At 36.2% G+C, this 58,878-nt stretch overlaps 3 protein-coding genes across 4 annotated transcripts; 1 reads left to right on the top strand and 2 right to left on the bottom strand.

Moving 5' to 3' along the window:
• Positions 1–29,719: 29,719 nt before the first annotated feature.
• sdf2l1 (stromal cell-derived factor 2-like 1) lies at positions 29,720–34,068 on the bottom strand. Its single transcript, XM_053480530.1, has 3 exons — positions 33,825–34,068; positions 32,171–32,367; positions 29,720–30,051 (listed from the first exon to the last, which is right to left on the bottom strand). Exons 1-3 carry the CDS (start codon positions 34,000–34,002, stop codon positions 29,773–29,775), a joined length of 654 nt encoding a protein of 217 aa, XP_053336505.1. The 5' UTR covers positions 34,003–34,068; the 3' UTR covers positions 29,720–29,772.
• Positions 34,069–40,793: 6,725 nt separating this feature from the next.
• ydjc (YdjC chitooligosaccharide deacetylase homolog) lies at positions 40,794–45,019 on the top strand. Of its 2 annotated transcripts, XM_053480922.1 has the most exons (6): positions 40,794–40,889; positions 41,464–41,642; positions 42,789–42,945; positions 43,489–43,588; positions 43,699–43,876; positions 44,337–45,019. In XM_053480922.1, exons 2-6 carry the CDS (start codon positions 41,479–41,481, stop codon positions 44,671–44,673), a joined length of 936 nt encoding a protein of 311 aa, XP_053336897.1. In that variant the 5' UTR covers positions 40,794–40,889; positions 41,464–41,478; the 3' UTR covers positions 44,674–45,019. The 2 variants fall into 2 exon arrangements, with proteins under 2 accessions (XP_053336897.1, XP_053336896.1); XM_053480921.1 differs by having other exon boundaries at positions 40,827–41,642.
• A 1,765-nt stretch (positions 45,020–46,784) lies between these two features.
• On the bottom strand, positions 46,785–56,325 carry ube2l3b (ubiquitin-conjugating enzyme E2L 3b). Its single transcript, XM_053480923.1, has 4 exons — positions 56,221–56,325; positions 50,254–50,349; positions 49,832–50,018; positions 46,785–48,273 (listed from the first exon to the last, which is right to left on the bottom strand). The coding sequence occupies exons 1-4, from the start codon at positions 56,245–56,247 to the stop codon at positions 48,119–48,121; spliced, it is 465 nt and encodes a 154-aa protein (XP_053336898.1). The 5' UTR covers positions 56,248–56,325; the 3' UTR covers positions 46,785–48,118.
• Positions 56,326–58,878: the final 2,553 nt, after the last annotated feature.

Raw genomic sequence — 58,878 nt, 5'->3', positions numbered from 1 at the left:
CCAATACAGACCATCATTTATTTCATTTAATTATTTTTAATCATTATATAATTATAATTATATTTCTTATCTATCTATTTCTGTTATTTTTTTCTGATTTTAACTTTGAATCTTAATCTAAAAGAGAGGGTAGGGTTATTCTACCTTTAGCAGTTTTAATATTTAATCCTTTAAATGGAACACTAAATTGCTGTTTTACAAAACAAGAATGAGAGCTGATATGTTTTCCAGCATAAATGTCATAACTAAACATAACTAATGACTGAATTAATAAAAGTTCTATAAAATAAAATTTTTGTAAATAGTTTGTTTTGCATAATTATATTTCATTGTAATATAAAATAATGACTATATTGTAATTAAATAAAATACAGTATAAGGTATATAATATATTGTATATCATACCAAATGTATAATATACAATATATTATATAAAATGTAATATACTGTATAAATATATTTTGTTAGCAACTTTTTCATTCTTTTGTTTATTTATTTATTCATTCATTCATTCATTCATTTAGCTTTCAAATTGTTTGGGATGACGATCCTGAATTTCCTTGCTTGATGAATGAAAGTAAAGTTATACAGTATTACCGCCAGATGGCAGCAAATCACAACAAATTGAGAACGTAGTCCCAAACAACCCAAGCAAACAATTTGTAAATAAAGTAATAAAAAAAAGGAACAGGGAAAGGCAGGTCATAACACTGGGGTTTTCAGGAAACACTTTACTGTCAGTAAAAACTAAAATTAGTAGAACAATAATTTGAGATTAAATTGGTCAATTAACTTGCACTTTTCAAGTAAATGGGACCCTCAAAATACCAAACAAAACTCCCCTTATTAATCACATGTTAAAATTCAATTATTACTCACACCATTTCCAAAAACAAACATTTCTGCTTTACTTTCGCCCTAAAAATGTTTTTGGCCTTTTTATATTTTCTTTTATATGTTAAAAATATGTGTCAGGCCCAGGTGAGGTATCTGGTGATGAGATGTTAAGGTATATATTTTTTGCTATTTTCCTTTTTAGTTTCAGTCTCTGTCTGTCCCATATGCATCACTTACCTGATGCTTACTGATGATTTTAAATTTATATCATAAAAGATTAATGCCTGCTTTTGTTAAACTAAAGTAAATATATAATTCCTTAAAGAACCATTCAGTTCATGATTCTTTAATTATTTTCGTTGTGACATTTAATTTGATAATTTTTCCATCAAAAAGCTTCTTCCACTTAATATGATTATCTGTTTTTGCTTCCAGTGACTTCATCTGAATTGATTAAAGAGCTGTTAATTTAATGCTTTTTTATAGAACAACTTTTTTTTTCTATGTTATCTGTCTAAATAATTTGGTTCTAAATACAGCAGGGATTTCTGCCTGTAGCTTTGTTGTGCTTTATTACACTTTAAAGGTAATTGAGGAACTAATTTCATCTTCCCCTTACTTTGTTATGTACGACCAAATATTTAAAACATATTGTCACGTCACAATTTTACAGTTTGCAGAAGAATAAAATCATATATAAAGTATGAATTTCTTAGTCAAATTAAAAGAAAACCTTTTTTTTTTCTTTAAACAATTCTATGATTCTAAGATCAACACAGATAGGTTTTTTGCAGTTTTTAATTTCAATTGACCGTTTTAATTATTATATAGATTTTTTTTTATCAATTTTATGCATTCATTTATCTATCTTTCAACTTATTTATTAGAAAATGTATTATAGCTTGTGTTTGCAAAGTATTAAAACAATAAAACATAAGACAAAATATAATAATACAAAAATGCCCTTTATTATTAACTTTGTTAGTTGGTTCTGTGGTACCTTTTACAAATCACATTTTCAAGTATTTTTCAGTTTTAATTCATTTTTTAATAGTTTTAAGTACACCTTATCTAAGCTCTCCACCATGTGTTGAAATGCTTCCTGAACTGTTCCTGAACTCCTGAAACATGCCATTTAAAATGGCCATAGTTATAACATATATTATTATATTATAATGATGTGTAATTAGAATTATTATAATAGAATAAAATTAGGATTTAGAGCTTTAGAAGCTAAAGCTCAAACTTTATTCAACTTTTTTTATTCTGTTTGTTTTTTGATGTCACATTTATGTCATTTTGTAATTTAACATAATTCAATTAAACTATACTTTATAAATGGTGTTCCATTCCAAAGAAAATATTCTACTTTTACACAAGTACATACTGCAGTGTGTCAATTTCAGTTTATTCAGTCCTCTGAAATCTGAGAAATTGGATCAGCGAATAATTCTGAATATGACACACTTTTACACTAAATCAAACTGATAAAACTCAGTTAGCAAATACTAGCCATACTACATGTCCCAATGCTGCATTTAACTTAACAGAGAATGTTGTAATTGTCAACCTTCTGTGCAATTAGCTCTGACGCTGAATTCCTCCATGCTTACTTTTTTGTTAGCACCAAGCTAGCCATCTACCTGTGATGAGTGTAGTCAGTGTAGTGTGTAATTAGTGTTGGATATTTAACATGCGAATACAGCTTTATGTTTAGTTGACCTCAAGCAAATATCACATAATATACACAATATCAAAAGTACAGCTGCTGTTTTGCTAGTTAGCACTCAGAGCGGCCATGTTGATTTGATGTCACTTGCTGAATCCTGGGGCTGAAATGACCAATTTTAAGACTGGAAAGAGGTGCTTTTTCCAGTAAAAGGTTGAAGATAATTTCTTGCTATGTTTTTTAGTTGAAAACAGACAAATTTTTAAAAGGTGGGAAAATGTTTTAACATTTTAAGCAGATTAAACAATGCCCAGTTAGCACAAAATTCATTGCATTATGTAAGAGTTGTGTTGCTGTATCCTAAAATCTCAAAAAAGCTGTTTAAGTATTTCTAAACTCCTAAGTTCCTAAAGTGTCTCTAAAAACAAATGATTTAAATTATATACCTTAAATACTTAGTCAGTACTTTTACTTTCGTACTTTAACTCAAGTAAAAATGTAAATGAATGATTTTTTTACTCAAGCAAAAAGTTTTTCCCAAAACTATCTATCTCTATTTTTACTAATGTTCATTAGTTTTTCATACATTTACACCATTGCTGGCAGAGTTATAGCAATTTAATATTAATCAGAACATTACAAAATAAATAAGAGTTTAAAAAAATAACAGCTTGGAGTTTTTCTGACATCATCCAAAACCTGAAATTGAATTTTAGTATTCCTCGAATGTTCTTTGAGCTTAATCTTTATTTACTGATTTGCTAATGCATGGGTATATCCTTATACCCAACAATTTATAATCATTTATTTATTTTTTATTCAGTAATTCATTTTGACATATTTTCCTGTAAAAATAGAAAAAAACAACAACAGAGAGCTCCAATTAGAAAAACACACAAACTGTGTATTGTGTCAAAATGCACATAAACAGAATAGATTTGTTTTTTAAAATATAAGTCTAAAGAACAGGCTTCATTTATTATTCAGCTGAAAATAACTAAAAAGTAAGTTTTGTTACTTAAAGTACAAAAAAAATAATGTTATGTGCCTTTAAATCAAGATTGTATAAGCAAATGAAGCAAATTGGATTACAAAAATATAAATACCCAGGAAAATACTTGTGTGTAATTTTTAGAAAACATTTATCAGATGATCAGATAAGTTTAACATAAGAAGTGTGTGTGTGTGTGTGTGGGTGTGTAGATGTGTGTGTGTGTGTGTGTGTGTGTGTGTGGCCTCATCAATAGTATCCTATCTGCTTTAAATCAATGATCAGTTAAATTCCCATTGCTGCATCTGTATTGGTTTACGATTGTGTATGTGTGTGTGTGTGTTTGTGTGTGTGTGTGTGTGTGTGTGTGTGTGTGTGTGTGTGTGAGAGAGAGAGAGAGAGAGAGAGAGAGAATAACAGAGTGGTGGTTGTAGGGTAATGTGATGAGTCATGGTTGGTGTAACTGGCTGATCTATACTCTACAGTTCATCAGTATTCTACACTGATCCGCCTCACACTCACACACCCGAGCACGAGAGAAGCGCAATCACAGACGAGTTTGAAAATGACAGATGGAGAGGAAAAGCAGAAGGAGGTGGTGGGGGGAGAGAGAAAGAGAGAGAGAGAGAGAAAGAGAGTAAGAGAAAGAGAGAGAGAGGGAAAGATGTGGATGAACACATATAGAATTCTGCCATTCTGTACAGAGACGATGTTAAAGCAAAGTGAGGGATTGTTTGTGGAATTGTATCTTTGTTTTATTAAAAAAAAAAAAGCAAATGAGAAAAAATTCTCCCTCTCTCTTTCTCTCTCTCTCTCTCTCTCTTGTGCTTTCCCTAATTTTCTTTACCTCTCATCCAATCATCTATTCTCTTTCTTTTCTCATCTTTTCTCCCTTCTCTTCTCTTCTCTTCTCTTCTCTTCTCACATCAATTCTTTTACATTCCCATCCTTCCTTTCCTTTTCTTATCTTATTTTCTCCCTTCTTTTCTCCTTGTTTTCTCCAACCATCTCATCTCCTCTTTTCATATTTTTTCTTTTATTTTATTTTTGTCTCTTCTCTTTTTTCCTTTCCTTTTCTCTTCTCTTCTCCTTTCTTCTCATTTCTTATTTTCTCTTTTTCTTCTTCTTCCATTTTCATGTTTGGTCTTCTCTTTTTTCTTCTCTTCTCATTTCTTATTTTATCTTTTTTCTCTTCTTCCATTTTCATGTTTAGGCTTCTCTTCTCTTTTCTTCTCTCATCCTTTCTGCACTTATTTTTATTTTCTTATTTTCCTCCTCTCTTCTCTTTTTTTCTTATTTCAGTTCCTTGTCTTCTCTTGTCTTTTCTTGTCTCTTCTCTTCTCAGTTTTTCCATTTCTTCTTTACTGTTTCTTTCTGTTTTGCAATTTTTATGTTTGGTCTTCTTTTCTCTTCCCTTCTCTTCTTTTCTTATATTTTTCTTTTCTTATTTCTTATCTTTTTCTTCCCTTTTATCCTTTGCTGTTCCCTTCCACTTCCTTCTACTCTCCATTTTTTATCTTCCCCTCCTTTCTCGTATCATCTCTTATTCTCTGTCCTGTTCTCTTCTCCTCTCATCTTCTCCTTGTCTCTACTCCCCCTTTCCTTTCCTTCTCTTTTTATTTTTACCCTTGTCTTCTTTTATTTGCATAGATCAGATGACAGATAAGGTTGGGATTAAAGATTACGTATTACTTTATCTTTATTAATCTAACCAGTTGTTCTTATTTTAGTTTTTGTTTTCCCTTCTTATCGGTTTTTACTATGATATTTTTTGTCCCCACCCCCCTACTTTCTTACTGTCTCATCATCTCCCTTTTTCTGATTGTTTAATTATAAGAAAATATTAAAATGCAAAACAAACAAACCAAAAAAAAATCATTTAACTGTTTCTGTGGGAGAGACAGAAAGGTGTGTTTTAACATGGTACGCTCTGAAACTGCACAAGTGGATGCTGATTATTAACTTGTGAAGTGTAAGTGACTTTTCTGCGGGGCTGCAACGCTACAAATGTCATATGCCTTTTTGTGTTTTCATGATTTTTTTTCCCACAGGTGAGATTAAACAAAAAAAAGATCATAAACATGTCAGAGTAAACAAGTGACGAGAGACATAAACGAAAACAGACAGAAGACATGGTACAGAGAGAGAGAGAGAGAGAGAGAGAGAGAGAGAAGACATACTGGTTCACTGACAACCATACTGACACAGAAGAACTAGATGGACTAGTTTCAGCTTTCCATCCTCTCTTCCCCCACCTTTCTCTCTATCTCTCTTTCACTCTGTCCCTCTCACTGGGTGGCTGTTTTTTCTGATCTTTCTCTTTTTTTCTCTTTAGTGACATCCTGCACTCCGTTTGACCCTGTATTTCACAGAAGAGTGGAAGAATGTGAAGGAGCCTCTGTCTCTGCCTGAAGGCCAGAGCACCTTACAGCGTCTTGTGAAGAGCATGCATACACACCCACACACCCACCCTCCCACACACACACACACATGCAGAAACATGCATTTATGTCTTTGCCTTTACTTATAACACCCTTCCAGTATGACAAAAATCTGAAAAGGTTAAAGAATTAAACATATAGGTCATTCTCTATATGTTGAAATATGCATTTTGTTTAAAAATATAGGCACCCTTTGTATTAAAAAAAAAGCTTTGAAAATACTTACTTTTTAAAAAAAAATATGTAGATGAAATTTTTCAATAATTACCCATCAAGGCACAGAAATCGAGGAAATGACAGAGCGCGCATCACATTGAGCTCTCTCTCTCTCTCTCTGTCTCTCTGTGGTTAAGAGAATCTGAAGATTGTGAGGTTTTTTGATGCATAAATTATTTTTTTTAATTGTTACAAGCCGTATAGCTACTATAAAATGATAAACATGCGCATGCATAAAAAAACTCACCTGTTAAATATATAGAAAACATCACATGTCTACAAGACAAGCCTGTTTACTCATTTTGTAAACTTAAATGATTACAGGACACATTGTAAGATTTTTCAGCTAATGGGTTTGTAAACAAAGTTATTAAAAATCTGTGGAATCTATCTTTCCAGAGATAAGCCCACATGCAAACATCTTTGTTGAGACATTCTCAATATCTGTCTTATCCAAAGATCTTTCATCTGAAAGTGTGACAGGTCTAGTTATCTGATTCTGTTCAATTCAACACACCAATCCAACAACCTTCCTTAGATTACATTGTTACATTTGGAGTAAACCAGGTTTCTCTTTTCTCAGCTTTGGGGGAAATGTTAAAATTCTTGTCTGTTGTTTGCACACATGCTGCGGAAGTGCGTCATCAGTAGAAATCAGGTTAAAATGAAAACAGCAGAATATTGTTTTTAACGAATTAAATTTGAGAAGAAGAATTTAGAAGAAATTATAGACAAGGAATAGGACACTGAATTTGATTGTTTCTAAAAGTTTTTTATACAATGCTGAATTCTAGTGTTTACATTTTCATTTTTTGCACTTTAAGTCATGTAAAGATGGCATGTGAGAATGACATGCAAACATGCAAACATTTAGAAATTTAAATCATCTGCATAAAACAAAACAAATCAAACATAAAAAGCAGTGATAACTTTTTGCCTTTATGGATTTGTCAGTGATCTCATGTACATTTTGTGTAGTTTGATATGGAAAGTAAGAAACTGTAACCATTCTTCTGGAAACTTTGCTTGTCACACTTGTTTATGTTTTTGTAGATATTTTTTTTTAGTTTTTAATCTGTGCTTTCTTTACCTAATCAAAAATGTTATTGAAACCAATCATAATAAGGAAGGCATCAAAACTAAATTAGAACAAAAACCTTTAAAGTGCTTGGAACTTTTGCACAATAAAGAATGTGCATATTGTTTTAACAAGTGTATTTTAATTGAAATACAAGTTCAGTGTAAACACAGAAACCTACTTTCATAGAACCTTTAGGGATCATCCAGAGATACAATGTTTCTGATTTACACATTTTTCAAAGTAACAGCATGTTTTAAGTATTAAATGTGCTGAATGTAAATGTTGTACTTCTCTGTCTCAGTATTTTAAAGTGGTGAAGATATTTCTGACACAGCACCTTTATTGTTTTATTCTCTTCCCCTCATGCTTACATCTTCATCAGAAGATGATCAGAATGTCAGAAGACAACTGTAAGGTTTTTTGTACCCATTTTGTTTTAAATGAATATTTGATTACTTCTAAATCATGAATGTATTCACACATAATTGTGACTTAAAATAAAAAAACATACAAAAACACCTACAAAAACAGAAACAAGTGTGATAGTCAAAGTTTCCAAAAGATCTGTTACAAGTTCCTACTTTCCATACCAAAATGTTGAATTAAAATAATTTAGACGTGTAACGATACTTTAAGAACATACTGATATCTTACTTAGGAGTGCATTCTCCCTACTTTCTGTTCATTTTCTTTGCACTGATTTGCATTAATGCATTAAGAAACCACCTCTCTCTCTCTCTCTTTCTCACACACACACACTTCAAGTTTCTTTATTTTTATCTGTTTATTTCTCTTTTTTTTGATGATGTGCTCCATCTTTCTGACATGTGTTTTTATTAGAAGGTAAAAAGTAAAACTCCTGCCTCCATCTCCAATTTTTTCACCTAACCAGAAACACTTCTCTTCTCTCACTGCCTTTCCTCTTTATCCCTGTTCTCTTCTCCATATTTTCAAACTGGAAACCTGGAATTCCAGGGTTATTTGAACAGAGCCCTCTTGTCATGGATGTGGCTTTTGCTGGAGGCTATTGGCCTTTGACCTTTGATGCATGAGGTATGTACACTGAGACCTTAAATGCCTGGAATTCGTCTGAAGTCAAACCTGGGTATTAACACACACACACACACACACACTAGAAAGGCAAGCATATATACACAGGAAAGATTGTTAAGAAAACAACACATTCACGGTAAGCGAAGGTGCTTCCATGTGCTCCCTGTCAACATTTTTTTAATATAAGCTAAAGAATATTCTGATCACAGAGTCCAACCTGCTCAGCCACAAACATCCACACACCACACAAAAAGCACACAACTCTTTCTCTCTCTTTCTCTCTCTCTCTCTCTCCCTAGTGAAACCCAATCAATCACACAGATGATCAATAACAGAAGTAATCAATCACTGAGGCCTCTGCCATCATTTCTTCCATTTTGCTGTCAGAGAGGCTCTTCGTCATCCTCATCCTCCCGGCCAGAGAGAGCTGATGTTTGAAGATTATGGTAGACACTATTCCAATCCAACCCAGTGTACTTCACATTTCTACACTTGGACATAATATAATAAATTAGTATTGGTCAACTGAATAACACCTACCAGTTCTTACACCTGACACTCTGAGAACAGTTTCCTTGGAAGACAAAAAAATCTGATAACTTCTACTTAGACACAAATAAGATGTTTCGAAATGTCCTGAAGTTGCTTTGTGTCTCTAAAGTTTAAAGTATGTTAATGTTACATAGTTTGACAGCATACTGTAATTTTAATTAAATACGCTACAGGTGTTGTAAACTAATATGTAACTAAATATTTTAAGGTGCATAAGGACTATTTAACTGGTCTTATATAAAAAATTATTTGTCTCAAAATCATTCGTAAAGCATAATATTGTGATAAAATATTTTGTGTACATCTTCACTTTTCATTTCTATTTGAAAAAATGTGGTGTCAAATACTAGAAACAAAAACAAAAACAGCAAATATCACACATTAGAAAAATTATTTTTTGTTTACTTACTTACTTTTAAACCCTGTAGGACAGCAATTATGTAGTTTTTTCTTATTAGTTATAGTATGCTGTATTCAATTAAATGAGAACAAGAAAACACTAACAAGTGATTGTGTGTGTGTGTGTGTGTGTGTGTGTGTGTGTGTGTGTGTGTATATATATATATATATATATATAGGCTTATATTGGTTCTACAATTTCAAATATTTGAACCCATTTTTGACCACTCACAAAAAATAAACTGTTTAGTCATCATCATAAATAATTTAAAAGAATTTTATAAAAAGAAATTCAGAAATGTATCGAACAATTAGAAACAAACAAACAAACAGAAAAAAAATGCTTAACCCCCCCCCCCCCCCCCCCTTATATGTCTAGTTTATTCGTATGCAATAAATATGTCTTCTAATTTGGACTTACAAGCAATAATTCGTTAAAACCGATCATTTCCTATGCATTAAACATTATTATCCGTTGTATGTGCATGTAATTACCAAATTAATGTGCAATTAATATGTCTGGGTAAATAAATAGATACACATGCAACCCAACTGTTTGTACAAGATTGTAATTCAAGACCTTTTTAACGCTGGTTTTATCCAAATGGGGTAAATATCCTGGCAGGAATTATGGATTGAGTTCACTTGGATCAACTCACATGAGAAATATTCCCACCGCCTAATTCCCGCCAGGAATTTTTTTTGTTTGTTTGTTTTTTGTTTTCTTGCTTTTTGAAAGCAACTTCTTGGCTTAAAGCAAGCGCTGAAAACAAAAACATATCTCCAAGGAACGAAAAATAAAATTACAACGCTGTATTGTGTGGAATAATTAGGTAAAATGTAGAATAAACACTCTTGGATTGTCTGAGTGTGTTTTTTTCTGAGAGACAGGAAGTCTGACGCCGCCCGTGGCCACGCCCCCTTTGAAAATCTGTTCGCGCACCAGTCATGTCGTTGTGTTTGTTAAACTAAAAACATTCTACGTGTTTTAATAAAAAACAGCACAAGTATTATTTAGATTTGTCTTGTTTTTTTGTGAAAACGCGAAAAAAATCCAAGTGGTCTAAATGTAACAATAAGCCAAAAACCATCTCAAATGAGCACTGAATCAGATGCATTAATTATACATTTTAAGGGGAAGCCTATGCAAACGATCCCAGCCCCCAAACAATTAGTTTCAAATAAACGAATCTCGAAAAAATTTAGCGTTTTTAGTGTCTTGTGCATACCTTGTTTATGAAGATATTTTCAGCTTCACTGGAAGTGGAAAAGCATATGTGTGTCTGTATGTGTGTGTGTGGTGCTTGGTTGGTTGGTTGTATGGTTGGGGGTGATAGGCATGATGCTGACTGGTGGGTGGGGGTGGCTAATTTTATTCAAAAGAGCTCTGGTTGCTTTGGTTGCTCTGTCACTGCAAACAGCTTATGTTATTCCAGATTCCAGATATACATACCATCCTGATACGGATATCATCAGACAAAAATTTCATGCTTAGTCCTTTGTAAAAGCGTTATTTTGTTTTTAATAACCTTAATCTGTATATATAGCCTATATAGCCTATAACATATATATATATATATATATATATATATATATATATATATATATATATATATATATATAAACATCTTTAATTTAACAGTTAATGGGGAGAAAACATACCTGAAAGAAACAAATTTTCTGAAAAATAGCAAGTGGATACAAAACATGCATGGAAACAAAACAGCAAAAAAATAACTTGGGTAAATTGCAGGTCACCATTTCTCACGTGTGTATTTATGTGATTATTCACATTTGATGTTCATGTAGAGGTTGTGTAGGTTACAGTGCATATTTTCTATACGATGAAAATGGCACTCACCTAGATTTTCAGCTTCAGGTGGCGTGATTTTTTATTTTTGGATACAAACCTGTGAAAGAAAGAAACCTTGTATGCCGTTGTCAGGATGGTACCCTGTTTAAGCACTACTTTTTTAAAGCTAGTTTTAAGCTAATTAAATGTAACAATTACAGGTAAATTATATAAGGTGTATTTATATAAGGTAAAGGAATAACCCAGAGATAAGGGAAATATAGCCTTTATAAGTGAAACATTAATAGCTAGTAGAAATAATCTCCATTTGTGTTATCTCTTTATGCTTTCTGTGAGCTGAATAATCAATGTTTTGGGTAAATATTTAAATATTAAACCCAAACAGGTGATTAAGCATTTCCTAATAAATTCTTGGGTGACAAAAATGGCAGCACAAAGATTCAAGTGATGGTGACAAGAGACTTCTGAGTGGTCTGGATGCAGAGTGGGTGGCAGACAGGTATGGGCCAAGCTTGGTGTGTGTGTGTGTGTGTGTGTGTGTGTGTGTACGTGTGTGTGTGTACGTGTGTGTAGAGGAAAGCGTCCTGGCGCCACACAGCCCCACACGAAACGTGAGCCTCTGAACGGAATCTCTGAACTCTGACATCTGGGAATTCTGTGGATGCTGACCTCACCGGGTCAGAGGTGAGCAGGAGGTCCCGCAGTTTCCTCTTTCGGGAGGTGGGGGTGGGGGTAAAGAATGAGAGAGAGAGAGAGAGAGAGAGAGAGAGAGAGAGAGAGACATAATGAAAAAGAAAAAAATGTCAACGACATCCCAAACCACATCTGGCAATGATGGTGAATTTCTATTATTTACATTTCCATTCATGGAAGCATTTCCTGTGCTGAGGTTAAAAAAGATTCAAGGTATGCCCAGTGTGAGTATGTGTGTGTGTGTTAGAGAGAGAGAGAGAGAGAGAGAGAGAGAGAGAGAGAGAGAGAGAGAGAAATCAAAGCCGTGAGTAGGGGGAGGTAAGAGAAGGAAAGGCCCCTATGGAAATGTTTATGTGCTATACCCATTATGAATAGGCTATAGCTTAAAGTCTCATGCTAATCTCAGCTATGTGAGGCTCTAAGAATGAGAACAGAACTGTTTATAAAGCTTGGTCCCCCTTTTCACACTCTGATCTCTTTTCTCATTATTAAACATTAAGTCGTTTATATAATAACGTCTCTGATTTGTGATTGAACGTATTAGAAGAAAAGCAGTTTTGCATTTATACACACTTTCTTGTTTTTTTTTCAGTGTATGCTAGGTTATGAGTGAGTGTGTCTTTTACTTTTGTGGGAGAATGATTAAACTGACAATAATGTGTTAAAACTGAATGTACAAAATTCTACACAATTTACTAAACAGAATAAAGACTTGATGTGTTATTTAAGTGACAAATTCAATAAAAATGATAAATTATTGCAGTATTTCCTATTAAATTATGGAAATCGTTCTTTTCAGTCATTTACAGTCGCCAGAACGGTTTAATTGGAAAACAGACTATTTCTCCCTTTAAACATTTAAAAAACGATTTCTACATTTAAACTACTTACACATTCCCATTAGAACACGTGGTGTAAAGGATATAGTGTAGAGTCTGAATATAATTGGTGCATAAAACGCCCTAATTCTATTTATTTATTTAACCCGACGTTGTGCGTGTGCGCGCGCTTGGTTGTGGGTGTGCACGCGCACGCGTGGCTGAAATAGACAACATCAGTACCTTAGTTGCGTTTTTTTTGTAAGTGTGAATCTATCCGCGCATCTCCCCACTATCGTGCGCCGCAGTAAGGCTTTTTGCAGTGGGAGGCTTCATGCCACCCACCCAGCTGGAATGTCATGCATGCAATTAGGGGCGATTGCAGCAGGGGGCTGGGTTAGGACCTGGGGGTGTGGGTGGAGGGTGTGGGTGGGGGGGTGAGGGGTAGGGAAAACAGTGGGCTGCCGCCTGCTTAAAGAGTCAGAGAAAAGGTGGGGGTGAAAGAGGGACTTCGCTGTGGGCTGGGGGGGGGGGGGGGGGTGAAAAAAAGAAAAGGTAAAGGGTAAAGGATGAATTGGCTTCATCTGAAGGTAAAAACGAGCGGAAGAGAGAAAAGAAGACATGAAGAACCGAATACACATTAGGTTTCAAGCTTCCCACTTCTTAACGAATCCACGTTTTCTTACCTTATCAGTCATTCATCAATACCCATCAATAGCAACTGTCACACACACACACACACACACACACACATACATAGCCTAAATGAGAAAAGAGAGCAAGTAAGAGAGAAAACGAAGAGGGGGTAAAAGGAAGCCACAAGCACCATCTGTGAGCGGAAGGAAACCCGTCAGGAGAGGAACCTTTAACGTTCAGAGCTCTGTCTGTCAAGTAACTGAAATGATACAGACATCACGGACAATGTTTTCACCTGTCACGATTATTTAAAAATGCAAGGTTCACTCAATAAAGAAAGGACACTATGAACCAAATTTTCACATGAACAAACAAACATGATCTCTGGCGTTAGTCGAACAATCGGTTAGGGTTACATATAAAAACACAATATTACAAGCAAGAAAACTAAGACTACCACTGGTAATAAGAAATTTGATTTGTGTAATGTGTACTGCATAAAGTTTTTTTTCCGTAGTTAGGGTAATTTAGGTTTATACTTGGTCATGCATGCTTAAACTCATTTAGTAAGTCATTGATATACTAAAAAATAAATGGAACTAATTAATACAATCCATATAAATGCAAAATTTTATAATTACCAAGATACACAAAACAGAAACTTTAATTAGTTTATTGGATATGTGAATAATAAATAATTCACAATTTGAATATCGTTAGCAGTATGATGAATATGTTACTATCTAATAAACACTTGTGCTAATTGTGTAAATAATCTAAGGAGTAATTGTAAACTATTTCAAAATTTCTAATAAACTGACCTTTAATGAGATTAATGTTGTTCTTTGCAAATAGTTGCAATATTACGAATGTGATTATGCATTGAATAAAACATTTTGCTGTCAAAATTAAACTGTCAATAAAAAAAACATAAATTGTTATTTTAACATTAGTAAAAACACACATTTGCAAACACATTTGCGTAAGACGACAAAAAAAAAACGCGTCCAAATAGCCACTTAATTAGGATAATTAAAAAAACACTGATACAGATTTTTTCTATTCTACAAATCAATTGTGATCTGAAACATGATTTAGTGAAATTATTTAAAAGAATTTATCTAGATGTTTTTTTTTTATATATACATAACACGAACCACACTAATTCGGTGCCAGAAAAAAATTCTGATCCGTGTATGTTAGAGGTGGAAAACATGTCCATCTGGAGTCTTGTGAATGAAATAGAGCTACACAAGTTTTTCAAGCTGAGACACGAGTTGTGCTACCGGGTGGGGGCGTGGCTGACAGCGGCGCGGTGGTCACGTGCGTAAAAGGGGCTGGAAGGAGAAAGTAAGTGTGGATAAACGTCTCTTCCTCTACTGTGTCAGGGTTGTAGGCCGCTGAATGTCTGAACGAATGTACACTGTGTGTGTGTGTGTGTGTGTGTGTGTTAAAATCACCGTTGTAATTTGTAACTTATTTTAAAAAAAAGGTAAACACTTGCTATTTAAAATATATGCATTTGTTGCATTTTGTAAATGTAGCAATTTTTTAATGTAGTTTTTTGCGTAATCGGTAGAGGGATAATAAATATCCCTCTACACTTTTAGGAAATATGGAATAAAAGGAAACTGCCATTGTTCTCTCTATCTCTAGAATTATCATATAGTGTACCCTTAACATTTTGCTCCAGCAGTCTTATTTTAAAAACTACACTGTATACCCATAAAAAGATCTTCCTTAAAAAGGTCCATCTTAAGTATACACCCCATATCACATGGAATGGTTAGGTTAAACACCCTCTTTTTAATGTGTGCGGATAAATAAATTTGTACAGATAGATGACAAATAATAATTGAAAAAAATAGTGTAGTTGGTGTTGTATTCGTATAAATTCGCTTTGATTCTAAAAGCTTTGTCCTGACTTGATAAAAAAAAGAACAAATAGATTTAAACCAATCCAGTAAAGTGCCTGTACAGCATAAGAGGGCCTCTACTTTATTATTTTTAATTTACCAGTTTCACACATATCACGCGTGCACGCAAAAGACAACACGTGAATTTCCAAACTGTGTACTCTATGTTGCACAATAACTTAAATATTAACCCGTGCGTCAAGAACCAGAGCTCACAGGGTTGTTATGTGACAAGTTTTTAATCACGTGAATATGTAATATTTGATGTGTACCTTTTTAAAATGGTTAAATGTAAATGGTACACGTTTGGCGTTATATATAGTTATCTTTCAACAACCACTCCTTGCGTACATATGGTATGTACATACCCTTGGTTGTGATCTACACCCCCGCAAACACACACTTCACACACAATTCTTCACATATTCTGGAGGATACTATAGCTATTCTATTTGTTGGTCAAAATGTGCGCGTGCGTGTGTGTATAAGGACGTGCTATTTAGATAGACAAAGAATAGAATGAGTGTGCATAAGAGAGAGAGAGAAAAAGAGAGCATTTCGGATTGAGAGTTGTCCCCTCTGCATGTGTCCGCAGCACTTACTAAATTCACGCTCTGCTTTAGATCAAACGCTGGGTACCGATTAGGCCGCAGTAACCGGGGGAGCGCGAGGCGGCGAGAGGCGGGCCCTTTTCCGCCGGACAATGCCATTATTTCAGCTCCATTGGTCAGGAATGCCGGATTTTACAGGCCGCTGCCCTCCTCCAGGCGTCAACCAAAGAGCCTCCGGACCCCCCTGCTTCCCTCCTTTTCTCAAACCATGCATGCAGCATATCTATCCCAGCCACCAAGACTGACAAGTTTGCCAGATTGGCCAGTTTCCTGTCGTGTCTATTTTTAATCACAGAGCAGAGAAAATGGCGTTGGGCTGGTAGTACTTAAAGTTGTCTTGGATTGTGGAACAGGCCAACAGCGATCAGGCTTTAAACTATGAAACACAATCCTTATATTCAGTCTGGCAACTCTTCCACTTTGCTTGCCACCATATTTTCTTTTGAGGATCATTTCACGAGATCTTGCAAATTCGGCCAACACTAGTCGTGGTGGTATAGCGCCACGAGGCACACAAATGCAGCCTTCCTTTCTCCCTTACGACCAAATCGCTTAACAACTCTGGATAAGGTACTGTAAAGGTAATATGTGGAAACTAATCACAGAGCTTTTTTAATTACAAAAAGGTTAGAAATTATTATTTTGTTTCCCCCCAAAAGATAACCTGATGAAAACCCAAATATTCAGAGCATACCTTATTTGAGTTAGGAAATGCTTAAGGGAACTTTTTGTTGCAAATTTCGCAAACGTATTAATTACTTGATTTATTTGAGAATTTTGCATTTAAATAAAAAATATAAAGAAATCAACTAATTAGCAATTCATTGATTAACCAGTTTTATTTGCATGTATTGATTTAGATCTACTTGCATAACTGTATCATAAAAATAAATCTTTGAATTCTCAAGTTGCGTGGTAGATATAATGAGAAATTTGTGAATGGAGAATGGAATGTGAGCGTTCATTGTTAAACTAAAACTATATGATGACGTTCCGCGGAAAGCGACCAATCCCTGCAAAGATGGGACAGTTAAATGCCTCAGAATTCGACCAATAGCTCATCGAGCGGCAAAGACTAGCGCAGAAACGCACCAATCGGAACCACGCATGCAAATTAAGGAATTCGCTTCAGCAAGAGCTGAATGTCAACTAGTCAAAGATGGAGTCTTGAAGATGAGAGGCCGTCAGGCTGGCCACGGATAAATTACAATTTACATTACCAAGACAATGCGAGGAACGAATGTGCACGGATGACAAGATGGCGTTGGTCAAACTGGATGAATGCAAAGGAGCTGCTTGGAGATTATTGATGGCCCCCTTTTTCCTTGTGCAGTCATTTCGTCCAACTTTTCACTCTCTTTTTTGTCGTTTCTTCTTCTTCTGCTTTCAAGGATTGTCCCACCTTTTGGCCAGGTACCATTCATGAAATTCGGGAGGGGGGGTCCCTCTTTCTGTTTGTGAGTAGCATCATCCGGGTGATTTCTTGGAAATGGCGGGAGCTGAAGGCAAAATCGACAATATTGTGTCGCTTTGGGTGGGTGAGCAGCGGTGGCTGCGCTGGTCTAGTCTAGTTTGAAGCCCCTAAACATGGCTGTAGTTAGGAGATGTTGTAGAGAGTATGGAGGGCACTGCGTTGCATTACACTGGATTTGCTGGTTTCTGCTTGGTTTCCTTTTCACAAGAAGATTGTATGTGCCATGAGGTCGACCTTCCGTCACTTAAATCAGCGTGGATACATTAGTGATTAGACTTTTGGAGCTACCTGAATTGTTGGTCCAATTTGGGCAGTGTAAATTATTAAACTATAAGCCATGGAGTAACTTGCAATCAGCACGCTGATATTGTAAGCTTAAATAAAATACACATTACTTATAGAAATAGTTAATTGAAACCGTTTTTTCGGCCCTAAGTTGAGTGACGCCTGCCTGTTAGAGTTTAGATTAACAGCAGACGGTAGCTGAATTTTAGAACTAACTGTTTTTGATCTTTTAAAATAACCTAACATTTACGTCCCACATTGTTACATCTGTTCTATTTGAATATTACATTTGTAACAGTAAATTTCGTTCTGCGATCTTTTGTCTTAAGGGAATGAAGTTTTTTAGTAGCTAATTAATTTGTTTATTTATTTTAAAATTCAGTAGGAATTGTTGAGACTAAAAAAGCTGAAGTGGGAAACAAAAATAACTCGAAAATAGAGTTAAAATCCCATGTGTTAATAATAATAATAATAATAATTATTATTATTTTATCATTATTAGTGTGTGTGTGTGTGTGTGTGTGTGTGTGTGTGTGTGTACGTGAGCACGCGTGTGAGTCGTGAGTCAGAAAGTGTGTTTCTTAAGCTTCAGCCGATATAATTTATGGTATATGCATCAATCTTAATAAGAAATTATTTTTTTAATTAGAACTAAAACAGAATAACAGGCTTGGGAGATATACATGTCATACACTGGCTTTGCAGTGGTCAGAATCTCTCCCAGTAGTGGAGAGTGAAAATGCCAGGCTCGGTTCAGCAGCTCCCGCCCCCTTACTTCACCCCCCGAACAGGAGGAGAGGAGTGGAGGACAGGAGGGGGTTTCAAATTGCCACTTTGGCAAAAGGGATAAGAATAGTACATATTAAATGAAGGATTCAGGTATTGTATCGCGGAATGTGCTCTTTGCCCCATTTTCCCCCTTTCCATTCGTTTGCTTCTCCGAGGCATCGAGTTAATGCTTTTCCCCCCTCAGTCGCTGTGCGGGTGAAATGTTTATTTCACATTCATTTCACAAAAAGACATTGATCATGTTTTACTTCCTCTTGTGGAAAGCAGTGTAATTTGTATATGGCAATGCAAATCTAATTTCAATACTTCGGATAAAAGTGTTTTTTTTTTTATTTTGTATAATTTTTACTTTCCTATAAGCGATTTTTCAAAATATATCAACCAATCTTATTTTTTAAATTTATTTTCTTCATCGTTTTGGATCATTAAATAAATTCGAAATTATCCCACACTATAAATTTTAAGTCTGCATCTGACCTCTTTTTAGTGGCTTATTTACATATTACAATAGTGTCTCGACGTTTTTTCCCTGCTTCTACAATGAAATCCTGATTTCGCCTTCTCTGGCCTATTTAATGCAGAATACGATATGGTGACGCTTACGTAGTAACTAATAGTAGTTATCCGAGATTGTCGTTTTTTTTGCTTTGCTTCTCTTATATTGTTAACCAGGGCCCTTTTTCTGTTGTACTACTGTGAATCAGATAAGCAGTGCAATATTAAAAGGGCATTGGATGACAAGAAACACTCCTTACCATTCCAGTTAGACGTGTCCAAGCTCCTTCTTAGAAAATTCTCTTATTCTTAGAAGTAGATTTGGTTACACAATGTCCCTATTCGTTTACTTTAGTCACTGTGTTTTATTAAAAATAAAAATGTATGTACCACCAAGATTAGCTCGCTCATTAAAATATATTACACCTAAAACCTTCATGATCATAATCTTTTTTATTATAATCCTAATCTTTTTGTATATATATCTGCATGTGCATGTATAAAGACAGGTTTACAGTATTTGTATGCTGCAGGCACTATTGATTTAATGTTAGTGAACGTAGACTATACAGATTATAATGTATATAAAATGCAGTTTAAACCTGAATGTAAATTACATGCATTATTGTAATCCAGTAGTCATTGACATGATTATTTTGATCATTAGGTTTAAATTTGTAGTCTAAAAATCTAAAATAAGATATCTTAGGACGGAAACAACGTAAAGGTCCTGGGGCGTTCTGCTTGCAGCCTGAACTATTTATTAGAAACTGCTAAAGTCTTTTGCTTTGACAATGTTGCACTACTGAACCATCTAATCAAGCAGTGCAATAGTATTGTCATTGCATTCGGCTTTCGCCAACTCGTATGGCGTTACCCGGACGTAAGAATTTGCTTTAGAACGAAGGCTGCAGTAGGCCATGTGCTGTTTAATATGGACACACTCAGTTAGACCCTTAAGGGGATTTTTTTTAGTAACTCCAGAGGGCCATAACAGTAGACTTTAGAATGACTCCAGACCTTCACAGTATAACTCCAATGCAATAAATATGACCAAGATCGAGCTAAGTGTGCTACAGATATACAGTGGCAGTCTGGAGCCAACGTAAAGTCCATATGTCCTTAATGTGTGTTACTATAAACGTATACCGTGGTCTGGAGTGTGTGAAAAGTCAATTTACGTGTCCTTCACCAGTAGTGCAAGGCGACACAATTACCACGAAATTAGGCCACGTCACAATACGGTTTCTAATTATTACCACAATAATTTAGTCTATTTATCAATCCATTTTTATAGTGCCTAACTAAAATCGCTTGTTCCTTTTAGCAAACGATTTGATCCTCTGACCATTACCACGATAAATTTGCATGTATCACGATAGACTAAAAAAATACATTGTTGATACATTTCTAGTAATCTGGCATCTGACAAAATTTCCTATTAGATTTTTTCTGTATAGACTATGATGTCAAAGTGTCATAATAAAATTCTAACGTTAACCTTTGTGTTCTAATGCTTGGCAAAGCTTCGTCTCATTGGCCCAAGCCACAAATTCCGGGATATAAATAGGATTTGGATACAATTATTGGTCGAGTTTATATATATATAAAAATAATTTGTAGTTCGCAAACAAAACAATGAAAAAAAAACTCAAAACAAACCTACAAAAAACATTAATTGATTATTTTCATCGTCATCGAACGCAACCTTTTAGCCTACGCTTACTGTATATTGGGTAATGTTTACAATTTTGCCAATTAGATTTTTCCTTGTTAGTTAAGTTTTGGAATCAGTGTTGTTGTTTGGTTGTTTATTCTGGATATGTGTGTTTTTTACGCTTGGTACATTAAACCTTAATGAAAACCTGATTTGTAATTGACATGCACACTGTAAATTCGTGTGTCTCTTACTTGTTTAGACATATTACCCACAATTACACCGCAAACAGTTTGTGGAGATCTGGAGTTAGGGTAAAGTCCCATGTCCCTGACCGTGTGTGTGTGTGTGCGGGCGTATGCTATAGGCCATCCATATAGTGGCAATGCTCTTTCCCCTCGTGGTTAAAAAAGGCCTCGATACCACGCCCCCAGAGAAAGAACATTCTGTTCATCACAGCTTCAGAGGTCGTCTTCGTTTGCAACGTTTAAACAAATATGTTATATTAAATAACATTCCAGTATTAGCCTGCTATAATAAACTTACTTTTTTTAGACAACGCGTATTAGGTCTATTAAATGCCTCGTCAATTTTAGTCTTCATTTTGAAAATTTTAATGACCGAAATCAGTTTTAAATGCAGTCCTATATCATACCACATGCAACATTAGCCTAGATTTTCTAATTAAACTCACGCAATATATTTTTTTATTATCCTCTCGCAGCCGAAACAGAATATAAAGCACTTTGAAGAATTGTTATTTTATTTTTTCACAGTGAGATTTTTAAACACGCACTAATAGTGTAAACAGTAAATACAAATTTAAGAAGAAGACGAAAACTGCTTAAGTACGCCTATATTTATTTTTGAAATAATCCATAAAATGTAGCTCAGATATGAGTGTCAGATGTTAGGACAGGATTTCTTTCCAGGCTTCCTTACCGCTGTATCTGATAAATATCTAAATTAGAGATTAAGCCATTTAGGCCTATTATAACACAAGTACGCATGTTTCTGCTTTTGCATTTCCCCCCTAAACATATAGCTACAGAGCAATTAGATGTCAGAAATATTGACTAATATATCTAATTGCTTTGCATGAATAGTGGATTGCAATTTTTCTATGCTTCTGGCCAATATGTGGACACACAGGACTTGAACAAAAGCTATACATTTTGCAAGGGGTATATGGTGAAACTGGAACAGAGAAGGAGGAGGTGGTAAAGGAGGGATGAATTTCCTATTTGAGGCAGGTCGGTGGGGGGATGGGACTATTTGTAAGGAATGCGGGAGGGGGGCAGGTCTCGTTCAGTGAGGAGAGGAAGGGAAAGAGGGAGGGAAGATGGGAACATCCCACCCAGAGTGACATTTTTACTCCTTGGTCGGTGTCTGTAAGGTGAGGAAAGTTGAAAATTGAACTTTTACTTTAAACTCATCACTTAACAGAACGAGTGAGAAGTTTGGCAAAACGGAATGTTGCATGCATAAAGGCTTGCAGGCTACAGAGTTAGAGGTGGTAGGCTACAATTTTAACATTTTTTTGGTTTGAATTAAAGTACTCGACGATGGTTTAAATTACAGACTTCATACTTCCCACATAACATCATGCATACGGGATGTGCGCGTTGACTTCTTAAGCGATCAAAAATGCATGTTTATCCTTATCGTCAGTGTGTTTTGTGATTTCAATTTTGGATTTCGTCCTCAGTAAACAACCCTGAATTTTCCAGTAAACAACTCTGATAAAACACAGCATATTAACAGTTTTTTTTAACAATATGGCTGTCATTTTTTTTTATCCTATAGAGTACATTTGGTTTTCTATTGGTTCTCTTTTATGTATCCTGGCAACAGCAGACTACCCCCCCCCCGCCATCACCCCCCCCCCCGCCCCGCGCTTTCCTCCTCTCCCCTCCGCTTCCTTCCTCACGCGCGGTGGTCTCGGGGTCTCCCATGGCAGCACGTTAGCGCGTGCACATCAGAAAAACATAAACCAAAAAGAATATAGGCCTATATATAAATAAATAAACAAACTCACTTGCTCTATTTGTCAAAGCTAAACAATGGTCATGTGTAGCCTAATTATGGAACATCACCATAATGACATGATCAATTAGGCTCTCTGCCTTTTTTCCCTCTAAATGGCTTTGTAGTCCTACAGCAGCTCTCTGATCTCTTCCTAGCCATTGTTGTTTTTTTATCTTTATGTACCAGGTGTGTTTATTAATCAACATTGCTGATGTTAATGTCTTGCTAGCAATATTGGTGGGGATGTGATAAAGGGCGGATTTTCTGTCCATTTTACTTGACGTCACATGAAGTCGTGTGAACGCCTAGAATTAAGGAAATTCATGGAAAAAAAATGTTCCCGCGTGGCTCAATGCGCATGCGCAGAATTCTCACATAGCGATCACGGGGCCTTTGCGACACCTTTTCCAGCGCTTCATGATCACGGATCGACTTTGATAGAAGGCCAGGAGCGTTGGTTTTATTGGTGGTAAGTGCAAACGGACGTTCATCCTATGACTGTTGCATTTCTTTTTCTTTCTTTCTTTTTTCATAAAAAACAGGCTTTTTTGGTATGACATTAGGGCCCAGGTAATGTTATTTTCCTGGTAGGCTTGTTCTAACAGTTATTACCTGTCGCATTAGGAGATTGACATGATTTTATTGTCATAACTGTCATCAACAATGTTATTATTGCCTTTGTTACGCAATAATATAAATGTCATTATTGGTATTATCTGCTATTGATTGATTATTCTGTTCCTCATAGTGTAGTCCTGCATACTTAGAGTAAAAGCACAGCTCTCGTCTGTGTTTTTTTTCACCCGCATTTACTACATGTCTTCACTGTGAAAGAAAGGGGGGAAAAACGTCAGCCATACTTGGCATGGGACGTGTACGATCATGCATGTCACTTCAACGTGAAATCCCCCAAGAGAGGGGGAAAAAACCCAAAACTACTCTGTTGTAGCATGTCATTTGCTCGCGGGCAAAAGCTGGAATGTGAGGAATTAAGAGTTTACCGACGACCGAGTGAGGCATATGAGCTTTAGTAATTTGGCCTGCGTTGTTACTTCGTGTCAAGTAGGTGAATCAGGATCCAGAAACATAGGCGTTTTGGATAGGGTGCTTTCTGATCACAAATGCTTTGCAGCATTTTAAGCAACATTGAAATGAGGAAATTTGTGGATAGGTTAATTCTATTCAAGCATACCTAATAATAATAATAAAAATTTTATATATATATATATATATATATATATATATATATATATATATATATATATTAAACAAGGTTGTTTGTTTGTTTTTGACTGGGGTGGTCACTATGATTTAAATCCGCATTTTATTTTGACACCATTTAAAACTGATTAAATTCCACAACTAAACACGATACAGGCTGCATTAAGACCATCTTTGCAAATTCTGAGAAATATATAAATAATACTTTAAAGTTTGTAAAACAGACAGTATAATGATTCATTAGTGTAGAATTCTAGGTGAAGCAGAATGTGTACTGATGTGTTGTTCAAAGGAAACAGGCTTAACGTAAACGCACTGTAAAGTAGGTTGAGGGTTTCTTGGTAGGTGGAAGGCATGGAGGTGTGGTACAAGTACAGTTTTAAGACCCACAAGTAATTCCCTAAAACATATTCTTTGTCTCTTTCATGTTTTAAATTCTAAAAACTCAGCCATATTTCCTTTAAAGCATTTACAATATCAAATCCACCTTGCAGGCGAGACCCTATCAATATTGCCTCTGCTTTTTCGACTGTAACTGTAGTAGTGCAATATTGCTTATAGGGTCTTGACTTTAAGGCATGTCTACAATAGCAAGTGTTTTGTCATTTGAATTTTCTTATGTGGTATAATAAAATGTAAGGCACTGCAGTCATGGTATAACTAATGTAATAAACTGCTAATATTATTGATTTATATTATGCTGTACAAATTGTTGTAAGCATTTCATTCTTGTAAGGAGAATGTTATATATATATATATATATATATATATATATATATATATATATATATATATATATATGGATTTAACATAAGTTAAGCAAAACAAAAACATCAACAACAACAATATATTAGTTGAAATCTTGTTAAATAGTCTTTTTACATAAAAAACACAAAACAATACTGATAATTTCTTCCGCATGTAGAGTTTTGAAATTGCTACTAGTTACCTTTCAGTTCAAACAATATATATAATGTGTGTGTGTGTGTGTGTGTGTAGTCTGACTATCAAAAGTATTTTTTTTTTAATATGTATAAATTATTAAGACTAAACATAAAAATTCAGGAGTTAAATCCAGCTGTCATTGCAAATAAATTTAGAAAGATTGTCTTTTGGGGTTTGTATATAACAGTGATTATGCTTCATTGATCCCTAAAGATTATTGCTAAAACAGTAAACATTCAATTAAACAACATTTTTGTTTCACTTACAAACACATTGAACTCATTACAGAAAGTGTGTTTTGAAAACACATGACCCTGGAGGCATGTTGGTACACTGATTTGATGTTTTCCCACTATTTAATCAAGACAATCTAGTGACTTGATTATATAAGTATTTATTTAGACAAATCCAGACACACAGTGGGTTGGAGTTTATCTTTCAGAGAAGCATGAAATAAAGTACATATGGGTCATATACCATATCTATGTGGTTTTAAACTTATTTCTAATCCCATCTTTGAATGGATACACAATAATAAATAAGAAATGACAGTTGCTGTCATGTGGATTACAGTAGGTAATGCATGACCTTATTTATTAATAAGCTGTTTTGGTTAAGTAGCTTTACAAACTGAGCAGATTTTAAGCTATCAAGTTGGTATTAAGTGAATCAGAATATGCATTCCTTTTGTATTTTTGACAAGAAGGTCAAGGAGTGTGTGTGTATTTGTGAGTGAGTGAGTGTGTGAGTGAGTGCATGTGTGAATGTGAGTATGAGTGTATGTCTGGAATAGCTCTTGTATCCACTGGCTGTTAGTCGTCTGTTGCCTGACACTCTTTCTCTGTTGCACTACTGTGGGAGATGCAGCTAGCAGTGCAATAATGAAAGGGCATCAGTCTACTAGACTAAAAGACATACTGTACATACAAACATCTACCTATCTATCTATTCTTTAGACATGTGTGTGTGTTTGCACTGCATCTCCTGATCACTAATTTGCCTACAATTAAGCATGCAAGAACTTGTGTGTGTGCTTATTCTTGGTGTGTTTTATGCTGTCTGTTGTATAAATAAAATTTGAAAACTAATTCTAATTGTGATTTTATTGCATTAATATAGCCTACTGTATGACTTTTGAAATTCTTTATAACTACTGTTAACTTTGCTTTTTCATGTAGTTTAATAACTAGAGATAAAAAGGCTCCTTTAAACTTTAACCAGAATCTTGTTTACTTCAAGTCACATATATTGTAGAAATAAGAAATATCTTATCTTCAGTATCTGGTGTAATATCTACACAAGACCATATAAAAGAACAACAGGATGTTATTATAGGCTTATTAACCTGTGGGCAGAATTTCAAGAAACAGGACTAAATAAACGCTTGAGTGGCTTATATCTGAATAAAATATCTGAATAAAGAACTCAATTCACATTGGATAAACCACTTCTTTTACACCCCATTTTGCTTCACTTGATAATATTTAACTAATGTGTTAGCGAAGGCCACCTGTTGGCATGTAAGCAAACTAACAAATTGTGTGTCCTAATTATTTCAGTAAAACTGCATAGAATGTGGAAATGTATGTAGTTCCTTCACATATTATGGTTTAATTGTATAAGTAAAATAAGCTCCAAAATAATGATAACAATCTCAAAAATATAGGTTAAAAGTCTAATAATCTGGAAATGAAATGTGAGGCTAGCAAGGGGTCAATCACCAACTGAACAGAGGCAACAGATAGATAGATAGATAGATAGATAGATAGATAGATAGATAGATAGATGGATAGATGGATAGATAGATAGATAGATAGATAGATAGATAGATAGATAGATAGATATACTCAATCATTCATCATCTATAATCCTTTATCCTGTGTTCAGAGTCATGGGGGATGTGAAGCCTATCCCAGGAGACTTGGGCATGAGGCAGGGTACACCCCGGACTGGGTGCCAAATCATTGCAGGGCACATGCACACACTCACACACTCATTCACATATTATAGGCAACTTGGAAACAACCGTTAGCTTGCATGTCTTTGGACTGTGGGAGGAAACCGGAGTGCCCAGAGGAAACCCACCAAGCACAGGGAGAACATGCAAACTCCATGCAAACAGACCCCAAGGCGAGAATCGAACCCTCGACCCTGGAGGTGCGAGGCAACAGTGCTAACCATGAAACCACCATGCAGAATGTGTAAATATCGGTTAGACAGTAAAGCCTAGTAAATTTTTACTAGACACAATTTGTCATTTTTCACAACCACACTTCAAAGCATGATACAGTGTAGGCTCGTATAGAGAAATACTACGCCATTAGTATACTGGGTGACATTCTACACTTTTTAACATTAGGTGTGATATTCGTTTTATTGGTTTAAATAAGTAGATTTGGAATAAAATGAATGAGATTTATGCTCAGTGTTTTAAGGTTCCTGTTTCCCAATTTAGAAGTTCGGGCGCCATGATGAAAAGCTCTGTTTCGGAAGTCTATAGAGGCGAATTCACGGAGAAATCATAATTCAATCAATATTGTTACATTACTCGGAAATTAAGCCTATAAGGATGTAAGATGGCATATTTTGATTTTCGACACTTAAGGTAATTAACGCAATCCTTTTTATGACAAGGGTCATAGAGAATCACAACATGGAGGATTTCGTTAGTGCAGAAACGCCTGTGTTTGGATCACTTATTTTAATGTTTCTGCGCCACCTACTGGTACAAATTATATCATCGCTTAAGCGGTTCAATCGCATACAGCGGTTTATGTTGTCATCGAGGGATACAAGGTACATCCTTTAATTGTAGAGAATTATATTTATTGCAAAAAAAAAGTTAAATTATTGTTTATTTAATTGCATTTTGGGGGGTATTGCTTAAATGTAATATATTATAGTTTGGTTTATTCTTTTAGATTTAACTTCATTGTCATTTGTGCAAACTCTACATACAAGATAAACAAAATGCAGTCGGTATCTAAACAGAAGTGCATATGTGACATATTTACCGATATAAAAATGCAGATATATGCATTTTACATATATGGCGGTTTTATGTACAGGGTACTGATGTCCTATTTACAGAAGGTGCTGTAAGTATTATAAAGAGGGCGCGTGTGTGTGAGAGTGTGTTTATATAAATAAATTGGTTCCGCAGTGGTGAAAACACATCTTAAATAGGAAGATAAAATGCAGAACTGAATATGTGTGTATAAATACATTTTCAATTTATCATAAATGTAAGTTCTGACTTATGCATAATGGATATGAAGCAGTGCAGTATCAGTGAACAGACAGTGCAGCTGTGCATATTGGACAGCTGATCATAGTCAATACTGATCAGCTGTTCAATATGAAATTAGACACAAGGGGAAAAATGATATATATTTCTTTTTTTCAGTTATTTTTATAAGACTGTTTTATTTAAACACTATTATGTTGATTAAATGATGCAATATATTCTGATCCACTCTTTTTAACTACAGTATTTACAAATTCAAAGCTATTATTATTATTATTATGTACTGGATGGTTTGATTTATTTGTCCTGAATTGAAGTATCACTACACTAATACAAAGTTCATATCTCTCTAATCGTCTTTATTTGGTGATGGGCGTGGTCTCTCACAGGATGGCCCCGCCCCCATGTACAGGACACCAGGGCTCATTAAACTGAGGATTGAGGATAAAATAAGTCATATGGTGTGATTGTTACACTCAGGAGATCTTTAGACAAATAGATCATCATTATCATCAAAATGTCATATTCAACAACGTCAAAACTTACAAAAACAGTTTCAGAGTCGTGTAGAATAGAAATAAGGTGTTATTTCCTTCAATTTGTTATCTGTCGTTGGTTTTCCAATTATATTAATAACCTACTATTTAGATGTAATAATCCACAAGATCTATTTCCCCAAAAGCATCACAAAGTTCATTTTGTGTATGTATGTATGTGGAAAATGATGCTTTATGATATTTTGGGTTAAATCAGCTTAGTTTAATTCTATTCTTTTTAATTAGGCTATAATAATATTTTTTAAATACTCAATTAAGTAAATTGCTAGCCCAAATTTAAATGGAGCGAAAATTGTATAAGAAAAAGATGAATAAGAAGCAGAATAATAAGATAATATGGCTTTGCTTCAATATCCAAAGTATATTCAAAAACTGTATTTCAGTATGCATATTTACATTTCTTTTAAATCCAATAACTAATAATAGACATAATTATTGCTAATCAAAATTATAGAATTATTTATTACTACACAAAATAACTGATTATTTAAAGGCACTGAATTATAAAATGTTTAATATCAATTTCATGTAATTTAACATTTAACATTTAATATAAAACTAATTATTCTATTCTATTCACATTAAATGAATGTAACATGATTGTTAGGAGATTACACATTGTATAAATTTAGATTGTGATTACATATTTTTGTAAATCTGTAAATTGAACATTCATGAAAATAAATTATTCTATATATCTTTCTATTCTATCCTATCGTTTCTTTTAAGGCCATGTTGTATATAAATTTCACTGCATATCATACTGTGTTGTGTATGTGACAAATAAAATTTGAATTTAAAGATATGGTTATAGATGTCTCTTTAATATTAATAGTTGAAGTGGTATAAAATGCAACATTACCTCAAAACACAAACTAAAAACTATATTAAATTAACCAAGAGTTTATTCAGCATAGATATTGCCCTCTTGTACTTATAATGGCCAAAACCTGATTTGAGGTTTGTAAAAATTTATTTATTGTTGTGGTATAAGTCCATCCTTCAAGCATCCAATCAACAGACTCTGCAGTACTACTGCTAAATAAAACATAAATCACTGTAAAATCTCTAGTAGTCATTTCAAACTGTATACACACACACACACACAGAAATAAAAATGTAATATTTCTTTCCAACAGTGATTCCAGGTATACTTTTATTACATACATTTTCACTAAATTGTTGTTTAATTACAAAACAGACATTATGAATAGAAAATAAAGTGTAAAAAAAAAAATAATAAAAAATAAACTTAGATCAGATAGGACATGTACAAATGAAACTAAAACACTAAGTGGAAATTGTGGTACAGTCTTTATTGTCTGAGAGTACAGTGCATTTTGAGTCATCAGAGCTCATCATGATGTAATGGTTCAGTACTGGGAAGAATAAAAACCCCCTCCATCACCTTCCAGTAGTTGTTCGAATTGGGAGAGGACATTCCATGGACCTCACGCTGGCCCCTGATTGGATGACCGTACTGCTCTCCGGTCACACTGAGGAAGGCGCTTGTGCCGACATGTTTGATCCGGACGGCGTCATCGCGCTCCCAGTAGATCCCGCCGCACTGGACTGCCCACACGTCTAAATCATCACCTTCACCATTTTCTCCAAACGCACTCACCTCCTGCATTCAAAAATGCATTGTTTTAGAATGCAACCCATGAGCATAGTAATTACTGGAATTTTTTTTTTAAAAAACAGCATTCATACAATGTTTGAAAAAATGATCCGCACTCATTCTCGGTCCAATATAAGCATGGAGATGTGTGGATTATTTTAGCTAATTTTTAACAATATCAAATGGACAGGATTTGTGTAATCCAACCTGAATGATTTACTTAAACCTACTTATTTAAGTTACTATTGAAAAGACATTATTCCAAAATATCTGTAAAATGTAATAATGAAACAGGAGCTTTTAGAAGATGGAGAAAAAGAACAAGGAAGAAAGTGTTTAATAAGAGGATTTAAAATAAATGGAAGATAAGGGAGATCAAGACCAGAAGGTGGCAGTAATGCAACTTACTGGATGCCAACCGCTATAAAAGACCTATAGTTTATCCTTGTTTCTCCAAAGATTGTGGGAATATGGGAACTTATGATAAATAATAAAACTAAATGTAACCTGGACGACTGGAATGCTTCATGAGAAACTTCAGGGCAATATAAATAGTCATCTTACACAGTCTGTTCTTGTTTCTTGAGGTACTCCCATAAGGAGTCACCAAAAGGGAATCATCCAATCCCCTGTGCCATGAATACCTAAAATATTAATCTACTCTCCTTTTGATTTTGGCACCGGTTTTAACCTGAAATCCGCATGATGCAACCCTCCCATTTTTAACTGGGCTTGATCTCGCCACCAAGGGGAAACCTCCAGTTCTGAAAAATAGGTCCAATGTAGAAGTTGTCAAAACGTCCAGTTCCTCAAATGACCACTAGGGGCTGGCTCCAACAGTGAGACAATCCCAATAGACCCCACCATTATAACATGTCCAAGTGAAATAAATATATATAGTGTGGTATGAATAAACAGTTTGTTTCTGTAGCTTGTAGTTTGTCTACACAGGGGTGAAGTTTAATTCAAGTCATCAGTTAAAATTACATTAAGTCCAAAAATTGTTCATAATTAGAGACATGACTGATTTGAGTGACCAACTGCATTGCAGGTGACAAACCTCTAGTTGCCTGATATGCATCACTTTAGCTAACCAGCTAACTTAAATCTGTGTAGTTTAACTTTACCAAAAGAAATGTAGGTGGTGAAATGGGACGACGTGTAGGGTTGACGCAGGTAATTTAAATGCAAAGTAATGTGAGCATGTAAATCAACGTTAGCCACCATAGAATTTTATCTAAGGTAGCTATCTTGTGGTGACTAAGGTAACTAGAATGTTCCAACCAACATCCAGGCTTTGTTCATCTCACCCGTTTTCCCATTTATGGATCAAACGAATTTTGCTGTCAGGTTCTGCCAAGGTGGCAATGACCAAAGCTGCCACAACTCTCTCAAAACCGCTCTTCAGAAAACCGGCTGACTCCACCGAGGGTTTGTCCAGTTCTTATATAGTCTCTGATGGCCACTAGGGGTGCCAGTTTGCATTAAAAAAAAGTACATAAGAAAAATAAAACTGCCATAACCATATAAGGATATGTCCATTTCTTCCCACTGTACTGTCACTTTAATGACATGAAAGACAGTACCAGTCTGTCTGGATGCCCTGAGAGAATGTGTTACACAGGGAACAACATTATGCAATAAATATCTAAAATATCACTCAAGCTCATTTCTAATGATATATTTTTTGTTGTAAGCTAAGCTTATGTGCATTTTCATTTCTTTACCCCTTACTTCCTTCATTATTACAATGTGAGGGCATGTGCAATGAGCTAAATCCAATCAAGGGTGCCAAAAATACAACATTATTTAGCAATACTGCACATAGATTTAGACTGTGTAGAAACCTATTAGAATAATTTTGCCAGTATGCACATCACTGTTCTTATCAAAATGATTTGTATTAATGATCACATCATTTGATATTACAAACAAGCTTTCAAGTGGTTGTAAACGTTTGTAACTATATTTTCTGATATGAGATACTAGTACCTATAAATAGCAAGGAGGAATTAAAACCTCACCACTCTGGTTTAAGTCTTGCTTGCTTGCTTTAGGGGAGGAAGCGAAACACGTAAACTGTTAGTTTAAACGAAGCCAAATTCTAAACAAATTAGGAAATTACCTGGTTGTTCGAAAGAGGAGAGCTGAAGTGGTGGCTGTGGAGGTTGCGTCCTGTCTTCATATGAGTGAAACGGATAGCCTGACCGCATTTAATGGGCACTCCACGCTGGCACGTTTCATTAGGTTTACCCCGGATACGCCAGTAACTGTTCGCATCGTCTGCTGCCTCCACACCCGTTACCGACTGCTGCCCACTACCTGGGAAGGATAAATAAAAACAAAATGTCAATGTTTAATGTCAATATATTGCTGACTGTATGTTCTTCCTACATGGGTAATCCCTATAGGTGTGACCGACGTATGTAGGACTTATTCCAGTGAATTCACAGCAAACCTGGTTACCTGCTTATGATGAATAAATTAATGATCATGGTCTCAAACACTGCATAGCAGGAAGCTGTTATGTCTTATCCTACATATCATATACACTGATCAGCCATAACATTACGACCACCCATCTAATATTGAGTTTCCCCTTTTGCCACCATAACAGTGATGCCAATGTGTCTTCTTACATCTTTCTATCACAACCAGCATTAACCTTTTCATGAATTTTATCTACACTGTGGCACTTCTATTGGATCGGACTACACAGGCCTGCTTCCCATGTGCATCAGTGAGCCTTGGCCACCCATGACCCTGTTGTCAGGTCATTGTCCTGACTGGGAACATTCAACAAAAGCTTTAGTTTTGGAGTTGCTGACTGACTCAGTCCCCTACCTATTACAATTTGGTCCTTGCCAGTGTCTCTCAGATCCGTTTTCTGCTTTCAACACATTGAAACCTCAGGAAAAAAAGGTTCCCTCGCTGCACAACATATCTCACCCACTTAAAGCCGCCATTGTGATGAGATATTGAAAATGTAGAGACTGAGAGAAGGGCCAAAACTTTGACGTCTAGACGACTGGGTCAGAGCAACTCCAAAACAGCAGGTTTTGTGGGACGTTCCCGGTGTGCACTGATCAGGATATACTAAAAGTGATCAAAGGAAGGAAAACTGATGAACTGTAGACAGGGTGCATCGGTGAGTCTTGGTCACCCAGGACATGGGGAGTAAACACCGGCCTGCTTAGTCCAATCCGAAAGAAGCGCTGTAGTGTCAATCAAATTGATGAAAAGGTTAATGCTGGTTGTGATAGAAAAAGTGTCAAAACACACAGTGCATCACTGTTTTGGTGGCCGGAATAGGACCAACTCAATATTGGGTGGGTGTTCATAATATTATGGCTGATCAGTGTCCACATCACCAAATACCAATAAAATGAGGAAAAAGTAAAAATGATTCATAATGTAACAAAGAAAACCGGAAGTCTGAATAATGAGTTGCTTAGCAACACAGAATGCTCAATTAACTTTATATAAGCAACCCATTTCTAACCTTGCTCTGTTTGTAGTATTTTATCTGCACTTAATTATGAAATAAACCTGCAGAACAGAATGGAAAAGACGAACAGCAGAATAACGTGACTATTGTTTAGTCGCATTAGCCTCCAGGCTAACACGCTAACGTTAACCTGCTGTTTTCTAACATGAACAAGAATTACAATTAAAAACATCTATACTAATCATACCAATTGGTATTCCACGTGTTTATCCCATCAACAGCCGTGTTTGTATGATATTAAACGCATTTTCTGTAAGAAGTTTAGCGTTACCTGATCCGTATTTGACATCATGTGAGTGGAGTCTAACGTTGTGCCTTGTGTTCATGAGTTTCACTAAAGATCCACATGTAACATAATCAGAGTCTGAATCGCGACCCTGACATTTGGAAAAGATGATAAACAATAAAAATACATCTAAATAGACGCGTACAGCCTTTAACGGATCCATTGCGCAGACGTAGTAAAGACCCTACATAACACCGCGAGGTCGAAAAGATCCATTCAAAACACCGGAGGAGCTTCTGACCAATCACAGCGTGACAAGTCCGAAAACCAGGAAGTAGAGTTAACACCCGGTGATCGTTGATTGGTCGATGACGCAATGACGCAAAGCGTAGCCGAACGTCGAGCTACGTTAAATGAAAACGCAGATTTGCATGACTGTTGTTCGAAAGTGGAAGTTTCTCACGACTTAAAGGCAAAACTACGACCTACACAATAAACGTGTTTATAATGAAATATTTATGATGTATTTTATAATTCTTGGAACAATCTGTTGCTTGTCCTTGTATTTTCTGATGTTCTTCTTTATTTTAAAAAGTCTTTTTTATTATTATTTCTTTATTTTATTATAATAAAAATAATTTTGCATTAACATACTTAGAATTTATTAAAATTCAAACAATCAAGGCACAAAAAAGTTTACCTTATAATATAGGATAAAAATAATGGTATAGGATAGAAATTATATATCCATCTAGGAACCGCTGTAGTCCAACAGGGAATTTTGGAACGCCAATCAGCACAGGGAGAGCCTGCAAACTCCATGCACACAGACTTGGACTTGAACAGGACTCTGGAGGTGCAAGGTGGTGGTGTAAAAAAAAAGTATTTAGTCAGCCACCAATTGTACAAGTTCTCCCACTTAAAAAGATGAAAGAGGCCTGTAATTTTCATCATAGGTATAACTCAACTATGAGAGACAAAATAATAAAAAAAAAACAACAACCAGAAAATTACATTATAGGATTTTTAAAGAATTCATTTGCAAATTATGGTGGAAAATAAGTATTTGGTCAATAACAAAATTTCATCGAAGTACTTTGTTATATACCCTTTGTTGGCATAGACAGAGGTCAAACGTTTTCTGTAAGTCTTCACAAGGTTTTCACACACTGTTGCTGGTATTTTGGCCCATTCTTCCATGCAGATCTCCTCTAGAGCAGTAATGTTTTGGGGCTGTCGCTGGGCAACACAGACTTTCAACTCCCTCCAAAAATTTTCTATGGGGTTGAGATCTGGAGACTCCAGGACTCTGTACTGGCTTAAGCAGGGGGACACGTCTGGCACTGCAGGATTTGAGTCCCTGGCGGCGCAGTGTGTTACTGATGGTAGCCTTTGTTACTTTGGTCCCAGCTCTCTGCAGGTCATTCACTAGGTCCCCCCGTGTGGGGTGAGATTTTGTGTGGAGCCCCAGATCGAGGGAGATTATCAGTGGCCTAGATTAGATTAGATTAGATAATCTAATTCTAATCTACAATTAGAAAATTGCATGTCTTCCATTTTCTAATAATTGCTCCCACAGTTGATTTCTTCCCACCAAGCTGCTTACCTATTCCAGATTCAGTCTTTCCAGGCTGGTGCAGGTCTACAATTTTGTTTCTGGTGTCCTTTGACAGCTCCTTGGTCTTGGCCATAGTGGAGTTTGGAGTGTGACTTTTTAAAGTTGTGAACAGGTGTCTTTTATAGTGATAACGAGTTCAAACAGAGTCCAGTAATACAGGTAACGAGTGGAGGACAGAGGAGCCTCTTAAAGGAAAAGTTACAGGTCTGTGAGAGCCAGAAATCTTGCTTGTTTGTAGGTGACCGAATACTTATTTTACAGAGGAATATACCAATTAATTCATTAAAAATCCTACAATGTGATTTTCTGGATTTTTTTTCTTATTTTGTCTCTCACGGTTGAGGTATACCTATGATGAAAATTACAGGCCTCTTTCATTTTTTTAAGTGGGAGAACTTGCACAATTGGTGCCTGACTAAATACTTTTTTGCCCCACTGTAAGCCACTTTTAAGTAATGTCCAAAGAGGGTCCAATTAATATTTATTAATATTTATTATGTTGAATTCATAACATACAGTATTAAGGATCCATGTCCCATTTTTCGTATACATGTGTTTTAGTGATGGGGGGAACATAATTTTCTAGGTCTCTTGGGAAAACAGAAAAGAGAGGTCTGGTTGTTAGGGTTTTACATTTGTGACTAGAGTAATAGAATGACATTTAAAAGGAAGTCTTTTCAGAAGAAGTTAGTGGTTGTCCTGAGCCTTCTTTAAGCAGCTCCTGTTAGGGTTCGCCACAGAGGACCATTTGTCTCCATCTAATTTTATCTACCACATCTTCCCTTGTCACTCCCTCACCACATCCATAAACCTCTTCTTGGCCTTCCTTTTCTCCTATTGCCTGGCATTTCCATCTCTAACATTTTGCTCCTGATATACCCCTCATCACTCCTCTGCACATGTCCAAACCATCTTAATCTAGCCCCCCTAACTTTGTCCTCAAACTGTCTCACTTGCACTGTCTTTCTAACATAATCATTCCTGGTCCTGTCTATTCTTGTCACAATACATATGATGGTCGTACTGTATAAGCATAGAAGTTAAAGTGTTGCAATCTGATCGATATGGGCAGAGTGTACCTAAGAGGAGGGAATAATGAGTGCTGGGAAGTGAAAAGGATTAAGCTACCTCTATTCCCAGCAACTGCACCTATCCCCCACCCTCTCTCCCATTTACACACATGTCCTCGTTGCCCCGGCTGCTGACTTTATTGCTACCTTTTAACACTAGTTACAACGATGTTGAAAAGAGCCTGGGAGAAAAACAAATATTAAACAGTCATAAACATATAAGACAAGGGATTATTTTTTTTTAATTCTCATGTCCAGGCTCCTTTTGCTGCAATAAAAAGAAATTCATTCATTCGTCGTATGATGATGTATCCTGTACAGTCATGGGGGTCTGGAGCTTATCCCAGGAGACTTAAGGCACAAGGTGGGGTACACCACCACAATCCATTGCAGGGCACACACACAATTTGGGAACACAAAAATAATCTAATGTGCATGTCTTTGGACTGTGGGAGGAAACCCAGAAGAAACCCAGCAAGCACACCGACCCGAGGCAGGAATCAAATCCTTGACCTGGAGGTGCGAGACAACAGTCCTAACCACTACACCAACATTCCACCGGTTAATAAGAAATCAAGCACAAAAATAGTAAACTCAGCTCAACTAGGTAGCGATCCACAACATGATAAGCACAGAACACATGATGGTGGCAATCTGATCTATACGGGCAGAGTGTACTGATGAGGAGGTAAGAATAAGCACTGGAAAGTGGAAAGGATTAAAGCTAATGCTCTTTTTAAGTAGAGATGACATGAAGACTAAATCCCATTGTACTACTATCAGCTGGTAATCAAACAGCATTGTGGTTATTGTAGGAAACTGTTAAAAGAAACCTCAGAAATTCTATTTATAAAATAAATATTTTACACAATTAAAGATCATGTTTTCATTATGAAGTAATTTAGGGAAGGCAAGTTAACCTACTTACTGTGTGTCAGTAAGTAAATACTAAATAAATATACATGATTGTGAGGTCATGTTGCCTTGGCTTGGCACTTAAAGCTGCTCAAAATGTTTATGAGCAATATACATCGATCAGCTATAACAATAAAACATTAAAACAGCTTTGCCTCATTGAGGCATGGACTCCACAATGTCTCTGAAGGTGGTGCTGTGGAGTTTACGCTGTTGACATCACCTCCAAATTCTTCAGATATCAGTCAGACTGATGTTCTGGACAAACAAGTCGGATCCTCTGTGGCCTCATCTCATTTCTTACGCCACCTATCTGCTTGAAGGCATATGACTGTCTGAAATGTGTAGCAACTGTAATTATTAGTATGTCATTAAAGTGAAGAAACTATATCGATAAATAAGCCTGACAAACAAAACATGTGAAATCAAATGCCAAGGGCATAACGCTTCGGGAAAAATGAAGTTTGGTCTGACAAATTATGAGCTGCCAAACAGGCTGGGCAGGTTAAACTGGTGAACCATCTTTACCAAGTGACGTACTTTTCCAGCTTCCTTATTACTTTACTTTTATTTGACAGTGGGTAGAATAAGGTGAACCAAAGTCAATAAAAAGGGTAAACAGTGGTGAAGACTTCATGAAGCCTTTTTTTGTGCTGCATGTGTAACTGATTTAGTGCATTTCTCTTTTTCTTTCTTTCTTTCTTTCTTTTTTTCTTTCTTTCTTTCTATATGTTGTTCTATATATAAGGAAGTTGGTTTCATCTCTGCTTTGTATGATGTATCAAAAGTCATTTAGAATGTTTTTACTTCTAGTTATTGAGACATTGAGACTTTATAATCAGCCAGTTGAAGTGTGCGCTTGTCTGAAAAACCAAATATTTCAGCATTTCAGCGATCATAATATTAATAAGATAATGTGTATATGTTGATGTGCATACCCGTGGTAAACTCATCAATAACGGGGAAAACATTCCATGCATGCAGACCCCGAGGCTGGAATCGAACTTGGACCCTGGAGGTGCAAGGCGACATTCCTAACCATTAAGCCACATTGTGTATTGATATTATGAATATATTTTAATCATAAACAGATTTAAAGCCATCCTGTATACGGAAACAAGCCAGCATGGTGGCTTAGAAGTTTGCACTGTTGCCTTGTACCTCCAGGGTCTGGGTTTGATTCCCACCTCGGCTCTGCGTGCATGGTAGGTTTCCTCCGGGCACTCAGGTTTCTTCTTTCACACAATCCAAAGACATGCAGATCAGGCTAATCAGTGTTCCTAAATTGCCTGTAATGTGTTTATGTGTGTGCCCTGCAATAGATTGGCACTCCATCCATGGTGTACCCTGCCTTTTTGCCTAAGTTTCCTGGTATAGGCTCCAGGCCCCATGCATTAAAGTGGACATAGGACAAAGGACAGGATAAAGAGGAAAGAGGTATAGTTGATAAGTGAGTGAGTGAATATATGGCTGCAAATCTTTATTATATTTATAATATAACTATATAATAATATTATACTAATAATTAGGGCCTAAGCACTATAGGGTGCACAGGATCCTCTTGTTTTCTTAGGGCCCAAGCACTATCTTGTTTTCCTAAGGATTTTTTTCCCACCATTTTGAGCTTTTGGGGGGAATCTGCTGCCATTAGGATGCCTCTGGGTCTCGGGGGCCTTCACACAAGATTTTTCTGCATGGCTCATACACACATGCACATATGCATGTGAAACTTGGTACATATTTAGAGCTCATTGAGCTGAACAACTTTCACACTGCATGTCATGGGCTCAACTCACAGGAAGTCAGTTATTTTGGGTCGTCCACAAAATGCACCCATGGATTCTGTTATACTCCTCCTAGGGAATTTATATTATTGCCACCAAATCAGGCCTATGTGATCTATACACATTGAGAATGGATTTCTGTTATCTCAAATGGGCCGTGACAATGCCTTAAACTTGCGCTGTGTGACATATTGAGTGATATTTTATTCAGTGACACGTTCAGTGACCTCACATTGAGTAACATCATAGTGTGATGCTTTTTTCTCAGTATCTGTGGCCTATTCTACACACGTACACATCCCAAATGTTAACACACACAAACACATGCACACTCTTATATACGAAGACGCACATGCACAAACACACTCATATATCATACACAGACACACACACACACACACACACACGCATAAACACACTCACACATCACACACATACACACACATCACAAATGTTAACACTCACTCATTCACATCTCTCACTCTCTCTTTCACACACACAGTTGACATGACAAATATTTAGGGCCCAAGCTAACATCAGCCCTATTACATCATATTGTGTGACGTGTACAAGTTGTGCAGTGCCCCAGGCGGTGTTGGCTTTTTCTAGGTCCTAAAACATAAAAAAAAAACAGTTTGTGTGATAAGACCGGGTACAGCTGATTGAGCTGAACAATCTTCACATTGCATTTAATGGGACTCAACAGGCAGTCAGTTATTTTGTGTTGTTTGCCAAAACACACCCGAAGGAATTTGATAAACTCCTCCTTAAAAATGTACACGATCGCCACCAAACTGGACCTATGTGATCTAAAGACATTAAGGGTGCAAAATTGTAGAGGGATTTTTGATATCTCAAACAGGTCAGTTTAAGCGATGACTTCAACTTATGCCCAAAAGTGGTTAATAACTTTCTCTGGGACATTATATTGAGTGACATCACGTTCAGTGCCATTATATTTGTGACATCACATTTAGAGTGACATCACATTGAGTGACATCATAGTGTGGTGCTTTTTTTCTAGCATCTGCAGCCTATTCTACACACTTACACACGCACGCACAAACACTCACAGATCACACACATACACGCGCTAACACACACACACTAATGTTAACACAGACTCACACACAACACGCAAGGACACTGCCTGCTATCTTTCTCGTGTGCCCGGGGGTGGCGGTTTATGGCACAGGGTGGCGATGACACAGGGTGCTTGGGGCCACTCATTGTTGCTTCCAACTATATTATAGTGACATATGTGTATTAATATACCCCCACAAGTCCAAGGACATGCAGATTAGGCTAACTGGCGTTCCCAAATTGCCCATCATGTGTGACTGAGGGTGTATGTGTGCACCCTGTGATGGACTGGCAGCCCCGCCCCTCCCGACGATCAAATGAGTGACTAAAGGCCAACTAAAAAAAAAAAAAAAAACTCATGACCCATTGCCATACATGTTCAATAGGGGGCGTTAAATCGCCGGAAAAGGAAGCAGTTTATTTTAAGTGCAAGGCTGAATTCCAAACACCTTCCTACTCTCTATGTTAGGGCACTACATAGGGCACGATAAGATGTCTTATGCAATACACCACATAATGGAACAAATAGTCATGTGTTTGGGATCAAACCCAAATATTTCAAAGACAGCTTGTTCAATTGGATTAGGAGACACAGTCGCTAGTTATCGGCATAAATGGCACAGATCTGTTAATAAAATGGGTAAGGGAACATTTCATCGATTCAGCTATGCGCGTTTATAAAATTCCCTGAGAGTCTTTGGATTGGTATCGAGTAAAACTGGTTTGCGGGTTTACGAGGGAATTGATGGCTGTTAATAGATCCAAAGCAATAATGTGTCTCTGGTACAGTAGATAAACCAGGGTGCGTTCAATGTACCGGGGTTAATTAGTTACTGTAAGATTCGGGTTTTCTATTTCCTGGTGAGAGAAAAAAAAAAGAGAGAAAAAGAGATATAGCTCATTGGAAGAGGATGATCTGCTGTAATCCAAATCCAAACCCGAAGCCGCATAGAAATGTATAATGGAGGAGGTGAGGGGTATACAGGTTACTAAGTGCATCCGCATCTGGGTTTAATGTTCCACCTCATTCTGACTCACAGAGAGCCACGTGAAACAGTGTAGCCTCCGCCTGACAGGAGTGTTTGATCATCGATAGTTATTGTTACTACTGACATTCTTCTGCTCGTGACCGGCTGTTTGAGGAAGCTACTTTAACCTTTGGAGAAGGAAATTAGTCATGTTGTAAAAACCAGCAGTTGACTATGTGTCCTCAGAGCCCGGCTTTGAACATGCCTCAGCCCAAGCTCAAGCTGGTGGTGACCGGGGATGATTTTGGGTACTGCGCTCGGAGAAACCGGGGCATCGCCGAGGCTTTCCTGGCCGGTGGAATCTCCAACACGTCTCTCCTGGTGAACGGAGCTTCTGCTGAACATGCGGCCCAGCTAGCCAAGAGGTAACGAGAGCTGAAATCATTCATTTCAATGGAAATTGTACAGAGTCAGTGTCTGTTTCGTAGGGGAAATAGTCACATAGTGACATCATACATATAATAGAGTACTAACTTGTAAGCCTCGTATTCAATAAATCATACCAATCAGATTTTTTGAATGAATACGACAAAAGAAATTATATATTTCTTGTAGAAATTTATTTTTTTCTCACTGAAAAAATACTTTTTTTTTTTCTAAACAGAATCACTCACAATGTTTGCTTGTAAATATCACCAGAAAGAAGTGTTTGAGTGCGACAAACACTTCTTTCTTTGTTTTGAGAAATTATAATCAGTGATTGGTTGTTGGAACCCATGGTGATCAGTGATTGGTTATTGGAACCCATGGTGATCAGTGATTGGTTGTTGGGAACAATGTTGGTCAGTAGCAAAAATATTAAAACCTCTTTATATATAAAAAACATATGTTTTGTGCCAGGTTAAATTCCTGTGTATACTTGATCGTTACCCAATGAAGTGATTCTGATATTGATCATGAGAAAAACATCATGATTAGTGAGTGATTGGTTGTTGGGAAACAATGATCTGGTTTGTCTTTAGCAACGATATTAAAACATTAAATGCTGATGTATAAAAATACTATATTTTCATGCTGATCTGCCAAGTTGAATTCCTGTTTAATTGTACATTAGGACAAAAAAGTGATTCTGATATAGATCAGTGATTGATAACCCTCGCCCAAATGCAAATCAGTTACGCTTTAGACACTTGTCAAATGAGCCTCCTGTTTCTCAATTTGTGTATTAAGCAGCTGTGATGTGAGCTGGAGAGCCATATTGCTATAATGGCTGCTTAGAAATGTGCTGCTGCAGTGGTGTCAGGGTCAAGAGTGTTGTCATTATCATTGATATCATCAGCATGGCTGTTTTTATATCATTTAGTTCTTAAGATGTTGTTCTCCCTAGTAAGTACCTGCTCATTAAAAGTGAGTTTTGTGCATTTTTTAATTTTTATTTTAGTGCAGGGAAATGTCTTCGCTTGTTAATCACGCATATGCCACAGATATGGTAGCGATTAGTTAAAAAAATAAACAATTCACGTGTATTTATAACCAAGTGTGTCCGGTTTCTCTTTTTTCTCTCTGTTTAGACATTGCATTCCTATTGGACTCCATGCAAACCTGTCTGAAGGAGCTCCAGTATGTCGGGAGCTAAGAAGGTCCACACTCCTTAATAAACATGGCTTCTTTCATGGAAAGATGGGCTTCCGCGAAGTTCTGCGGAGTGGAAAAATGAGCATGACGGATGTATGTATGTTTATACTGACTAACAGATTCAAGAATTCTTCAGCACTATGGTATACAGTGGCATCAATCCAGGCTGTCTAACAAACACTGTACTGTTAAAACATCAAATATATTGCTCTTGGTAAACAAAGGTGTACATCTGAATAGCAAACAAAGCAAATCTTTGGTGTGGAACACTCAGACAAATTTCCTGTTCAGCTTAACGCGAGTTGCTACCATGCATTAAGCAAAAAGCAAACGATTTAAAACGGGATGTATGTACATGTTGACTTTACATGTATACATGTGGTTACCTTAAATGAAAGTTTAAATCCATATTGTGTGGCATTGCCTGTAGCTTTCTTTATTAGCTATTTCCATCTCAAGCTTTGTACAGTGATCAAAAAACATTTGTGACAATTATAAATAGTTACTTACCGGATTAAAGTCTGTGTGAGGATACAGATTTTCTAAGCCAGGTTTATAAATGCTGATAAACATCCTGCATCTGACAATAGTTTTTTCTTTAATTTCATAAAAGATTGCTTTTTCTCTGTTTGACAGATAGAGGTGGAGCTTAGGGCCCAGGTGAAGCATTTCTGCGAGCTCACTGGTCACCTGCCCAGTCATATGGATGGCCATCAGCATGTGCATGTGCTGCCAGGTAACAACAGCAGCAGCAGCTCATGGGTTGTCTGAATCACACTTATTGCATACATTATGGCACAGTCCTCTTTGAACTCAAGGTATTTTTTTATTATATTTTTTTCACAGAGGTGCGAGAAGTGTTTGCACAGGTTCTTTCTGATTTCGGCATCCCTTACACACGGGTCCCAGTGGAGCCTGGTTTGCACTCCTGTCATTTCCTACCTCCAAACCTCAGAGAATTCTATCTGCAGGTTGAGAAAGATGCACTCCAGTCTGTGGAAGTCTTTCATCGCCATGGTATCAGGTGTGTGAGGCTATAAGACGGCAGGAGTTTTAATCGAGGATCAAAAAGATGGAAACGTACAGCACTTAATTAAGTAAAACGGCAGAATAGGACTAGTGCTGTGTGTAATTAGGGGAAGGTGCAATTACATGAATAATGTCTGAAGAGAGTCTAATTTGTAGGGGTGGATGGATTCACAGTTCTACTAAGTAGGGTGGTGTAAATAGTTAAAGGATTGTACAGACCAAAATATAGCAGTATAGCATGCATAAAAAATCTTTTTAAAAAATTTATCCCGGGTCAACAGGGAAGGGTTCCAGCTTGGGTTGTGTACAAACCTGTTCTCTGTGGGTTATGGTTTTTAATCCTCCTGACATTTTAAAGGTACGCAGAAGAGCAAGTGAACAATTGTTTGTGTAAACATTTCTTTTGTACGTCATCTCTTTCAGCCTTCTAATTACGAGGTTTTTTTTTTCTACAGATGGCCAAATGTGTACTTGGGCCTCAGCACGATGGGGCAGAACATGTCCTTCTCCAACCTTAAAAGACTCCTGAAGTTTGCTCTGGATGCACAGACAGCGCTGGACGCTCAGGATGACAGCCTCTGTGCAGCGGAATCGTATCGGACAGTCACAGCAGAGCTGATGGTGCACCCTGGATACCCGAGTTTTCCACTGCAGGGTGGGTGTGGTGAAGGTCCGGATGACTTCTCGCAGTCGGCTGATCGTCTACATGAAATGAACATGCTCAGAGACCCAGTGCTGCTTAGTTACTATCAGCAGCAGGGAATTCTGCTCTGTGCTTTTAATGACTTGTGAACATTAAGGGCTGCTTAAGCAGGTCCTCAGGTGCTGCACGTCTCAATGGGATCTCTAACAGATAACACCTAACTTTGTTAATTAGCTGTTCTTCCAGTCCTCCTGGGATAAATTAATTACCTAGTCAGGTGTATAGCAGCCGTGAGATTGTTTTTCAGATCACCGGAACGTTCGGGTTCTTACCAGGCTGTAAAATGATCCAGGATCATTACCTCATACTCTTTACACTGTGACCGAGGTCTGGGGTCATGCTTCCAATAACCGTTATTATAGTGTTTTAGATATTATCCTTATTTAAAGTGCGAACCATTTTCAAATATGGGCTGTTCTCTTAAGAACTTATAGATAATTATTTAAGTAGTTTTAACAAAAAGCAGACATTTTAAAGTGTCTGAACTGTGCAATTTGCAGTAGTGTATGAAGTTTTTAGTGTCGGGCCAAGCATGTGGGTGATGATATTTAAAATTATATATAAATATATAAAATGTATATTTTTATTACATCTACTTCAGCAAATATAATATTTTTATGGCAATAATTGAATTAAAACCATAACTGTTTTACTCCATATGAACATTTTCTGTCTTTTAAAAAAAATCTTTTTAAACTAGGTTAAGTTAAGCCATTATTTGTCACATGTACATTATGATACAGTGAAATTCGTTCTTTGCATATCCCAGCGTAACTGGGGTCAGAGCACAGGATTAAGGGCCTTGCTCAATGTCAACCAGGTGGAGCTGGGGCCCGAACCACCGATCTTCCCATCAGTAACTCAGTACCTGCTGAGCCTTCACTAATCATGAATTAGAAAATACATTTAGATTAAGAAATCTCCATTAATTTCTAATGAAGCTCTGAATGACTGACTCTTGGTCCTGGCTGTGCATCATCGAGTTGAAGTCATTCCACTAGGCAGATCTGCCCTGGCATAAACATTGACTATCACTCAAAATCTCACTTAAAGTATCCATTTTATTCTGCTCATGGTTGAGGAGGATCCGGTACACTGTTTGTAAGGAGGAAATAAACCCTAAACAGGATACCAGTCTATCACAGGGACACACATTTCACACTACCTAACCATATCCTAGAGGTGAGAGGTAACGAGATAACCCAGGGGAAACCCACAGGGACCTGCGCACAGAGTAATCTGAGCTCACGATCAAACAATACTACCCGCCGTGCCACTGCACACTATTCAGGTGTGACCTATAAATGATTGAATAGCTTGCTTTCTTTCAAACTCATCTTTTAACACTTATCTTCTCTACTGCTTTTGTCTTGCCTTTTTAAGATTCTTTACATTCTTTCTGTATGACCTTATACAGTGTGGCCTGAAAGTCTGGATGAGTGGACATTTTTCTCCATATTGTATTCCATACTCAAGATGGCTTTGAAACTAACTAGCTATAAAACCATTTTCCCCCCCTTTGAGCTCATCAGTCTTCTTGTCTTGCATGTAACAGCAGTTGTTATACGTTTAGAAATATTTCTTTCCTGTATTTTCTGTAAGTGCTGCAAGTCAGGGGCCTTCAACATGTGTTTGCTGTAACCTGTACTTTTAACACATCTTTATATATTCATCTAGATTTTGGGCCACCCTGTATGGATGAATGTTACACACACGGGACCAGGAACCATATTATACAAACAAATATTAAAGGAAACCTGTCAGATGAGGAAAGGTAACTAAAAATAGCTTAGTTTTGAATGAGTTAATCTCATTTCCCAGGTATGTCTAATCACCCATGTACCACACTAAAGCGTTCCTGATTTTTCTCTCAGAAGAACAAAAAAAAAAAAAAATAGCGAAAAAAAAAGAACTTTTAGTGTAGAATCAAAGATTTTTATTTATTAATTTTAACAGATTTAGCTGAGTTAATGTGTACAGGGCCTTAATTTGCTGTTTGGATTGAGATCCTAATAATTCTTTAAATGCTGCCACCTAATGGAATTCCATGGGAAGCACATGATGCACTTAATTTTAACTCAATTTAAATATCTCAATATTTTTTTTTTTCTATTTAAAGGTGTAGGAATGGATAGCATATCCAAGACATTGATATTTCCGGGATTTTTTTTCTTCATTTGAGAACCTCACACAGTCAGTCTTGTTAGTTAGCTGGATTTATTAGGAAACCATTGACCAATCAGAGAGTCAGCATGCTCAGAGTGACTAATCAGAGTCAGCCGCTACTTGAGTATTAAACGTCATTCTCATGACTGTGCCAATTTATTCTACCTCCACACACAGAATATATAGTGCCTGTAAAAGAATCAATTCACGGGTATCTTAATATCGCTGATATTACTTCTTGTGTGAAAAGGATGAATTGATTTAAAGGGATAAACATCAATGACCAATAGTTTTCCTTATAGGCCTCTACAAAAAGTGCGAAAGCACACCTTATCGACATCTACTGCACTACTGAGTGTAATATTCTGTATTCTGGCTAGAAATATGAATTGCAACCTCAATATGGTTCTAAAAAGATGCCTACTAATCTTTACTCTGAATAAACAAAAATAAACGGTCTCAGTCTGGAGGCACCATTTCCTCTTTTGTTTTATATATATATTTACCCTAAACCCAAATAATGAACAAAACACACAATCTCTTTGTGAAGCATTTAAAATAAAGGGTGTTTTTTAAAAATTAAACCTCACCGTAAAATGCTCATTTACAACAATTGTATTCTTTCCTTTCCTCACGTGTGGAAAAGTAACGATAACAATATCAGTGTCTAGATTTTTTTTTTGTTGTTGTCGACTAATCAGTGCATCTGCAAATCTATGGTGTGTTAGGAGCGGATAGGACGAGAAACACAGTGCGAATCAATAAGTGAAAAATAAAAAGATCAGATGAAAAAAAAATTACCAGCACACTCCTCCAGGATCAAGCTGTGTAACCTCTCTCATCTTGTTCGTCGGTTTAAACATCACAAACATTTTGTGTGGGAAAACATAAAAGTGTGAATTGGAGAGGACAAAATCTTACACAAGATAAATTACATTTTACACATTTTTTTCCAAGGGTTATTTTCGAATAAATTGTTAAATCTTTCTCCAACTTAAAGAGATTAAAGAAGTGCATACTCATGTGAAGATCGTTTCACTTAGAACAGCATCACACAGCACTCAGTACTGAGAATACCATGTTACAACTACTTTATCTGTTTTCCTTAACAAACTAAAAAAAGACCAAATCCAGAATTTTCTTAAAGGCTTCAAAGCTAACACCAGGCATAACGACTGCCGATGGATCCTCGAGGAGTCCGGCTTTAAGACGGAGGCTTCGGCGGTGATGCGATTCTCCGGCCTGACTAAAATGTGTGTAGTGAAAAAGACAAGACGGAAGAAAGCAAGGAAAGGGAGGAAAGAAGAGGGTGCAGAGAAAAGATTTTATGTTTGGGAAGAGTGGCGCTACACACTTGTCAGGGTGTCATTAGTCCACTGGCCGTTTTTCACTGTGTTTCTTTGTAAACTCTTCTGCGTTCTTAAAGAATTTTTTACGGTCCTTTGAGTATTCTTCTGCTAAGTCGGCCCTCAGGGGATGTTCTGGCTGTGGGTCGTTCACCAGCGCTATAAGTGATTGAATAACTGCAAAACAAGACGGACAAACGAAAAATAAAATTAAATAAAACCAAAAATTTAGGTGGCTACACCACATTAAAAAAAAGCATTAAATATTTAAATTTTCTAAGCATCTTATTTTATTAGGAATTCATAAAATTTTAAGTTCTGAACTATTACAGAAACTATTACAGAAAACATTAAAATATACATGCATAATTCAAATAAAAATGCATATTTGTCTTACTTAAGTAAATACAAAATGCAATTTTAAAATGATTATTTTACTTATTAGTGATAAACCTGTCCAAACCTACCTTGTCCTATGTGAAAAAGTGATAACATCTAAGTAAGTAACAACATCTAAAGAACCTCAGTTAAGATTAGTATTCATAATTCAACAATAAAAAAGAGACTGGGGCAAAAAATGGCCTCCATGGCAGAGTCTGGGGCTGCTTTTCAGTTTCAGGACCTGAACGACATGCTATAAATGATGGAACAAAAATTCTGCACTCTGTGAGGAAATCGCGAAGGCAGAATGTCTGGCCATCAGAGTTTGTGCCCTCAAGCTCAAACGCATTTGAGTTATGAAACGAAACAATAGCTTAAAGGTTCTAACGTTGTCTAATTAAAGTCCAGATTAAAAAATCTGATTGAGATGCTGTGGCATTAACAGGCCGTTCAACATGGCTGGGTTAAAACAATTCTGCATAGAAGTGTGTGTCAAAATTCCTTCATAGGGATAGAAAGACTCATTGACAGCCAAATGCAGTTATTAGGTTTAAAAAGCAATTCCTTTAATATTGGGCCAGGTAGGTTTGTACAGCTTTTTCTCCCTTAATGAATGAAATAATTTAAAAACTACATTTTGTTTTATTTTTGTATAATATAATCTAAATCTGTCCCTTTTCCCCCACATTATGTAACCACACCTAATGTAATTAATCTTAGATAAATTTTTTCTCTGTGCCTTTAAATCACAAGGGGAATCCAGGACACACTTTTTTCTTTTTTTCAATCTCAGAGCTGTTTTACACTGAATTAAACTGAACTTCAATTTGAATTATTTACTATTGGGACAGCTTTACATAATAGACATTTTCAATCATCATGCTTCCCGGACTGATTCATTGAAACCGGTGAGGCTAACTCATTTCTCCTGCACCCTCACACGCACACAATATTTAGACTTTAGACATTTTATACATTCACTTACACAATGAAAATATTAGTATCTGGTACAGTGTGGTGCCAATTTTTTTATATATAATACTTCCATGATATGTTCGCAGACCCGTGGTCTGTTTGCATCTGCGGAAATTTGTAACTCGAATGTTTGTAAGTCGGGGACTGTAGTAGGCTTTGCATTTAATGCTTTTGCCCAACTGTAACCCACCATAGTGTTCTGAGAACATTTAAGGTGCGCTATTTTGTCCGGGACACTAAACTAAAATGCATTCATTTCATTCAGCTTAAAATTTGATCAATATATGGTGGGTTTGTCAGGATGCAAGCTTTAATACAATACATGACCAATGGCACCATGGTCATCACGTGATGCTGTATGTCCCGTGCCTTCGCTTACCTTGGTCGGTTTTGGTGGCTGGTTTCCAGTTCTCTGCGCTAATTACTGGCAGACAGACCTGCCCCTTCTCGTCAATGTTGGGGTGGTAGATCTTCGTCTTGAACGTGATCTTTGGGGGTTTGAAAGGGTATTCTGCAGGGAAAATTATCTCAATTCTGAATGCCCCTTTGTCATATGGAGGGTTATCCTAAAAGAAAAGGAAAAAAAAAAAGAAGAAAAAAAAAAATAAAAACAAGGGTGAATCTGATTTTTTAAAAATCCACATCCTTGAACTGAATTAAAACACAGTGACTAAACAAATTACTTCAGTAAAGATAAAGTCAGAGAAAAGTACCCTGATACATTTCGGGGTTTTAGCATAAAAAAAAATTTAAATAAAACAATGCTCTTTGTTTAATGAGTGTAGAAAAATAATGACTTACTGGAACAATAAGGCCTTGCCATGTCAGTATATTTGATTCATCGACTTGAATATTCCGGAAGTTTTTCATCCCGGATTTGCGAATTTCTTCAAGCTCCTGTCGAGGAAAAAAAACAGGTGTTTCAATATGACATGGGCATGAACTTGTACAACAATTCAAGCTTGCCCTTTTTAGCACAACCTAGGAAGATTGTGCTATTGTGCCATTTGGCTATTCTCATTTTTGTTAGCTGAACTTGAATCTTGTTTCCTTACTTTCCTTTCTCACGTCTTAGTTCTGTTTGATTACAAAAGGAATGGGTGAAATAAAAGAAAAAAAGGTCAAAAAACTAAAGAAAAGAAAAAAAATTGTATATGTATTAAGGAAAAGAAAGTCCTTGCCCTCACTGAAGTGACACCATACTTGAAGCTTCATGAGAGGGGATCATCTATGTTTGAGTATGTTAAACATTTATAAAAAAAAATATATAATAAAATTAATAAAATAAATTTATATGGATCTATAATTGTTAAGTACAAGATAAGGGACGGAAGAACGCGGGAAGGAGGACGCAAACAGGTTTTTACGCCTGAAGGCACAAAGTGCATTTCCAGTACGTTCTTGTTTAAGAAATGAGAGTGAGTTTGTATTACCTACATGTTAGAAATTACACACACTCACTGGTGACTCGAGAGGAAAATAGGAAAGCCATGCAGACAGAGGTTGAGACCTTCAAGTAATGTTTATGTCAAACATTTAAATGGGAGAAAAAAAATATCACTGTCAAATGGGTTGGGTTAAGTATTATTATTATAGACTGTGACATTTTCAGGTGGAAACACCTTACTGATGAGAAAGGTCAGAGGAAAATGACGAGGTTCAAGCCGACAGGAAGGCTACGGCTAATCAAACACTCAGCGGAAAGGCATTTCAGAATGTGCAATATGCTGAACCGAGAGCTTTATGGACTATAGGAGCAGAAGGATCTGTTCCTGTTAGCAAAAAAAAAAAAAAAAAAAAAACAGGAATCCCTGGCTCCATTTATTTCTGTTTGTTTTCCACAATTTATTCCTGTAAATTTTTACACTTATAGTATGGTCATATCATCATATTGATGGGGGGAAAAAATCAACCATGGATTAATCTGGTTCCAGGAAATAAAGTAAATTAAATAATTAATTGAAAATAGGCTTCAACCACTAGCATATATGATAGGATTACTGATGGTATATAAGACTATGAAGTCATCAAAACACTCTCCACAAAAATAAAGTTAACAACTCCCACAAGGAAAATCTCCCTTTGTGTTAAAAATGTATTTAGCTTCTCAGTTCTTTTTAACTTTTGGCATGTTCACATTTACCAAATAAGAAAAATAAATACAACACAGACTATATCTGTCTTATACATCAACTGCGATTGGCCTGTGATTGCTTCAGTCGAATCAGCGATGACCAGTAACCAGTCAAATCAGATACATCAGATTTCAAAAAGCGCTCGTCATATCCTGTGGAGATCGCAAGCTGAGTCTGGGGAGTGCTGAGTGTTTTACACCGTCCTAACAATGTATGAGAAGCAGGCTGGTCAGGTCATGTAAGCATTTCCCCCAAAAAATGTTCAGGCACGACCAGGATATTTTTGCTAATACACTTCTCGCATAATACGGGAGTTTTGTTCTGTAATTTCCATGAGCTTATTACAGAGTAGGGCTGGGCGATAGGACCTAGAATCAATATTGTGATTATTTGTTATTATCGTTTGCTATTTTTAGTTTTTGTTTTCCTAACATGATTTGTACTGTATATATGCTAAACTATTTAAGCTATTTTCTTAAATTATTATTATAATGAAAGATTTGTCCTTCATGTTGCAGAATCATGTGACTACAATCTTTTTAAAGGGAGAGTACATGAAATCACATGATGGCCATCTTTCCAACTTCATTCCTAAGAGAAATCTACTTTGTTAAAAAATACATTTCACGTTGGGTCTCTTCTTTATAAAATCTGTCTTCCTTTCATTACTTTAATCAATTATTTTCCTTAGTATAAAGAGATCTAATCACTCACTACATCTGAATCTAATTTCTTCTCCATGTCGCAGAGTCATGTGACTACACACATGATTAGAATGTTTACAATGTGACAGTACATAAACACTGCGGGGAAAGTACTACCGTGATTTTAAAAAATTACATACAGTAATCGACACGGGCAGAATTACTGAATGTCGGTTTCGATTAACATCCCAATGTAGCTACATAATAGTGCTGATTTGGAGATGCCACGCCCTTTGTTATTTCAGCAGCACCTTGTCTGTGGTATCACTGTCGTTGAATAGATGTAAATTTGTGTGTTCTTTTAATCTTCACAACTGCACGGAAGGTTTAAGGACTGTATTTAGGGGTGATATTTATTGTTCTATGAGTGCAATACAGAGTTGTGCTGATTTGGACAGTCCCATGTTTTTTTTTTCAGCAGCACCTATAATACTTTATATTTCAAGTTCTTATGTTTTAATAACTTAAATAAAAAAGACATAAAATACCAGTCTTAATTTTTTTTTAATGTACAAGAAAAATTAATATGCATAATTGATTTAGTGACTTGTTTTTGGGACACCACTTTCATTTTGACTCCCTGACAGGCTGCACATCGCTACCCTTCTCTCATACTCCATTAAGATTCCATACATTCTAATAAAACTCTATCCAACAGTGATATCCTCACTGTTCTTTGTCCTATTTTAAAACACACTTTAATATGATGTTTTCACATTACATATACAGAATGTAAATGAGGATTGTCAGGTCATTTTCCTATACGACTGGCTCATACAGAGGTAGCAACTTTGAATATCAAGCAAATACAGTAGATCAGCATTAGCTCTACAATAGCAAGTTAGCTTAAAGACATGAAAAACATGTCTGGATGCAGAATTTTAGTGTACCATTATTCTGAGAGTATTAAACATAGATTAACAAAGCCCGTTCCTACACTACATTCCTTAGTTATACATGAGCTAAATGTAAATTCACTGGGTTCTTACACCGATCAGCCTTAACACTATGACTGCTGCCAGGTGAACTGAAGAACCCATGCCCATGGGGACCAAAGGCTAGCCTGTCAGGTCCAATCTCACGGAAATGGCAATGCTGCACTAAACAACCAAGGGCACCAGCACAGCCTCCATATTCCTCAGATTCCAAGCCGATCAATCACCCAACACTGCATTTCTACTGCTACAAAAAAAAGTTAAATTTTGGTTCTGAAATATGCATGCCTTGCACAAAGCATTCGGTGCCACAAATTATTGTTCATTACTGTGTCTTTCTTTCATTATTATAATTATTTTCTTTTTCTTATTATAAAGAGCTCTAATTACATGACTAACTATGCTTTAAAAAAGGGAAATTTTTGTGAAAATCTCCATATATAAAAAAAACTTCAAATTTCATCTACTTTTACAAATTTGTAAAAATGCATGCAGAGTAACTAAAAGAAAGAAAAAAAGCCATCAGTGCAAATAAAACTAATAAAATATAACTGTTAGAACGATTATGAATAGAATTAGTCTGGGAGTGCAAAAAGCTTAAATAAACTACATAAAATATCTGTAAATAAATATAAAATGTAGGGATGCACCGAAATGAAAATTCTGGGCCGAAAACGAAACCGAAATTTTTGGATGCACTTGGCCGAAAACCGATACCGAAACCGAAAATGGCTTCATTAAAAAACATGTTTAAAATATTTTCTTTTTGTTCGTATTAAAAAAACTACAAATTAATTAAGCAATCAAACTTTTATTGATAATAAATAACAGTAATAAGGCTGTTTAACAATAACAAAACTTGCTTCCAAGTGCTTCCGAACCGCCGACATACTCCGTGTTTGATGCGTAATGACAGCGCGAACGAGACGGGAGGATGGGAGAGGCGTGGCGACAATTTCGGCTTTTATTTTCGGCGCTTTCTTACGTTTCGGCCGAAACCGATAATGCTATTTCGGCCGAAAATTTTCGGCGGCCGAAATTTCGGTGCATCCCTAATAAAATGTATAAACTGTGAAAAAGGGTACCGCTTAATAGCTGAAACAAAGTAGAAGAGAAAAGAGGAATAAGGTGAAAATAATGGATGCATAAATTAATTAAACGTAAAGAGAGTGGTGCAGTATATAAAACCCACTTTAAGTTTATTTATTAATTTATTAGTATATTCAATACTAATTAAAAAAATAAAATAGGTTATTCTACATTTACTGTAATTCTTTGAAATAAAATTTAGACCAAATATATAGTCAATAAAGCCATAAATGAGTCATCACTATATTTAGCAGATCACTTCATGGAAATGCTCAAATGCCAATGTATTAATCACTGAAAGCTTCCTGTTGCACGTGTATGCCTCGGTGTATTAGTGTATACCCTAATCTATATCAAAACCTTTAAGTAAAATATCACACCCACGTGTATACATGTACGTAAAAGTTTTCAAACCACATGTATATATGTATATAATCGCACACAATTTTTAACTAATTTGGACGCATGGTGTTTTGAGACTGGCATGTCTAATGAGTGGGTTTGAAACTAATTTGCTCGCAGACTTTGAAGGAAAAAAAAGAAGATTGGAGGATTTTAAACAGCACAATTTTGGATAATCTAATGCCATAAAATGCTTTTCTATTAGACTTAAAACCATGTGACAGTAGGTGAATCACCACACAATAGAATCAAAGTCATTACTTTTTCTCTTGTGTGTACAAACAATACACATACATGCATACATACAGTCAACCCCCCAAAAAATCTACACACTTGTACAAATTTGAATGAGAAATGTATTGCTATACATTATATATTGATGTAATCTTAATATACATCTTATCTCAATATAATAAATACGTCATAGTATTTTTTCTTTTCCTGAAATGTATATACATTTTTTGACTTACTCTGTGTGCATATATATATATATATATATATATATATATATATATATATATATATATATATATATACATACACACACATACATACACACACATACATACACACACATACAGGATGGGCATCTGACTATCTGACGTAATGAAACTGATCTGTGCTTATGTACTCTCTCGAAATGAAATCTACTTACGGTTTCGTTTTTTCTTCAGGGCCTTTCTTGCTAACTAGCATGCTAAAAGCTATTTATATTTAAAACACTTGACAGCCTGTATTTTTAAAGTTATCAACGTATTTTAATTACTTTACTTACTTATCTAGCAAGCAATCTCGACAGTAGCTTTAGGTTAATACCCACAGCTAGTTTAACGTTAGTTAACTTACTTCTGCTTATTTTGACTGCTAGTCGAAATCAAGACACTTTCTGTTAATAAACATGTACATACACGTTCATTTTTGAAGAACTTAACGTTATGGCCTGATTAGGCAAGATAAAATAATGACCCGCTTTATTTCACAAAAAAAAAAAAACAAAAAAAAAAAAAAACACCACTCACGGCCAACAAGCAGTATATTCAAAACATGACTTATTTACTCAAATGAACGTATACCCTTAACATTAAACTTTCTCAGTTAAAAAAAACAAAAAAACAAATCCAACAAAATGAAGACAACCATTTAGTTAGCAACGAGGCTGTGTCGTCTATTTTCTCGAACAAACCCGGCTTCTGTAATAAAGCTAATACCGGCTACAGCCTGAACCGCATACTTCCGTACTAACTAGTATGCTAAAACGCTACACCGCCGCTGCATGCATACTATTTCGTACACACTAAGCAGTACGGTAGTAGGCGGTTTGAAACCTAGCTGCCGTCTGAACGAGACAGTAACTTTGAACGAAACTTAACCACAAACGAATACGAATGAACTAATTACTCGTTCAGTTTAAGTACCAATCAATTTAACAAAAAATCCTCATTCGGTGGTCGACTACGAAAGCGCTATAAAACCTAAAAAAATAAGGAAATGAGGATACTCTACCTTGTGCAGTCTCCTGCTCGCCGCCATCTTGAATCATTCGACTACTCCCAGAATTCACTGCGGCAACAAGACTCAGCAGAAACTAATTAAACTCATTGAAAAGTCACTATAAATAAAAGGGATTTAAAAGACATTAACAACAACAACAACAAAAAAAAAAAACAGGCCCTTTGTTACATATTAAACAGTTGAAATTGTAATATAGACATGTTTAAATTTCAGGCTTAGACAATATAGACTGAGCCTAATATTTAAGTATATAAACACACAGGTTTATACAGAATGTGTGTGTGTTCTGACACCTTTCTATCACAACCAGCATTGATACTTTTAGCAATTTGATATACACTAGTGCTCCGATTGGATTGGACTTGGGTCCATATATATATTTTAAGTTACATCCTTATTGAGGTAGCAAGAACTTACCTTTTTCAAAACTTTGTGGATGGTCTGATTAGCATTCGCATCGACTACCTAGCAACACTATTTTTCACTATTTTTGTTATAACTAACATAACAAAATACATCTTACATAGTTGCCGACTTTTCAGAAAAGCTTAAAGTGGGTTCTGAAAATAAAGGCATTGGTTTTGGGTGTACACGCACATAAGGCCTTCACTGCGCTGTTTTGACTAACACTAACCTTACCTTACATGTATGCCTGGGTCAGGTTCTGTGTATTTTACCGTTACAATGGTAAAGTGAAACAACAGATGCATGTGGTTACCCACACCAATATATATTCCTAAAAAGACTCAGGGTACAAAAAAAAGTACAAAAAAAAAGATGGCAAAAAGCAAAGGTAATAAGAATATACAGTGTACCCGGAAAGTATTCACAGCCCATCACTTTTTCCACATGTTATGTCACAGCCTTATTCTAAAATAGATTAAATTAATTTACGATTCAACACCACATAATGACAGCATGCTAAAAGTTTACTTGAGATTTTTGCAAATTTATAAAAAAATAATAATAAATAAATTGAGAAAGCACAAGTATTCACAGCCTTTGCAAAATTGAGCTCAGGCACATCCTATTTCCCCTGATCATCCTTGAGATGTTTCTGCAGCTTAATTGGAGTCCACCTATGGTAAATTCAGTTGATTGGACATGATTTAAAAAGGCACACATCTGTCTATATAAGGTCTCACAGTTGACAGTTCATGTCAGAGCACAAAATAAGCATGAAGTCAAAGGAACTGTAGACCTCCGAGACAGGATTGTCTAGGGGCACAAATCTGGGGAAGGTTACAGAAAAAAATTCTGCTGCTTTGAAGGTCCCAATGAGCACAGTGGCCTTCATTATCCGTAAGTGGAAGAAGTTTAAAACCACCAGGACTCTTTCTAGTGCTGGCCAGCCATCTAAACTGAGCGATCGGGGGAGAAGGGCCTTAGTCAGGGAGGTGACCAAGAACCAGATGGTCACTCTGTCAGAGCTCCAAAGGTCCTCTGTGGAGAGAGGAGAACCTTCCAGAAGGACAACCATTTTATTAAGCCACTCCTTAATAAAAGGCACATGGCAGTGCGCCTGGATTTTGCCAAAAGGCACCTGAAGGACACTCAGACCATGAGAAACAAAATTCTCTGGTCTGATTAGACAAAGATTGAACTCTTTGGTGTGAATGCCAGGTGTCACGTTTGGAGGAAACCAGGCACCGCTCATCACCAGGCCAATACCATCCCTACAGTGAAGCATGGTGGTGCCAGCATCATGCTGTGGGGTTTTTTTAACGGCAGGAACTGGGAGAGTAGTCAGGATAAAGGGAAAGATGACTGCAATGTACGGGGACATCCTGGGTGAAAACCTGCTCCAGAGCACCATTGACTTCAGATTGGGGCGATGGTTCATCCTTCAGCAGGACAGCGACCCTAAGCACAAAGCCAAGATATTAAAGGAGTGGCTTCAGAACAACTCTGTAAATGTCCATGAGTGGCCCAGCCAGAGCCCAGACTTGAATTCGATTGAACATCTCTGGAGGGATCTTAAAATGGCTGTGCACCGACGCCTCCCATCCAACCTGATAGAGCTTGAGAGGAGCTGCAATGAGGAAGTGGCCAAGGATAGATGTGCTAAGCTTGTGGCATCATATTCAAAAAGACTTGAGGCTGTAATTGCTGCCAAAGGGGCATCAACAAAGTATTGAGCAAAGGCTGTGAATACTCATGTACATGTAATTTCTCAGTTTTTAATTTTTAATAAAAAAAATTTAAAAAACCTTAAGTAAACTTTTTAACATTGTCATTATGGGGTGTTGTGTGTAGAATTCTGAGGAAAAAATGAATTTAATCCATTTTGGAACAATTTAGTAACATAACAAAATGTGGAAAAGGTGATGCACTGTGAATACTTTCCAGATGTTCTGTAAATAATAATATTAATAATAACAACAATAATAAGAATAACCACAGCACTACTAATACTGAACTACTACTATTACAAATAAGAATAATTATTATTAGGGAAAGTACAATCAAAGATTGTACTTTCAAGAAAGATCAAGATTTTTTGATACAAAAAAGCAGGGAAAAAAGGAAATTAAAATAAAAATACCAAATGAGGTGGGATTGTGTTACATGTATGATTGTAAGTCCTTCTCTGTTTCTCTCTCTCACTCATAATTCTCTCTTGATCAAGTTTGTTAGCCTTTGAGTGTT

The sequence above is a fragment of the Clarias gariepinus genome, chromosome 21 (assembly GCF_024256425.1).
Source record: "Clarias gariepinus isolate MV-2021 ecotype Netherlands chromosome 21, CGAR_prim_01v2, whole genome shotgun sequence".
NCBI lineage: Eukaryota > Metazoa > Chordata > Actinopteri > Siluriformes > Clariidae > Clarias > Clarias gariepinus.
This window is presented reverse-complemented; position numbering and strand designations above follow the sequence as displayed.

Excerpts from the sequence above, each read along its gene's own strand:
- sdf2l1 (XM_053480530.1), bottom strand. The coding sequence starts at position 34,002 with ATGGATCCGTTAAAGGCTGTACGCGTCTATTTAGATGTATTTTTATTG. Across the intron at positions 32,368-33,824 it reads TGATGTCAAATACGGATCAG|GTAGTGGGCAGCAGTCGGTA; the intron begins GTAACGCTAAAC and ends TATCCTTCCCAG. Across the intron at positions 30,052-32,170 it reads CTCCTCTTTCGAACAACCAG|GAGGTGAGTGCGTTTGGAGA; the intron begins GTAATTTCCTAA and ends TTTTGAATGCAG.
- ydjc (XM_053480921.1), top strand. The coding sequence starts at position 41,452 with ATGTGTCCTCAGAGCCCGGCTTTGAACATGCCTCAGCCCAAGCTCAAG. Across the intron at positions 41,643-42,788 it reads GCGGCCCAGCTAGCCAAGAG|ACATTGCATTCCTATTGGAC; the intron begins GTAACGAGAGCT and ends CTCTCTGTTTAG. Across the intron at positions 42,946-43,488 it reads GAAAAATGAGCATGACGGAT|ATAGAGGTGGAGCTTAGGGC; the intron begins GTATGTATGTTT and ends TCTGTTTGACAG.
- ube2l3b (XM_053480923.1), bottom strand. The coding sequence starts at position 56,247 with ATGGCGGCGAGCAGGAGACTGCACAAG. Across the intron at positions 50,350-56,220 it reads CGAGCAGGAGACTGCACAAG|GAGCTTGAAGAAATTCGCAA; the intron begins GTAGAGTATCCT and ends TTTCCTCGACAG. Across the intron at positions 48,274-49,831 it reads AGCCACCAAAACCGACCAAG|TTATTCAATCACTTATAGCG; the intron begins GTAAGCGAAGGC and ends CTTGTTTTGCAG.